Source organism: Tripterygium wilfordii, chromosome 21, assembly GCF_013401445.1.
Source record: "Tripterygium wilfordii isolate XIE 37 chromosome 21, ASM1340144v1, whole genome shotgun sequence".
Taxonomy (NCBI): domain Eukaryota; kingdom Viridiplantae; phylum Streptophyta; class Magnoliopsida; order Celastrales; family Celastraceae; genus Tripterygium; species Tripterygium wilfordii.
In genome coordinates this window covers 12,196,126-12,255,894 of record NC_052252.1, presented here as the reverse complement: position 1 = coordinate 12,255,894, position 59,769 = coordinate 12,196,126, and the positions used below count along the sequence as shown (strand labels likewise).

At 37.9% G+C, this 59,769-nt stretch overlaps 4 protein-coding genes and 1 non-coding gene across 9 annotated transcripts; 4 read left to right on the top strand and 1 right to left on the bottom strand.

Annotated features, from left to right (window-relative positions):
• Positions 1-7,058: 7,058 nt before the first annotated feature.
• On the top strand, positions 7,059-11,640 carry LOC119988193 (fumarylacetoacetase-like). The gene is made up of 14 exons (XM_038833152.1): positions 7,059-7,446; positions 7,979-8,057; positions 8,177-8,235; positions 8,319-8,443; positions 8,598-8,672; positions 9,134-9,209; positions 9,387-9,486; positions 9,565-9,624; positions 9,736-9,806; positions 9,902-9,964; positions 10,169-10,233; positions 10,690-10,786; positions 10,925-11,050; positions 11,275-11,640. Exons 1-14 carry the CDS (start codon positions 7,243-7,245, stop codon positions 11,335-11,337), a joined length of 1,263 nt encoding a protein of 420 aa, XP_038689080.1. The 5' UTR covers positions 7,059-7,242; the 3' UTR covers positions 11,338-11,640.
• A 2,924-nt stretch (positions 11,641-14,564) lies between these two features.
• Positions 14,565-14,702, top strand: LOC119990272. The gene has a single exon (XR_005465998.1). It is a non-coding gene; the product is annotated as a small nucleolar RNA snoR86 (small nucleolar RNA).
• Positions 14,703-23,065: 8,363 nt separating this feature from the next.
• Positions 23,066-26,908, top strand: LOC119987626. Of its 5 annotated transcripts, none has more exons than XM_038832535.1 (9): positions 23,069-23,401; positions 23,489-23,573; positions 23,725-23,780; positions 24,096-24,234; positions 24,493-24,802; positions 25,158-25,567; positions 25,662-25,760; positions 26,134-26,226; positions 26,314-26,908. In XM_038832535.1, exons 5-9 carry the CDS (start codon positions 24,493-24,495, stop codon positions 26,722-26,724), a joined length of 1,323 nt encoding a protein of 440 aa, XP_038688463.1. In that variant the 5' UTR covers positions 23,069-23,401; positions 23,489-23,573; positions 23,725-23,780; positions 24,096-24,234; the 3' UTR covers positions 26,725-26,908. The 5 variants fall into 5 exon arrangements, with proteins under 5 accessions (XP_038688465.1, XP_038688464.1, XP_038688463.1 ...); XM_038832534.1 differs by having other exon boundaries at positions 23,069-23,424; positions 23,517-23,573; XM_038832537.1 differs by lacking the exon at positions 24,096-24,234 and having other exon boundaries at positions 23,066-23,401.
• A 5,228-nt stretch (positions 26,909-32,136) lies between these two features.
• Positions 32,137-35,229, bottom strand: LOC119987912. Its single transcript, XM_038832818.1, has 8 exons — positions 34,669-35,229; positions 34,443-34,589; positions 34,123-34,380; positions 33,711-34,019; positions 32,982-33,542; positions 32,804-32,899; positions 32,349-32,707; positions 32,137-32,278 (listed from the first exon to the last, which is right to left on the bottom strand). Exons 1-8 carry the CDS (start codon positions 35,227-35,229, stop codon positions 32,137-32,139), a joined length of 2,433 nt encoding a protein of 810 aa, XP_038688746.1.
• Positions 35,230-39,585: 4,356 nt separating this feature from the next.
• LOC119988277 (BAG family molecular chaperone regulator 5, mitochondrial) lies at positions 39,586-40,919 on the top strand. The gene is made up of 2 exons (XM_038833252.1): positions 39,586-40,365; positions 40,722-40,919. Exon 1 carries the CDS (start codon positions 39,650-39,652, stop codon positions 40,328-40,330), a length of 681 nt encoding a protein of 226 aa, XP_038689180.1. The 5' UTR covers positions 39,586-39,649; the 3' UTR covers positions 40,331-40,365; positions 40,722-40,919.
• The last annotated feature ends 18,850 nt before the right edge of the window (positions 40,920-59,769 follow it).

The window sequence follows — 59,769 nt, the reverse complement described above, 5'->3', positions numbered from 1 at the left end:
GTGGAAGCCCGATCTTTTCAACAATAGGAATGAAAGCCTTTATTCAAAATAATATGTCAAAGTAGAACCTTCGAGATGAAACGTAAAAAGTATAATCGCATAACCATTTTGAGCAAGATAAGTGATGGCCAATACCACCGTTCATCAACAAAGATGGCTAATCAATTTATGCAATACCAGGAGGTGAGCGCAGCGAATTTTGTGGAGGATTTGGTGGCGGAAGAAGCGATCAAGTAAAAAATGAGTGATCTTGGCGACAGCTCATCGCGAGAGGAGAAGAGAATCCCTGTGATGAAATAAAGGAGCAACAGAGCGTTGATAATCTGGTACGTACTTATCTCAAGGTGCCAATGTTGTCGAAAATACAGAGGTGTTGCCGAAACATCGGAGAAGGATTAACATCAAGGTAAGGGTACCAAAGAAGTACGGGTCTGGAATGGGGTGCTGCCACTGCCTCAAGATCAGCAGCGATAGTGGAGCGAAAGTTAAATTTTACAGCCAAGAATCGACCGCTCCGATACCATAAAGTAAATTGAAGTATTGTGGAAATGAGATTTTGGAAGGCAATGAAGAAGTTGCAAGAATCAGAGAACAATAAGAATAGTAGAAGTGAAGAAGTAATTCTCATTAGCATTTCTATCTGTACAAGAGCATGTGTATAGATATATACACAGCAGAGTTACGGTAATTTTGCACAACGATAACATAACAATTTGATATTTAAAATAAAGTAATTGTGGTGTGATGTTTTGTCAGGTAGTTATATGTCAAGTATACTTGTGATATCTTAACACTCCTACTCAAACTCAAGTTGAAGTACCAACTTGGGTTTGAAATAAAAATATGATCCAAGTCTTGAGCAAGAAGAGACAGAGCAAAAGAATAATATTCGAATTGGGTTGACCGGTTCTTGTAGATACATCAGACCCGTGCAGCTTTGTTCCAATGGAACCGTCTCACTAATGGTACTTAGGCTCGTGGATTTGTTTTTCTAGACTATCTCACTTAACGGTACTTGAGTCCAGATGTATTATAATACTTGGATCTCAATTTTGTGATATCACTGCGGCATCCGACACATCTTTTTCGAGAAATATGCTTTCTCGTATCACCATATTAATTCTATATGAGCTCAATATCTTTGATTCCACAAAATAAACATGCATGGCCCACCACACCAAGCTGCACCAAATCCTGTTACAACATCGTTTACTTGTTTAAACCAACAATGAAGGCCCAAAACAACCTTAAAGGACAAGCCCAAGTCAACTAACATAATGTGAAAGCCCGATCCTTTCAACAATAGGAATGAAAACCTTTACTCAAGATAATAGGTCAAAGTAGAACTTTCGAGATGAAAAGTAAAAAGCTGAATTGCATAACCATTTTGGGCAAGATAAGTGATGGTCAACACCACCATTCATCAACAAAGAGGGCTAATCGATTTATGCAAACCAGGAGATGAGCTCAGTGACTTCTGTGGAGGATTTGGTGGTGGAAGAAGCGATCAAGTCAAAAAGGGGTGATCTTGGCAGTGGTTTGTCTTCCACCACCAAGTCACCAGATCACCAGATTATCAATGCGTTCATCTAATCTGGTAGATACTTATCTCAAGGTGTCGGTGTTGTCGAAAATACAGAGGTGCTGCTGAAACATAGGAGAAGGATTAACATCAAGGTAAGGGTTACAAAGAAGTACGGGTCTGGAATGGGGTGTTGCCGCTGCCTCAAGATCCTGCAGCGGTAGCAGAGCGAAAGTTAAATTTTATGGTCAAGAATCGATTGCTCCGATACAATGAAATAAATTAAAGTATTGTGGAAATGAGATTGTGGAAGGGAATGAAGAAGTTGAGAGGATCAAAGAACAATAAGAATAGTAGAAGTGAAGAAGTAATTCTCATTAGCATTTTTATCAATACAAGAGCATGTGTAGAAATATACACAGTGGAGTAACAATAATTTTGCACAACGGTAACATAACAATTTAATATTTAAAATAAAGTGATTGTGGTGTGATGTTTTGTCAGGTAATGATATGTGAAGTATGTTTGTGATATCTTAACACAGAAAAGTGGAGAAACCATGCAAATTACATGGGAAGAAGAAGAGGGAGTTATTGCTGAAATCAAGACATGGGTTCATTTGGTAAACAATTTTGATACTAGCATATCTACAAGCACATATTGTGGTAGTATAAATGGTGATAGAATATATGGTGTCTGAAATGCTGATAGTGTTTGGTTTCATTTTTGCTGGTAGCATAAAGCTATAGAAAATGTAGTGTCAAATTACTTATAGGGTTTTAATGTATTTAAGTTGTAACATATGTAAATAAATATTAAAATAAATAACAAACAATTTAAAAAATAAAGATAAATAATTTAAAATTACAATTAAAAGAATTATTTAAATAATCATTAAATAATTAAAGTATTATCTAATAATTTTATAATAAATAATTAAATTCATTGTAAATAATTTAATAATGAATAATTAAAAGAGAGATGTGAAGAGAGAAGGAGAGGAAAAAGAAGGGGTAATTTAAGTAGTTCAATAAATTGTGGAGGGTAGTTTAGGGAAGAAAACTCACATTGTCTCCAAATGGTCCTCCGAGAGACAATTTCATAATTGTCTTAAAATGCTACCTTTATTTTACTTGAAATTGTGGATGTAAAGTGGTTGTTTGGCAAGATAGTAGCATATAAGCTACTAAGTACAATATATGCTACTAGAAATTGCTTGCCAAACATACCCAGAGTAATGGTGCCTTCAATTGAGAAACATGAATGGAGGCAATTCCTATTTAGTAGCTGCAATTGACTTACAGTTTATTTTCAATAATCCTGGCTTGATATCTAGGCTTAGTATGGAGTATGATTATTATGTTATGGTTTTCAATTAGTAGGAGTAAGATAAGAAAGCTTATGGCTATATAAGAGCCAAGCTCCACAGTGTATAGGTATCAAATTATCAATAAAAAAACTGAGATTTCATCTCAATCCTTCTTGTTCTTAAATTAGTTGTAGAACAAGAATCTATCATTGGGGTTGGCACCTGGCGACTGAGTTAATGATGTAGGATCGAGAGATTGGGTGGAGCAAGTTTGAGAAGTTAAGTTTTATTTAGTTTATTTTCAGATAAATAATTAAAATTGTAAAAAAATCGGGTGTTCATTTGATATTTAGACCGCGTTTGCTACGTGTACTGATCTTGCATGTCCTACAGCAACTGCCACATCAGGCATGGGACCAAAGACTACACCTGTCAAACCAAAGGAGCACGTGACTGCGAATGCTCTGATCAGAAGCAACGGCTAGCATGTCATAACTCTGCTGTTACAAGTCAAGTCTAGAGATTGAGTCTAGGGGTCTCTATTATTTTGTATGTATTAGGATGTGTCTAATTTATGACCATTAGGAACTTTCCTTTAAGTAAGCCTTTACAGAAGGCCTGGATATCGATTATCGATTGTTCTTTGTAATGAATATCTTTTAATTAATATCAGTCATAGTTTGTTTACAACAAACCTTCCATCTGGTATTGAAGACACTTGTTGTGTATGGTCTATCCTCGAAATCAAATCTCAGCCATGGAAAATGAGCTCAGCAAACTGGCAGAAAAGGTAGACCAGTAGTTCCGTGACATCGCTGAAACTGTTGCTAACCTTCAGCTTAAGTGTGACAAAATTGTCAATGATGCAAACAAAGGGAAGATGGTCATCCAAGCTCCACCCTATCACGATCGTCCGGGCAGAACAACTGGTTCAGGTAGTGGTCATAGAACTGAATACAACACCATCTAAACCCGCACCCGTCTCGATTTTCCCCAGTTTGAATCTAGAGACCCCGTTGGTTGGATATTCAGAGCAGAGCAATTATTTGATGTGCATCTCACTCCCATGGACCAACGCATCAAAATGGCCTTCATTCACCTAGATGGGGAGGCATTAGAGTGCTTCCGATGGACTGCCTCCATAAGTGAGTGGGCGTATTGGGAGGACTTCACAGAGGCCCTTACCATATGGTTTGGGCTAGGTGATTTTGAAGATCATGCAGAGCTATTGGCCAAACTAAGACAGACTGACACAGTCAAGGAATACCAATGGGAGTTTGCTCGCTTAGCGAATCATGTCGTGGGATTATCCGAAAGCTTCCAGATGAGCTGCTTCATGGGTGGCTTGAAAGATGAAATTCGAATGGAGGTCAAAATATATAAACCCACTAGCCTAAAAACAGCCATTGGGTTGGCTCGCTTGTTCGAAGAAAAATTCACAAGAACGAAGTATAGGACGGTGCCAACAAAGAGGTTATCTCCAGTAGAAGCAGTCGAACGACGAATGAAACATTTGTGTTATAACTGTGATGAAAGGTGCGAAGTTGGTCATAAATGGAAGACCAAGACATTGTTCTTGATTGAGGAAGTTGAACCCATGCCAACAACAGAAACGGAACCAGCAATCACAGCAGATTTCTTACACATTTCTCTTGATGCCTTAGCTGGAGCCACATCTCTAGGAACAATGCGAGTGACTATTATCATCAAGGGGCGCCCCTACACTGCTTTGGTAGACTCAGGAAGCACTCATAGCTTCATCCATCCGAAGCTTACGTCTCGCCTTTCTGGTAAGGAATTAGAGCCATGAAAACTCAAGGTTCGCATAGCTGATGGAGGTGTCATGCACAACTCTGGCTTATGCACAACATTACCATTCAAGATACAAGGTTATCAATTTCATACAAATTTCTTTGTTCTTCCCTTGGGCAACTATGATGTGATCCTAGGCACTACATGGCTCCGCGGTATAAGCCCAATTCTTTGGGACTTTGATGAACTCCAAATGGCTTTTGACGTGGCTAAGGAGAGGGTTGTGATCCAAGGCTTGAAACAAGAGTTGGTTCGCACCTTTGAAGCCCACCAAATGGAATGATGTTTGCGCACCTCTGACACAGCTGGGGCTTGGATATCATGGGCCCAGGTAAGTTCTCCTCAACTCTTGCAAATTTCTTTAACTAACCTGTCCAACTTGTCTGTGAACAGCGAAGGATGAACACCAATGTCAGGTTCTTCCACTCAAAATGCTCAATTAAGAGTCTTACTCCAAGCATTTGAGGACCTCTTCAAAGAGCCCAGAGGACTGCCATCTCAACGCAGTCATGACCACAGCATTCCAACACAACCTGGGAGTGCTCCAGTCAGCGTTCGGCCTTATAGATATCCGCATTTTTAGAAAGGAGAAATCGAGAAAATCGTGGAAGAAATGCTACGAACCGAAATAGTTCGTAATAGCAGCAGCCCATATTCTTCCCCTGTTTTACTAGTGAAAAAGAAAGATGGTTCTTGGCGCCGATGTGTCGACTACCGAGCATTGAATTCCATCACAATCAAGGACAAATATCCAATTCCAGTGGTTGATGAACTCCTCGATGAGCTCCGAGGATCAGTCATTTTCTCTAAGCTAGATCTACACTCTGGCTATCATCAAATTCAAGTCAAAGAGACGGACATACCCAAGAAAGCATTTCAGACACATGATGGGCATTACGAATTTTTGGTTATGCCTTTCGGCCTTACCAATGCGCCATCCTCATTCCAGTAACTTATGAACAATGTTTTCCATCCATTTCTTCGTAAATTTGTGCTCTTCTTCCTGGATGACATTCTCATGTATAGCCATTCCATAGAAGACCACTTAAAACACTTGGCTACTGTGTTACACGTGTTAAAAGCCACCAACTCTTTGTAAAACAAAGCAAGTGCAGTTTTGGAAAAAATCAAGTGGACTACTTTGGCCATTCCATATCCAGTGAGGGAGTAGTCGTGGATGCCTCCAAAATTGAAAGCATGGTGAACTGGCCTATTCCTACAACGGTAACAGAGCTTCGGGGCTTCCTTGGATTGATAGGATACTACTGCCAGTTCGTTCACAATTATGGTAAAATCTCTGCCCCCTTAACATCTCTACTAAAAGAGGGCTCTTTTGCTTGGAATATAGATGCTGAAGCAGCCTTCCATGCTCTTAAGAAAGCAATGACTACTACTCTGGTACTGGCACTCCCTAATTTCTCTGAGCCTTTCACTATTGAGACGGATGCTAGAGGCAACGGCTTAGGCGCCGTGCTGACTCAGAATGGCAAACTAATTGCCTTTGCCAGTAAAGGATTAGCAGGTAAACACTTGGGCATGTCCACTTATGAAAAAGAGTTTCTGGCTATTATCTTTGTGGTCCATAAATGGCAGACTTATTTGGTGGGAAGGCGATTTATTATCTTAACGGACCACCAAAGCTTGAAATATCTATTGGAGGCTCGAGCAAGCACCCCCTGCAACAAAGATGGTTGGTGAAGCTGATGGGTTACGACTATGTGATCACTTATCGTAGTGGCAAGGAGAATAAGGCTGCTGATGCCCTCTCCCAATTGAATATTCCCGCCAATGCCACTGCTGTTGAGATAACCCCAGTAGTTTCGGCACTTTCCACTGTGCAATTTCCTTGGATGGAGGAGCTGAAGAAAGATTTAAGCCAAGATCCATGGATTGAAGACACCATTAAAAAGATGTCTCAGTCTACCTTTACAGCCAAACATTATATATACCAAGGCGGTTGGCTCAAGTATAATGGACGCATTGTTCTTAGTCCTCAATCCCCATGGAGGTCTAACAGGATCTAAAAAATTCTAAGTTGGCTTCACACAACACACTATAATCACCCTAATTTTTTTAGGGGAATAATTCTCATCATGAAGTTATTGTGCTTTATGACCTTTGACTAAAATGCACCCATGGGGTGAACAAGTCATATTCATGCAAGATTTTATTTGGGTTGGATTTACCATTACTCAAAAGGATTGTGAATGGTAATAAAACCCAGATAATAGGCTACAACTAATATTGCCCGTCTATTACACACTCGACTTATGGTAATAGTTTAGAGTTGTTTACTATTTTTACATGTTAGGTGCACCGTTTTGGTCCAGCACGTGATGTTGGCTCATCTGCCTCGTGATTTATGGTGATCGAGGTGATCGAGGTTGATCCCAACTACCATACCATCTAATTGTTATCACAGCCGCAGGTCCTTCTCACATGCAAATACATCAGGCATTTTTTGGGTTCCTAGGAATCCACCTCAAGTCCCTCGCTCGCTCACTCTTCCCTTCCTTTCAGAGTTGCACTCTCCTTCCTCTCTCCAGCTCAACCAATCTTTCACCGGAGCTCTATACAGCTTCATTTTGTTGCAGCGATCATGACTTTGAAATCGTTCGTCGAAGTACAACCGGATTCTCACTTCCCCATCCAGAACCTCCCGTATGGAGTGTTCCGGCCGGAATCGGGCTCGACCGCTCGACCTGGCGTGGCTATCGGCGATTACGTTTTGGACCTATCTGTGATCACTCGTGCTGGCCTTTTTGACGGCCTGATCCTCAAAGGCTCTGATTGCTTCCTTCAGGTTCGTAGGTTCTCAGTTTATAGACTGACGGTGGCAGCTAATGCTTTCTTAATTTTTGTGTGGTTTGGTGTGGGAGATTGTTACGATATCGGTGCGGTTTTGATTTTCATATTTACCTTCATAGATTATGATTTATTTGAATGCTGAAAAGAAGCGAAAGCTATTGCTAGACATTTTTTAACATTGAAGTTTTCTATTCCGCTTCAGTCTTACTCCCGTCTTATTAAGAAATTGCAGAATTGTTGAATTGTGGTGCTTATTTATTTGATTCAATTCTTCTATGACACTTGATTATATTTTATTACAGTCTTTTATCAATACAAAAGAAATGGTGATGAAATGCTCATGTTTCTTGGTACGAATGATATGACACATGTAAAGAATCTTGGTGAGTGACATGGCCTAGAATATAAAATGAAATTATGAACCAAATGCCGGATTATGATTATTACCGTCTTTTGTTGAAACTTACTCGGGGTCTTATGCAACAATTTATGTTAATTTTTTGTGATGTACTGTAACGTGTTGGCAGCCTAACTTGAACAAGTTTTTGGCTATGGGACGGCCAGCATGGAAGGAAGCTCGCGCTACACTTCAAAAGCTGTTGGCAGGTATGTTTACTGTTGTATTTGAATGGTTTGATCTTTACTCTTTCCTTCCTCTGTTTTTTTTTTTTTTTCAATTTCTCGGAGCTGAAAATGTAACATTAGTTGATTACTTTCTAATGCAGCCTCTGAACCTACCTTGCGTGATAATGCAACTTTAAGGCAAAAAGCCCTTGTTCCAGTGGTAAGATATTTATAGTCAAAAATATGTTACTTTATTATTTTTATCTCGCTTTTAATAGTGTGAATTGTATACTTGATCGATAGGAAAAAGTAGAAATGCTCCTTCCTGCTGTGATAGGGGACTACACAGACTTTTTTGCCTCCATGCATCATGCAAAGAATTGTGGACTTATATTTCGTGGACCGCAGAACCCAATTAATCCGAATTGGTATGTTAAGCATATAAAAAATATCACATAAATAATCCAAACCTGTAAAAAGTCGGTGTATCATATACGACAGATCCCCCACCCCATGCAATCTGACCTATTCATTTGCTTATATTCCCATTTTTCTGGCTTAGAACTTGCATTATCTTTCCAGGTTCCATCTTCCCATTGCATATCATGGACGGGCATCATCTATTGTCATATCTGGGACAGACATTATTCGACCAAGGTTAGAGGATCAAGTTTCTTCATCTTTCTTTGACCTTGACATTCTTTTCTTTATTCAGAGAATGAACGGAGAATGTTACAATTAACTGGACTATGCAATGTCGATGAATATCTAGTTACCTCTATATAATACCCTCTATATAATACAACACCTATGTGCCAATTCCAGTCTCCCTCATAACTAAATCTATGTAATACAGATTTTTTAAACTGATTCCATATATTCAAAGGAAAAAAAAATTGTTGTGATATGTTCATGAAGGCTGTTGGCATGCATCTTAAGTGCAAACTAGCAGATGTCCCAAGTCATACAATGCACATTCACAGGGATATGGCCCACCCAACTGGAAATTCTGGATAATACTATGGGCATTCCCCAGTGTATGCTCCATGCATTTATCCTGACTCACCTGACTTGCATTCATTCTCTCTCACATGTTGTACAATTTCCTGTTGTGGCAGGGGTCAGGGCCATCCTACCGCCAATTCTGGACCATACTTTGGGCCTTCCCTAAAGCTAGACTTTGAGCTAGAAATGGTCAGTCTGATAAGCTTTTTCATTACATTCATTTTTTGGAAGAACTTTGCGTTATAGATATCGAATTCATGATGAACTATGGTATTCCTTTGATTATATTTGTTACTCTATTTTCCTCTTGTTCTTCATTGTTATGGCTCATTCTGCTTTTTGTATGATACTTCACATTATTTGCAGGCTGCCATAGTTGGCCCGGGAAATGAATTGGGAAGGCCTGTGGATGTCAATGAGGCAGCAGATCATATCTTTGGACTTGTGTTGATGAACGACTGGAGTGGTAGATACACTTTTCATTTCTTCTCTATGCTCTTGTTTGTTTCATTTAAGTTCTAAACGTATGAAGTTGGTTCTGAAGCCAGAGATATTCAGGCATGGGAATATGTGCCCCTTGGGCCTTTTCTTGGAAAGAGCTTTGGTAAGAATTTAAGGGTGTATTGTTCCAGTGTATTTGTACACTGCTTTTACTATTAATTCTTTTCCTCCGTGATCTTATCGCTGCACGTGTTTTTACTTGTGAATATTGTAGGAACTACTATATCTCCTTGGATTGTGACGCTGGATGCTCTTGAACAATTTGCTTGTGACGCTGGCAAACAGGTTACTAGCTATATGAATCATACTACATCCTCCATTTTCTCTTGAAATTTCTTCTTACTTGGCTATATAATGTATAATTTGTATTCTAATTGCAGGACCCCCCTCCATTACCATATTTAGCTGAAAAGACTTCTAAAAACTATGATATTTCCTTGGAGGTAGTATTTGGCAGCGTACCTATATGCACTCTTCTTATGGTGTTTAATTCTTTAAAGACGGATATGATGTTGGATTTTTTCAATATGGTGTGGAGTATATATTGAATTATGTTGTCCTGTAAGATTATATATTTCTTAGGCTCCAAATGCTAGCGTTTATTGCCATCTGATTATGATGATCAAACACTGTCTTCTTGCTACAAGGTTGAAATCAAACCTGCTGGAAATGAGGATTCATGTGTGGTCACACGGAGTAATTTTAAACACTTGTAAGCTGTTCTCCTTTGTTACATTCTGGATTTTAAACACCTCTGAATTTGGTTGACTTCTTACCCTGTTTACATTTGTTGAACTATAACATCATTGGCCTAGTTTGCGTTATTCTTCCTGGTTAATCATTTGAAATTTGGCTGATATTATTAAAATCGTGATCACCAAAACTGAGATTTAGGTTAAATTAAACTGTCTGAGGGTTTGCATGAAATATTCGATTGAATGTCATATTCGTGCTGAATTTGTTTTATGTATTAAAAGATTCACACTGGGAGCATCTTAATCCTCTTAATCCTCCTGTAACTGTCAACTGAGTGCTTAGAGATTTTCGGCAAGAGAAAAATTATGGATGCCGGACTTCTAATTAGAAAATTTGATTTCTGCAATTCGTATTGGATTTTCAATTGCTTCTTATGTGAAGGGTTTCAATTTTTTTTTAACATATATTGCAGATATTGGACGGTAACTCAACAACTTGCACACCATACTATTAATGGTTGCAACCTAAGGCCAGGCGATCTCCTTGGAACTGGCACCATCAGTGGACCTGTATGTTTTAACTTATTTAATTCTTGCGTACTACAGACAATTGAAATGTAGAATTTGTATGCTGCACTTTTCTGTTGTTTATACTTTAACTTCAAGCAGAAGTTAAATGATTCTTGCACTGTAAATATTTTTCAACAGGAGCCTGATTCGTATGGATGCTTGTTAGAGCTGACATGGAATGGACAGAAGCCACTTTCCCTAAATGGGACGGCTCGTAAATTTCTGGAAGATGGAGATGAAGTCATCTTCACTGGTTTCTGCAAGGTTACTCTTCATAAAATGTTTTTCTAGAGCATGTTGCAGTCTCTTTTAATGTCCATAACCAAGGAACTCGTGAATACATCCCCCCATTTTACATCAAACCGTTCAACAACTATCATATATGACTAATAATTGATGTTAAATACTCTGACCATTTACTGTTTCTTGCAAAACTTTATTGTGTTGAAAAGAAGCTATTGTCATCATCTTACTAATACTCATTGCAGGGAGATGGTTTCCTCGTTGGTTTTGGCAAATGCTCGGGAAAAATTGTTCCCTCACCCCGTTGATGAACTTTTCTTGCTCAATTGGAGTTCGATGTGGTTGTGCCGGATTAGCAAGTCTGCCGTGCAAATTTATCTCAATTGTTTTGTAATGTTTGATGTTTGAGACGATCGAGCTAAAAATGTAGAGCTTTTTTTAAATAAGACACTCAAGTTAATAATGTTAGTGCCATGTTTATCTCATGTAGTGCTTAACGGGATGGTCAATAGTGACTTTCTGGGTGCAGAGGAGAGGAGGAAACCATGTATTTAGATGCATAGTATTAATAATGACGTAGCGAAATGCTATACTTAGTGTGAATTACAAAATCCCGTGAACCATTGAGTTTTTGAATGCAAGTTGCGTCCAAAGTCGTCAAGCAGAGATATCTTAGATAGGATGATGTAACCCAAAAATGATGGGCAACTCGGTGCGTGGTCTTTCTTACACTCTTGGATGGCTGGATCATCGTCAAAAGGGAAAAATCAATTGTTTTGATTATAAAATAAAAACCCATTTTTTAAAACAATGTAGTGCAGTACAATCTCTCTTACTCAAAGTAATTAATTGTTATAATATCAAAATTCAAAACTAAGATTTCTTCACCAATAATGATAGTCATACATAAATATTAGTATCCATAAACCCTTCATAAGAAGGGCTCCAACCGATCCCTCAAAATGGAGAAAAAATCATTTCAAGGGATCACTTTTTGAAAATGCATGCTCCAACCGGTCCCCTCTTCCAACCCAAAATAGTATTCAGTTCTCTCTCCCTCGAACCTGGAGAGGCATTCAGCATCCCTCAAAAAAAAATTATTATTTTCTCTCTCTTGCTTTGCCTCTCCATCGCGCGAACTCATCTCTCTCTACATTTGAGTACCATATCTAACAATGGCGAACAAATCTTTGAGTACCAGATGCATAGTTCAACAAAAGATGCTGAAGATGCAACCAAGGTCAAGCCCAGCATCTCTCCCAAAACACAGTGAACATCGACACCACAAAATTAGAAGTACTGAAGATCGGCACCACAAAATCAGAAAGAATGAAGAGAGTGGTTTAATGGTAAATGGGTTTTGGTAGTAATGGTAGGGAATAGAGATAACAAATAGATTGTGGCCGTTGATGGAGAGAGATAGGAGTGGCCGATTGAGGAGATATGGATGTTTCGGTGGTGGGGAGGGGTATCTTGTTTTGTATTTATCTTCTTTCTTTTTTTTTTTGAGTGATTGTATTTATCCTATTTAGAAGTTTTATATAGTAAAACAATGGAAAAGCAAATTATATTAATAGGATATATTATTAATATTATTTTAAAATTAATGTTAAATAACAATATTATTAATATTAAAGTAATATTATTTGCAATTGTTGTTTGTTAATAATAAGTTAAAGTTGATGGTAGTTAAAAGTAGGTATGTTGAAAAATAATAAAATATTTGATATAATGTTAGAATGAGAAAGTGGTTGGAGTGGTGTTAAAACAGAGATCCTCTAAAATAGATTGTTGGTTAAAATGGGGGAGAGGATGTCCCCCAAAATGGAGTTTTGGGTTGGAGATGCTCTAATGACATGGCATGATATGTCAAGTGATGACAAAGCAAAAATTCAGATAAACAAAAGTTTCAAATTTCAAAAAATAAAATATCAAAACAAAATCTTCTCTAGTTCTCTTTCTACTCTCTTATATCTTTTTCTCTCTCCTCTCTCTCACTCTCTCCATCTCCTTTCTCTCTCTCTCTCCAGTGACATTCTCCCTCCCTCTCTCACTATCAACAACGGATCTCCTCCGTCCGGCCACTAATCTGACAGCCACTATCGCCAAAAAAAAGCATCTGACCACTAGGAGCAAAGCCTAGCCATCACTTGCTGTCAACCATCGCTAGTTTTGCCAGAAATCCATTGTGAAGTTGCGGGTAACCGCGAACCAAAAATCAACTGATTTCGATGTCGATTTTGGCAATCCAACACCACTAACGGACTCCCTTAGGTGAGAAGCAGCTGATTCTGGTGTCGATTTGGTTTTGGTTTTATCTCGGGAGTTAGGCTTCATGTTTTGCTCCCTCTGTTTTGTTGGGTCTGTTGGTTTCTTAGTGGGTGATTTGGTTGTTCTTTTGTTGGTTTCTGATGGTGACTAGGGAGCCAATCTTACTTCTCTGTCTGAGGGTGCTTTTTTCGTTATGTAACATTGCAATGTGTTATTACACTATCATGACTAACAATGTAATTATAATTCTGGTGAAATAATGGTAATCATTTATCAACTTTCTTTGATAATTGTAGAGTTTTGGGACAATATAACTAATCATGATGCCTTATTACGCTGTGAAAATGACATAAATATAAGGTCTCTTTAGTAAAAGTAGAGTGTTGGCATAAATACACCGCCAATTACGCTCTGTAATACTCGTCTGAGATAAATACACTGTCAAATGCACAGTGTAATAACCAACTAAGAAAAAATACAATGCCAAAACCAAAATGCAATAACCTACAGGGCTAAATACACTGTCAATTGCACAGTGTAATAACCCATTGGGAGGAAATACACAACCAAAAGATAAAATGTCTGCAAAAGAGATAAGCAAAAAGGTAAAAAAAAAAGTTAAAAAACAAAAAAGTACCATCTAAAAAATCTCATGAGAGAGAGGCGGAAAACCTCTCTCCATCTTTAAGGTTTTAATAAGAGATAAATATGAAAATGGTCCATGTAGTTTGCTCTTTGGTTCAAAAAAGTCATTCAACTTTGTTTTGGATCAAAAAAACCCTCGTACTTACAAGAATGATAAACGTTAACCATTCTGTTAAGATTCCGTTAAAATCAACTGATTTGGCAAGTAAGTGTAATTTTTATTTATTTCTTCATTTCGGACGTGGCATACATTGGGAATTGACCAATGAAATGGTGACACTTGTCATTCAAGTTTAATTAAGAAATCAAAAAAAGGAGAATCATCTCCAGGATCGGCGACAACACTCCATCTCCATCTCCGATGACAACACTCCATCTCTAGCGACAATACTCCATCTCCAACGAAACCCCATGAGGAACCAAACCCCAAAATCAAATAAAATCAAAAACCCAAGAGACCGCACCTAGACCTATTGAGTTGCTTTCCTTTTCCTCAGGTGATTGAACTACCAGAACTAGTTCCTTACTTCTCGTTCCCCATGGCCTTTTCTTTGGCTAGAGTAGCTCTCTTACTCTTTCCCATCTATCCAGTGTCTCAAATCCAGATTTGCTTCTAAACGAGCTCCCATTGTTGGCTTCTCTTGCTCCTCTTCTTCCTGATGCAATTGCATTGAAGGTTGACAAAATCAAATCGCGAATCTCCGTTCCTATCAAATCTATTTCATGTTGATAATGGCCTTGAACAAATCGCTACACTTTATTCATATTCATACAATTTTGCTTATAAAAAAATCCAGATTTGCTGCTGTTAAAGGATCTCTCAAAATCGCTGATCTTGAGGCGATTTTTTTCATGTGGATTTCAAGGGAAGAAGAAGCAAGTGGGTAAATTTCTTTTGATCTGCACCGTTACAGGTCCACCATAGGGAGGATTGGAAGAAGAAGGAGATGAAGATTGATTATTGTTTTTTTATTGACAGCCGTGTAACCTTTTACACTTAATTTTCAATTTTCTTCAAATAAATACCATGTAAGATATTTTGTGCCAAATCAATAATTTTTAACGGATTCTTAACAGAAGGGCTAACGTTTATCTTCTTTGTAAGTACGAGGGTTTTTTTTATCCAAAATAAAGTTGAGGGGTTTTTTCGAACCAAAAGACAAAGTACAGGGTCCATTTTCATAATTATCCCTTTTAATAAAAGAAATCTATGTGGCATGCTTAGTTGGCATGCCACATAGATTATAAAACTTACGGATACCAAATTTTATGGACATATATCATTTTCCTTTCTTTATAACCTTCTCCTCGATACTTCTAGTCTCTTTTCTCCCTAATGAAAAGTTAATTGTATTGTTCCAAATCAAGAGATCGTCGGTTGAAAGGGATAAGTAACATGGATAAGTAACCAATCAGCTCTTGTACTTTAGAAAAGGACTAATTAAGCCCCTGTGTTTTTTTTTTGCCAAATCAGCCCCTTAACTTCAAGCAATAGTCCACGTTAGTCCTCAAACCACTTTGTTGTGAAAAAATACTGATGTGGATTCCATTTATGACATGTAAAATCTAACATGGCATGTAAGAAACAAAAAAAAATCAAAATAACTTAGTTCGTATTTCAAGCTCACTTGTCTCCACTAAGGGTTCAACACAGTTCATCACTGCTACAGTCGCAAACCTATATTCAGCATTGTGCGAGGCCTTAGGTTTCTCACAACAAGATATTCAACATTGAGACAGCGATTCACTGCTGAGAAAGGTACGATTTCGGTTTTTCATTTTTGGGTTTCGATTTGATTTGGGGTGATGCTTCGGTTTGATTTGGGGTTTTCCTTTTGAGTTTTATATGGGTTTCGATCTCGAAATGGGTATCCATTTTCGATTTGGGGTTTTGATCTAGGGTTCTGGCAGTGTTTCGAGTTAGGTTTCCATCTGAGTTTCAATTTACATCAAATCTAAAATTACAGGTTTAACCATGTTCATTCAAAGATGAAGAAGAGGTCATCCCAGAATGAAGAAGATGATGGCACTTAAAGAATGAACTTTCCTTCATTGCGTTTCTAGTGTTTGGACATGTTTTCTTGATAAAATGAATTTGAGTTTTGAATTTGTATTGAAGTGTTATTTGGAGTTTTGTTGTGGACTGGTGTTGAATATGGTGTTACTTGTTGCATTAGTTAAATTTGATAAAATGGATACAAAATATGATCTAGTTGTTTATGGAGTCTTGCTTCATTTAAGGTATATTTGGTAGTGATTCAAACAAGGGGTCATTTAACCCACTTAATAAAAATGCAGGGGCTTAATTGACCCATCACTAAAAGAACAAGGGCTTCAAAGGTCCTATAATCATAAGTTTTCATATATGAAAATGATTAATCTCAATAATTGTGCATAAATTAAATAATGACGCGTGTCATTATTTAATTGACCAGCACCACGTGTCTGCTATCATTTAAAAAATAAAAAATTACACATCACCAGTTAATTATCACGTCATCTATGTTATGACAGAAAAGTGGCCTAAGGGATTTTTTGAACCAATATTGCTTGAAGTTAAGGAGTTGGTTTGGCAAAAAAAAGCACATGGGCTCAATTGGCTCTTTTTTTGTAAGTATAGAAACTCATTCATTACTTATCCCTCGGTTAAGTAGATTTAGATTCAGATTCAGATTCATCAACATCCTACATATCGATTCTTGAACTTGAAGCTTGAAATTCAGGACTTGCTAAAGGATTTCCAATCATACACCACTCTTGAAACGAAAGTCATCTCCCAAATGAAAATCCAAGGGAGAAACCCATCCTATGCCCATATTATTAAAATAAAACTAAGAACAACATTAAAAAACTATTGGGGGAGAGAAGGAGGTGGAAGAAATCACCGACTCCTCTTTAACGTCTGGGATGCTAGACATAGGGATTTTGGATACTCAGATACACCACGTGTGTGAGTATGGACAGACACAAAATTTAATAATTGCATCCAAAATAAAGATAGTCACATCTAGATTAACAAAACTAGGCACTTTATAGATATAGATTGTAGTGCACGAACATCTCTAACTGTGGAGTAGAATCAGGGGCGGAGGTAGCCCCCCCCCCCCCCGCCCGATTTTTTTTTAAAAAATACACTTATTCATATATTAGTTATACTGATGTAATAATACACATATACTTTTACTTACTTGTATTAGTTATATTGAAGTTTCTACATCTATATAATACTGAGAATTGAAGAAGCCCATCTTAGAGACCCATTCCTCTATTCAATAGCCCAAGGCCTAATCTTATTGTGGCCTAATACAAAGAATTGAAGAATCCATAGGCCCACAGCACACAAGAATCTCTTTGTAAGCCCAACTTTTGTCCTTCTATCAAGCACCGTAGCTAACACTGTAGTTTAGATAATACTAGGCTTTGATTTCTTCGCTTTAGATTCACAAAGTTAGGGTTTCTGCTCAAATCCTCCTTGGCCTAAACCCAGAGCATACTAGTGCTTTTACAATGACGATGAGTTTGAGATCAAATGATCAATGAAGGTACGCGAGATCCCTATTTTTTATAAATTGTAATTCTTTTATAGTTCTATATATGAAATCATTCTCTCTACTATTTTGTGTTTCTTCGGTTAGAATGGAGATGGCTATTGATAATTGATTATTTTATTATTGTAGAAAGTTCATGTGTTTATTGAAGTTGTCGGCAGAGATATCAACCTATCACTATCAAGGTTAGATTTTTTGTTAATCCCAGGCATGTGGGTGACATGCCAATGTGCCATTGCATTTAAATTCTATTTAATTGATTTTTTGTTAATCTCAGGCATGTGAGTGACATGCCATTGCAGTTAAATTCCATTTATCATTTTTTTTGTTAATCCCAGGCATGTGGGTGACATGCCATTGCATTTAAATTGATTGTTAAAGTTGTTTTGTTTACTTAGGTTATAAACGTAATGGCTCATCATCAACCATCAACTAAAAGAGTGAAAACTCTTTTTTCTTTCTTTAAAAAGAAAGATGGTATTAATAATGATCAACAAACTGAGGTAGCACAAACTTCAATTCCTAATGTGCAGACTTCTGAAACTGTGGTAGTTGAAAGCTCAATTCCTAATTGAGCGTTTCTTTGATGTTGTGGGTGTTAGTGATACTGCAGCAGTTACTCTAAAAAATGAAATTTCTAATATTCTTATAAGGTATAATCTCCATGTTATTGATTTAATAGCTTCTTGTCACCAATTTTTATTTTATGAATTATAGTGTTACTTTGAGCTTGCTAATATTCTTACAAAGTACCATCTCCATGTTCACATGATGCGTGGTCAAGGGCATGAAGGTGCTAGTAATATGCGGGGTGCCTGGAATGGACTTCAAGCATTATTTCTCAAAGATTGTCCATATGCATATTATGTTCATTGTTTTGCCCATCGACTGCAACTAACATTAGTGGCAGCAGCCAAGGAGATGCCTTGCATTTGGCAATTCTTTTCACATCTTACTTCCGCCATTAATCTTGTGGTTTCTTCTCCTAAACGCATCAATGAGTTACAATCTTCTCAAAGGGATGAGATTTCTCTAATGTTGGCTAATGGAGAAAGACAGTCTAGTAGAAGAGCTAATCAAATGAGTTCACTACAACAAGCTGGAGCTACTCGTTGGAGCTCTCACTATGACTCTGTTAGGAGCTTGATAGAAATGTATGGTGTATCATGCAAAGTTCTTGAAAATCTCAGTAAGAATGGGGCATTTGGCTCTATACGTGGGGAAGCTAGTGGTGTTTATGCAGCAATTACGACATTTGAGTTCATATTTGTCATGCATTTGATTGATAAAATCATCGGAATCACAGATGTACTTTGCCAAGCTCTACAACGTAAATCCTTGGATATCTTGAATGCTTTGAGGTTGATTTCAACAACGAAAACTCTCCTTTCGAAATTAAGAAAAGATGGTTGGGATACATTTTTTGAGAGAGTGAAGTTATTTTGTGGTCAACATGACATTGATATTCCTGATATGGGTGGTCGTTATAGAGTGCGTCGTTCTTGTCAACGACAAGATCCTATTACAGTTGAACACCATTATCACTTTGATGTCTTCAATGAGGTAATTGACTTTCAGTTAACGGAGTTAAATAGTAGATTCAACGAGAAATCTATAGAACTTCTTACACTCAGCTCTGCTTTGGATCCGAGTGATTCCTTCAAAGCATTTAACATTGAAGACATATGTAATCTAGCAAGTAAATTTTATCCTCAAGATTTTAGTTCATAAGAAATCCATGCATTGAGATGTGAGTTGGAACATTATCAGTATGATGTAATACTTGATTGTGAGTTTCAAACAGTTTCTACACTTTCCGAATTATGTCGGAAATTAGTTACATCAAGAAAGTGACAGAACTATTATCTGACTGAGAGATTGATTCGTTTAGTGTTAACTCTTCTTGTTTCGATGGCGTCTACTGAACGAGCATTTTCAGCTATTAGGGATGGCAACGGGGCGGGGCGGGGGCTGATCATGGCTGCCCCGCCCCGCACCTCAATGGGAGCCCCCCGTCCCCGCCCCTTTATAATCCGCAGGTCTCCGCCCCGATCAAGGGCCACACAAATCCGCCTGAACCCAATCCGATCCGACCCATTTAACATATACAAATAATGAAACAGACACCTAAAGTCCTCAATAAACATACAATCAAAATTACTATAATCCAAGCATACAAAGTCCAAAATAAACATCCAAGCAAAACTAGTACAATCATTCAAAGTCCAAACTACTTAATTCAAGCATCCAAACTAAACATTCAAACAAAACTACTACAAATATCCAAAGTTCAAACTACTTAATTCAAGCATCCAAAATAAACTACTACAATCAAAGTTACATAACCCAAGCATCAAAAATAAACAAGTTCAATACAATCAAAGTTACATCACCCAAAGTCCCAAACATCCAAAATAGATAAGTTCAAGTCTTCAAGACAATCAAATAACATCCACAAGCATAAAAAAAAATCAACCAAGCATGGTTACATCACTTGCTTCTCCTTCCTCATCATCACAATCATCAATAATATTTTGAACTATTGATCAATTAAAGAGTACACTGTACACATCATGCTAACCTTGACAATTTAGGCTAGCAGCATCAATCTTTTTAATACAAGAGGAGGCTGAAACAAAAAGGAAATAAAGTCAACACTCGTGTGTTGACACCATATACTGATATACAAAGTTACAAACCCTATCGCAATGACAAATCAGATACGGTTGTGTGTTGACAATTGGAATAAACAAATGTGGAATAAACAACAGTGCTCGAACAGATACGGTTGTGTGTTGACAATTGGAATAAACAAATGTGGCACCAGAATCATGAAGAGAGATAAGATGAAAACTTACCGGGAGTAGGGGACTTGCCGGAGGTGAGTGAATGAGTAAATGAGTGAGTGATGCCCAGATGCCTTGATCGACAGCCGCAGGTCGGCAGGTGACTGGGTGAGTCTTTCACTCTTTCTTGAAGCTGTAGCGGCAGCGACGCGAGAGAGTAGAGACCGAGTGATGGGTTTAGCCGTTTAGGGTTCCTACTTCCTGCTTCTTAGAGTCTCTTAGCCACTTAGGTGAGCTGGCATGGGACTTGGGGTATCAGGTACGGGTTTTTCATTTTTTAAAATGTTTTGAGTTAATTGAATTAATTCATAATTGGATTAATAATGACTTAATAAGATTTGATTTTTAATTTTAATAAATGAATTAATGACTTATGGTTCAGGGATTAGGGATTATTTATATTGGATTAAAATTAGTGTTTAGGGTTTAGGGATTATTATATTGGATTAAAACTAGGGTTTAGACTTTAGGATTTAGTGCTTAGGTTTAGAATTTAGGGTTTATGGATTATTTAGTTCTTGGGCTTTAGGGATTATTTATATTAGATTAAAATTAGTGTTTAGGGTTTAGGGATTATTATATTGGATTGAAACTAGGGTTTAGACTTTAGGATTTGGTGCTTAGGTTTAGAATTTAGGGTTTATGGATTATTTAGTTCTTGGGGTTTAGGGATTATTTATATTGGATTAAAAGATTAAAACTAGGATTTAGGGTTTAGGGGGTTTAGGGATTATTTAGTGCTTAGGTTTAGGGTTTAGGGAATTAGAGTTCATGGATTATTTAGTGTTTATGGTCTAAGGATTATTTATATTGAATTAATTCTAGGATTTAGGGTTTATGAATTATTTAGTGCTTAGATTTAGGGGTTAGGGTTCATGGATTATTTAGTGCTTAGGGTTTAGGGATTATTTATATTGGATTAAAACTAAGCATTCAAGTCTCTATTTTAACATTATTAGTTTATTACTATATTAGAATGTGTTCAAATCAAGTCAATTTAAGTTAGACCATATTTAATTTAAGATTTAGGGTTATGTTTTTATCAATATTATTCAATAATCAATCTAATTAAGATTATAGGAGTATTGTAATATTATGTAACTATGTTTAGGTTTTTAGGGTTTTAATGTTTAAGTACTTAGGTTTAAGATTTACCAAACAAGTTTAGGGGTTACTTTGATTTTAATAATAATATCAAATTAATATGTGTTTAGATAAACCCTAAACCCTATATATATATATAATGTACAAAAACAACATGTAATGCGAGGCGGGGTGCGGGGCGGGTTGCGGGGCGGGTTGCTAGGCGGGTGTGCGGGGAGGGTCGAGTCGGAGCAGGAGGCATACCCGCCCCCTCCCCGCCCCCCCTTGCGCGGGTTGAAATACTTTGCCCCCGTCCCCGCCCCGCACATGCCTCAGATCGGGGAAAATCCGTACGGATCGCGACGGGTCGGTGCTGGTCGGGGCGGTTCGGGCACGAATTGCCATCCCTATCAGCTATGAAACTTGTTAAGACAGCACTTCGCAACAAAATGGATGATGAATTTCTTGTAGATTGTATGGTTCTTTACATTGAACGAGAACTTGCTGAGAAAGTCAACTTAGATTCAGTAATAGATGATTTCTATTCTTTGAAATCTCGTCGGGCACAACTTCAATAGATATTATGTTATATTGTTTATGCTCTTTTGTTTCACGAACTTCAATATGTATAATGAATTTATATTGACGTTTTGGATTCTTTTATGCCATCAAAATATCAAGATAATGTAATTTAAATAGGTGTAATATTGTAAAGAATCCTCAAAAAAATTCCGGGGGCACTGCCCCCGGACCCTCGCCAACTTTTAACAGTCCCCCAACATGAATTTCTGGCTCCACCCCTGAGTAGAAGTGATTTGTCTTGATCACTCGAGAGCATTCTCGGATTGGTGCACTAGTGTATGTGAGGTCACATACATTGATGGACTTACATAGTAAGGAATAAACAAAAATGTACTATCAAAGAGTTGTTCATCCTATACCTATGAGAATACAGTGTATCTTAAGCTTAAGTAGGTCACAACTCTCATATTCATAGTGTGCGCACTTTGATTCATCAATGAGTGAGACACACATTATTGTCAATATTCTTGATGAATTAGATGTATGCCAATAGGGTATGAGAGCACACTTACAATAGTCATTTATGTACTTACGGTCATGGAAATATAATAACCCACTTGAGAGGTTCATATTTGCATAGTGGTCCTAACAAGTTGGACGTTGGATTTAAATTAATCATTATATTTTATTTGCCAGTGGTTAGATATAAGGGAACCGAGAGCTCAGGAAAAATGTAAATCTTAGAGTGGATTGTACACAAACTCTCACTCTAATTTGCTGGGTGTGGCATAGAGGATATATTCGTACATATATATCTTACAGGTCAGGGACATGTTTCTAATGAAAACTTCGATTTGAGAATCATACATATCTAGGAGTGCATTCATATACTACAAGAAATTATCACTTTCCCGACGAAATTATTGCCGGCGAGATATTACTTTGTCGGCAAAACTTACATATGCCGACGAAAATTACTTCCTCGTCGGGAAAATAAGCGCTTAAAAAAATGGAATAGTGGGTAACTTTGACAGACGAAAATGACGACGAAATACATCGTCACTAAAAAATATGCCAACGAAATAGATATGTTCGTCTATAGATAATTTAGTTACTCCACCGACGATTTCGTTTTCGGTTTTTTTATCGCCTAAACCCTTAATTTTAGGCGCGAGTGTTTCGCGGTCTTAGGAATTTTGGGTCTAAAATTGACCGAAAATTGTTTTCTCAAAACCGCTCATCCTCCACCCATTCTCGACTGCCGTCTGCAACCGCCTCCGCCTCTTCTATGCCCTCTCCTCCGTTCAATCAGTTAGTAGTCGGCCTCCGCATCCTCTCTGTCTTCTTATATGGGAAAAGCCCTTTTGTCTTTCCTTAGATATAAGCAAACAGTGGACCTTCGACTCCCTCTCCTCTCGTCCGAAGCACAAATTTTGGCTAGCTGCAACATGGATCTAGTGGGTGCCCTTACCGTTCTTTTGTAAGTGACGATTATTGTTTTTTTGGATTAGTCGGGTCTGAACCCTCAATTTCTGATTATTTAGGGACTGACATATGCCCTTCTGTGTGAAGGAGCACTCCATTGTTGTTGCTACGCTCGAAAAAGAGAAGAATATCTTTGTTAAAATGGTAACTTCTCTTTCTCTCCTCCTTCTTTGATTTTCTCTTGTATTAAAATTGCATGCTTCAATCGGAATTTTTAGTTTACTTCATCTCTGAATTATTTCTCTCAGAAATCTTTAATTGAGGTCCAAACCCGTAATTTTTTTGATTCATTCAGGTAATGGGCCGATCATAATCTGTCTGCTCTGTATTATCATTGCATTAAATCGCAAGGTCAGTTTCTGTTCATCTTATTATTCTGGATCTAATCTGCCTATGTTGGTTTATGTTGAAATAATTGATTCTGTCATGATATACATACGTTGACATATTCCTATGGCTATTCTCATATTCTCATTCACTATGTAGCTATCTAATAGGAAGCATATTCTGATAAGCTTTTTGTTTCTTAAGTTGGAACAATAGCTGTCAACCCTGCTTTCAATTTCATGGATGTCATTTATAGGTTTATAGCTTATCACCTAATTCCTTATAAATACATATTATGCTTTGACAACGTTTTACATGGTTGGCACCCCCATGGTGAAGATGACGACGATGACGATCATGAGTAAAATTAGCATTTGAAGGTGGCAGACTTCCCTTGGCCATTTTTTGCTCTGGTGCTTCTTATGTGAATTTATGTCCTAAGGTGGCTTTATTTTGGGCTCCCTTCTATGATATTAAGGTGGGTTTATTTCGCTGTTAATTGGTTTTAGTGCTCAAAACATTACTTGATTTTCATTGGCATTATAACATGAATGTATGTCCTCTGCTAATGCATTATAGCTGATCTCCATAATGCGAAGCATAACCTAATTGTGTTAACTGATATGCTAATGCATTATAACAGGAATTACTAACCTATACTCTCTTTTGTGTTAACTTTTCATTTCTGAAAGCTTATAATTTCATTAATATTGTCCTTTACTGTATTTGTTAACAGATGTCCACGATTTCTTCGAAGAGTCGTGGGAAGCGTTCTATCAATAAGTCATCAGTGCCTCCTCTTCCAGGTCAGACATCATCAGCACCTCCAGTACCAGTCCAAACATCATCAGTGCGTACTTCAGTGATCCAGACATCATCAGTGGCTCCTTTACCAGTCCACACACCTTCAGTGCCTACTCCAGTGAGTGATCCATCTCATGTTGAGCGTAGGAGCTCAGTCCGACGTCATATTAGAGGGCCACACATTCATACAGATGATGTCGTCATTCCTACTGGTGCGACACGTGCTTCAGATGGTGTTGGTGGTAAGAGTATTGCATCTATATGATGTTAAAAGTAGTTTTTATGTGGATAAATTCTTGTTAGTTATCATGTTATTATTTTGATTCTTATTTATAATATAATTAGCAGACAGATTATTCTTTTAATCTACTATTTGTAAAGCATGTTTGGAAGTTCATGAATGGAAAAACCTTTCAGACATTAAGTCTGATAGACCTTGTAGAACATATATAGGCGAGTGCTGATTTTACTAAGCACAAGATGGAAGGTAATAGTAGTGGTGGTACTGTGCGATTCCACTAGAATTGCCCACAACACATGCACATCTTCCTACAGAGTAGTTTTAACATTTTCTTTGATCTTTGATGTAATTTGCAGGTACTGCCTACTTTCTTGCAAAGGGAAATGATCGTAAGAGAGGACGTGGGGCTTGCAACTCTGCAAAGGTCTCAGGCATAGTGCGGACCAGCAGGAAAAAGATCCGAGTGGAGCTTGATGTCCATCATGGGCGGCCTATAGGACAAAATGTGTCCTCCTTATTTTCACATCAGATTGGGGCCATAATTAGGACTTCACTCCCCACGGATCACTTCGATCCACGTGTTTCGGAATATGTGGGCAAGTTGTTCTCGAAGATCTTTCGTGAGTTCAAGTACGAATTGCACACTTATTTCAAGGATTTTGATACGAAAGAGGAGGCCAAGCAGAACCCTCCGTTAGAGTGGTACAACAGGTCTATTGAGCAATGGGGTACTCTATGTGATCATTTTTCTGACCCCGCTTTTGTGGTAATCTTAAGTCAAATTTTTTCGTAATTTCATATTGAGATAATGAATTGTTTATCCCAAAATTTTGACTTACACAAATGTTAATCTGTTGCAGAATCAATGCAATGCTAACAAAGAAAATCGAAGTAAAAAGAAATATGAACATCACGGTGGATCCAAACCTTTCTCTTTGAGATATGAGAAACCTGTTGAGGTAAGCGTAGAGTACAAATAAAGAAGGCTGGAACTAGATTTTCTTGAATCATCATAGTCCCTGTTTGTAATACTGAGTGCTTATTTTGCTTAAACTTTTGACATATGACATCTGCCATTTGATGTGCTTGAGTTGTTAGATGTGCTTTGCCTTTGTGTTTTTTCTACAAAATTATGGACCAATTTGGAGTTGTCCTTTTTTCACTCACTGGACAAAATCCAATACTGATGACAGACGTTTCATTTATTGTATTTATCCAACACAGCAGCACTATGGGCAAAATCTTTATCATTTTTTGTTTCATAGAACCTATCTACCATCTTCTACTCGTGAAGGCAAGTCAAGATTGTGTTTGTTTCATATTATTTTACAGGAAGGTTCACAATTTCCAGAGATCGATACATTTAGTGAGGCCTATACAAATAAGGCCGGGGAGTGGACAAGTGATGTAGCGAAGACTCATTATGTAAGTGTTGTACTTATACCTCTAGTCTTTATATGTTCAAATATTACTTTTTCTAATATAATGGTTCTCTTAATTTATTTTTTGTAGGGAGAGATGATAGTAAAGAAGAATGCTCTGTTAGAGCAGTTGGCTACACAGTATCCTGATGGCACACCAGCTGAGAGTATCACTGTACCTACGGAGGCCGGACGAGAGATTATGATGGAGACACTGGGTGTTAGGCCTGGTAGGGAGGTTCGTGGCCTGGGATTTGGGAGGTATAGAGACCTTGGTACATCATCTACTCAAAGGTCTACATCATCTTCTCGCTTACGTGAGTTGGAGCAGCAGTTAGCTGCTGAGAAGGAGGCTAGATTGGAGGATCGTCGATCACATAAAGCTGAGATGCAGAGTATCATGAACTTCATGCGTGGTATCGCTGTTAAGATTCCAGGTGTGAGAATTCCACCCGGGTTTAATGCAGCATGTGAGGATGATGGCACAACTTCCTTAGATTAGATGCATTTTCATTCTATGTTTTACTAGATTCCTATATATATATGTCAACAAATTGGTACTTAGAAGATATTCACATTTTGCTATGTATATATTGTTACTGTTTTGATTCGGCAAGCAAAGTCTGAAACTTATTCCATATTCGTACTGTTTTGAATGGGCAAGGAAAGTCTGAAACTTCTTTTGATGTTGTATTCCATATTGGTACTGTTTTGATTGGGCAAGCAAGAATTGAAAATTGCAGGTATTTGGCGGATAGAAACAACAAATGCAATCTGTTAAATTTTAACAAATTTCGTCGGGAAAGAAAACATTCGTCGGCACAGTTTCTTGCAAATTCGTCTGTTAAACTAAATAATTTCGCCGGTAAAACATAATATACCGACGCATCATTTCGTCGCTAAAACCCTCACATATCCCGACGAAATAATTCGTCGGCCCATGTTTTTCAGACGAATTGTTTCGTCGGAAATTTCGTCGGCATCTATAAATCTGTGCCGACGAATTGTATATGTCGTCGGTGAATTCTTTCCCGACACATCATAACCGACGAACTATGCCGACGAAGTTTTCGTCGGAAGATGTTTATGCCGACGAAAATATTTCTTTACCGACAAAATGTTTCGTCGATTATTGATCATTTTTTTGTAGTGATAGTTCAAGTGATGTCATACGAACATTGAATATAAATATTATTCTTAATTATAGGGCTTAACGGTAAAGTTTAATATTTCAGGAGCCGATGAGATATGTATGTTCTGCGGAGTCTCCTTGGTAACCCAATTTTAGTCTCTGGGTTTACCAATGAAAGCTCAAGAATAAAATCAGTTTTTGTAAAGATATACAGATTAGTTGTACTTATTATATTTGTGAATAATTAGGTCGTTGGATTATAATTTAGATTGTAAATTAACTTTTATGAAATTAAAATTGGAAAATGTATTTTGGAGTTAGCCTGGGCACACGCAAGCCCAGCGTTAAGTGCAGCACAACAGTAATGGGCTTCTACCCAGCGCCAACACACTGGGCTTCTGCCAAGCATATATCCGGGAAACTTTAGTCACACCCGATATTTACTAAACATACCCTGATTTTTATTAACTTTGCATTGACCGTGCATTTTTTGAAGGCTCAGCTCTTCACACCCCACCTACTCAACACCTTCGAAGAACAAACCCTAAAACCCACTCTTCAATCTCTCTCTTCCTCCTTTGATCTATAAAATCCAGTTCAGATTGAGCAATTCTTTCACTGTAATGGCAAAAAATTGCCTCCGTTGAATGGCCAAAAGCTGGAAAGGACTAGAACTAGACATTCAGAAGAGACAAAGTGAAGTTCTAGTCTTTCTCCCCACCCTTTGTGCCCAAGTCCTCCTTTCGTGCCTTCAGATCCACTTGTTGGGGAACAAATAAAAGGTTTGTTGGGCATATCGTCCTCTATTCAAGCTATATCTCCATTTCCAGTTGAAAGGCATCTATCTAACGCCAGTGGATCTAATTGCCTGACTTCTCCCTCTATAGCTACACTAGAAAAGGAGTCGACTTTCACTAACTAGCTCAAGGAGTTGCTGAATGGCTTCCCCTCTGCAAATAAATCAGATCAGTTCCTGAGGGGGACGATAGACCACTCACGATCTACACACGATGGAGAGGGGAATTTTGTAAAAATGACCTTCTCAAAAAGTCAAACAAGAGAAATGACCCATTTTTTTATAAACCGCAAAAATGACCTACCTTGTAATTTTTTGGACCCAAATACCCCTAATGTTGAAATATCCTTTCTTCCACTCACAATACCAGAATACACATAACCCTCTTAACAGCTATTTCTCATCATCTTATCTGCACTCGATCAGCTATTTCTCATCATCTTATTTGTTCTATAGAGCTCGAAAAAGCCAGATCAGGTTCGGGTTCTGAGTTATTTGTGATCTTCGTTATCGCAAGTCTGAAGAGAGGTTCGTTGGTGAACATTTCATATCACTTTTGACAAGCGAGTACATCTATATTCTGAGTAATTTTGTTCCATATGTTTCTCAAGTGCATGTGAAGTTCTGAACGAACACATTATCTACTCATAGCTTCTGTGTAGTTAAGCATATTGAGTTTGTAGTCGAACAAATATATATGTAGTCGAGCATTTGTGTTTTTATGGTCGAGCATTTATGTTTTCATGGTCGAGCAAAGTTTTTCATGGTCGAGCAAAGTTGTTTATGGTCGAGAATTTGTGTTTTTATGGTCGAGCATTTAAGTTTTTATGGTCGAGCAACTTATTATACTTTTTTTTTTTTATGGTTTTTTGTTATTTTCAGGAATGACATCTATTGATTTTGTGATCCTCTATGGTGGCCAATGGGAAATTTGTCGAGGGATTTGCAAATACAAAGGTGGGAAAAGCCAAGGTGTAATAGTGTCCGAAACAATTTCTTTTGCAGAATTTGTGGATTTGATATATGAGTTGATTGAAGTGGATCGTAGTGTTGGTGAATTGTTGATGAAATTTGCTTATAATACACATTTTGATATGGAACCGATGGTGCTAGGCAACGACCGTGACTTGCAATTCTTTCTTAGGTAAAATGATGATCCTCGAAGACCTGGAACTCCACTTTGTGTAACAATTCATCAGAGAGAGTTTGTTTCTCAAGATGTAAGTTTCGTTCCTCCTCAGCGGGAACAATTTCATTCACAAGATGTGGGCTTTGTTCCTAATACGCAGCAGTCGCGACAGTGTGGCAGTGAATTACCTTTACATGTTGATTTTGACAACGATCCGATTAGTCCACAAGCCGGATGCGTGGGTTTTAATGAATGTGGTTTTAGTCGATCGATAAAGATAATGCAGATATTGATGATGGGGCTGATGACTATCAAGAAAATATTGAGGTTGATGACTTTCAAGTGGATAATAACGGGATTGAAAGTTCGGTACTTCATCGACACCCGCCTCCATGTGCGGGCGGTAACTTAGCGGATGGGCCTCCTAGCAACAATAACATTGGCTCAAATTCGCTTGGTACGTCGAACTTTGTTGGGAGTAATAGTAGCAATAGCTATTGGGGTGGTAAAGTTGCGATTGGGCATATTTATTCAGACAAAAAAGAGTTACAAAAATATATTGCTATGTATGCTATGAGCAAGAACTTCCAATTTCGCGTTATTAAGTCGACCAAAACTCTTTTTATGATTCAATGTGCTGCTAAAGGGTGCGAGTGGCGTATGCGATCTATAAAAGTCAAGGATTCGGAGTTGTTTAAGGTGACGAGGCTTAATGACAATCACAAATGCTCTTTGGACTTTATTAATCGAAGTCATATGCAAGCATCAGGAAAGGTTATTGGAGAATGCATTAAGTCAAAATATAATGGTGTTGGTCGTATTTACCGACCAAAAGACATAATACAGGATGTGCGGCAGGAATTTGGTGTTAATATTAGCTATGATAAAGCTTGGAGGGCTAGGGAAGCTGCCTTGGAATCAGTGCGAGGAACGCCTGAAGATTCCTTTTCTTACTTGCCACACTATTGTGCCGAGTTCGAGAAGAATAATCTTGGTACGATAACTTATATAGAGTCCGATCACGAGAAAAGGTTTAAATATTTTTTCATGGCTCTCGGTGCTTCGTTACGAGGATTTCGGAGTGCAATGCGATCTGTCATTGCCGTTGATGGTACTCACCTAAAGGGCAAGTACATGGGCACGCTCTTTGTTGCCGCTGCTCAAGATGGCAACAAGAAAATTTATCTAGTGGCTTTTGGGGTTGGAGATTAGGAGAATAATGCATCTTGGGAATGGTTTTTCGAGAAACTGCGAGTTGCACTTGCACTTGAAGATTTCTCGGAACTATCATTGATATCGGATAGGCATAAAAGTATTGAGAGAGGTGTTTCACTTGTATTTCCGGAATCTTATCATGGGCACTGCATGCACCATATCAAACAGAACATGAAGGCCAAAAAAATTGATGATGCCGTGTTTCCCATATATTTCAAGGCAGCAAAGGCTTACCGTATTTCAGATTTTGAACATCTAATGACACAGATCCGTGGTTTTGAAGGTGGCAAGGCATATAAATATCTAGAGGATGCCGGATTCGATAAGTGGTCTCGTGCACATTTTCCCGGATATAGGTACAGTATACTCACTACCAACATTACAGAAAGTATGAATGCTGCACTACGTGATGTGCGGGGTCTTCCAATAACAACGTTGGTTGAGCAATTGAGATCCTTAATTCAAAGGTGGTTTCATGAGCGTCGTACAAAAGCGGCATCCATAACGTCCCAATTGTGCAAGAAGGTTGAGAAAAAAATGACAAAGCGGAATGAAAGGGCTTTACGTATGTTGGTTGAACCAATAAGTCATATCGAGTTCTATGTACGGGATGGCTTCGGAGATGGCGAGGTGAACTTTCATGACAGAACATGCACGTGCAGGAAGTTTCAAATGCAACAATTGCCGTGCATTCATGCATTGGCTGCTTGCCGATTTAGAAATGTCACTGTACATTCTTTGTGTTCACGGTATTACACCAATGAAGCTATTATGGTGGCTTATGCAGAACCAATATACACAGTATCTCTTGAAAATCAACGCATAGCAAGCCGAGATAGAGTTTTATTGCCGCCAGATACAAGAAGATCGGGAGGGAGACCAAGAGAGCGAAGAATACCATCAGCTGGTGAAACAGTGGCAGTTAGACTTTGTGGACGATGTAAGCAACGTGGACATAATCGTCAAACTTGCAAGGAGCCAATATCGTTGCATCCAACATGAAGAATTTAATAATTTCTATGTAACATAATGTATTTTATATTTCTTGCTTTGATAATAAAAACTCCATATTTATGACTTCATTTTATTCACTTCTCAATAAGTATAAGTATGTAATTGTACAGGTTTGTGCGTGTTTTTTATTGAATAAGTTCGTGCATGTTAACTGGGCAGGTGTGAACAAATGCTTGACTAAAGAAAGCAGATGTTTGACTAAGAAAATACATGCTCGACTAAAGAAAACAGATGCTCGACTACAGAACATCAATGCTCGACTAAAGAAAACAAATGCTCGACTATAGAAAACAAATGATCTAATATAGAAAACAGATGCTCGACTACATAAAAATGCTCGACTAAAGAAAACAAATGCTCGACTAAAGATCAGATGCTCGACTATAGAACATATAAGCTCGACTACTTTAAAAAATGCTCAACTAAAGAAAACAAATGATCGACTAAAGAAAACAAATGCTCGACTAAGACAATACATGCTCGACTACAGAACATACATGCTCGACTAAGTAAATATAAGCTCGACTACATTAAAATCAGACTTTTTCATATACTATTCACAAAAACTGGCAAAATATACATGCTCGACTGACAAAAAAAGTTGCTTGACCATGAATATAAAGCATATTTACATTAAAAATTCTCCACCCCATGCCTCCATAGTGAACTTTTTTCTGTAGAATACCATGTCCTCTTGAGTTATCAGACTAACTGGCATGCTTGCAGTTAATACTTCAATGAACTTGATGGTGAACATGCCACAATCTCCTCTGTCATAAAAACCTAACTAACTCATGTAACATGGACTACAATTACACACAGAATTTGAACTTAACTTACCCATTATTTTGCTGAGGGCAGGATGGTACCCTTTTAAGTTTCCAGGGAGAGAGATTTTCATCATTTATCGCAGCTGCTCTTAATATGTATGGCATCATCAACTTCAAGGGCTGCATTAATTCATTAAATTTTGGAATTTTTGTGCAGCTTGTAAGTGAGTCATACACGTTAATCTGTCTTTCCCCCAAGATCATCTCTACAGCCACCCAATGTGCATTGTTGAAGTTGGCAGGGAAGTAAACGTAGTCTACGTTAGACCAAGACACAGATTTCACTGGACTTTCTCCTATTACATAGTCCAAAATCAGATTATCATTGTCCCAAGAACAATCCTTGCTTTCATTGAAAAGTATGAAAGCCTAGGTAACCCGGACCTGTTTAGTTTGTAATAGGTTAAAGTAGCTATTGATATACTTTACAAAAGTTATGGTCTAACTAGTTGGAAATATACTTACAAAGAAAAAACTGTCGAGCACTGCAGACTTCTTCTTAAAAACTTCAGGGTTATTGGCAATCCTTCTACGAATATGGTACATTGCCACATCAAGGTGCTACATAAAGATTATGAATATGTTAAAGAAATTTTCATCATATATCTTTTCAAAATAAAAATTTTCAGTACATAATAATTACCTTGTCCGATAACCAGGTTTCTGGTCTGATGGCATCCACAAACCAATTCTTGTCTACTTGACATGGCTCCCAACTTATCAACTTACTTTCAAGTGTATTGTCTTTCATAAAAGCAAGTAAATCGCGTGCCCATTCCTTTGGATACGCTCGCTTCAACTGTAATATTGGAGCGTCTGTCAATGGATTAACTGTCTCATTTTCCACCATAAGTTTCCTCCTCTTGAAGCTGGGGGAGGTAAACGGTGTTTTTGTTTGTGGTCCAGGCCTCTTCGCACGCTTATTCTTATTTCTGGTATACTTGCGTGTCCCACCTGGTGTAGTCATGGGAAACTGAGACTCTCTAATCTCCTCCACTCCTTCAGAGTCCTTGTTTATCTTCTCTGGTGTAAACCGATGCTTTGAAAGCTCTAATAGTTCATCCACAGCTTCCAGCTCCATACTTGGCAACTCCGCATCATTTCTTCCAACTATAACCTCCTCATTCTCATCCTTTTCCTCCTTCTTCTCATTCTCCTTTATTTGAACTCCAGCTTCTTCCTTCTCCACCTCCTCCTCCTCCACCTCCTCATCCTCCTCCTCCTCCTCCTTATTCTCATCCTTCTCCTCATTCTCTTTTACTTGAACTCCAACTTCTTCCTTCTCCACCTTCTCCTCCTCCACCTCCTCCTGCTCCTGCTCCTGCTCCTGCTCCGGCTCCGGCTCCGGCTCCTTCTCCTTATTCTCTTTTACTTGAACTACATCATCCTCCTTCTCCTCATTCTCCACCTTTTCCTCATTTTCCTCCACCTTATCCTCCTCCTCCTTCGTATCATTCTCCTTATTCTCCAACCCCTTGTTTTGAGGTTCAATCTCATCACTTAGAACCTCATCATCCACCTCCATGTTAGTTCCTATTCTAAATTCCACTACTGTCTTCATATTATCCTCCACAGACTGGAAAAATGCATCAAAATAAGTTGTAACCTCATTCCTCAACAACCTATTTATTTTTTTCTGCTCAATCAACAACTTCTCCATCCCAAGTAACTTCTCAATAACCTGCACATTGAAAAAAAAAGTGAACAAATGAATTAATCTAAGAACAAAACAAAGAATTAATGTCCGACCACAAAAAAACATAAAAAACAAAGAATAAACTTACTCTTCCCATTGGATCATCCTCCCGCTCAATCTTAGGGTTGTGGCGATTATTGTCCTCATCTCCAAACAAATTCTCAAACGCATCCACCGCAACATTGCCCTCATCCGCTACATTGCTCTTCTTCTTTGAGCTCTTCTTCTTTGTCTTGGAGCTCCCCACAACATTGGTCGTCTCCTTTAACTTGGGGCTCCCAATACTACTCAAATATTCCTGCCCTAACTCCAAATCAGTAGGGACAAGCGTATCATGCACTTCTAGCTGTAACAAATAAGCATGGAAAACATTAAAATATATATATATATATATCATGCAATATATACCTTTTTCATATCAAAAATATTGGAGACAATAGCATTAGATTCTGGAGTGGCAGTGCTGCTCCAGTTCAATATTCGGGGAAACCGGTTTTCTTCCCTCACATTTGCGTAAGACATACCGATGCGCAGCACCGCTTCATAAAGCCATATCTGCAAACAACATTATTTTTCAAAGATATATTCACAACAAACAAAGCATAAACTTGTTTCAAAATAATTTAAGTACTACCTGAAGTACTAGGGGGAATCCATATATGCTGTACTTTTCCATCTTTGTCGATCTTTTTTTAAATTTTTCAGCACGACCTACCATGGCAGATGCAAGAGACTTTGCAGTACGTGCATAGCTCACAGATCCCCATGGATACTTATTAAACACATTAACATTATCAACCAATTGCAACCACTGGATATCTATGTTCCTACTACGCTCCCTAGGCAGTAAAACAGACTCCAAAAAATATACCAGAGCTAGCTTCAACACATCTTCTTCCTTTCCAGGTTCAGGAGCACAACTCATGAAAACTTCATCTAACTTATTTCTACCAATGCTCTTATTTCCACCAAAATACAAGTCCCTAATCCTATGCACAGAAGTGTCAATCAAGCTAGACAGGGGAGGGACATCACCACATAACAAACCAGTGATAAGAGCAAATTCAGCAATAGAAAATGTTGCCCTCTTTCCAGCAAATTTGAACCTGAATAATATCACACCAGATTCTTCTTTAGCAGAGTTTACAACTTGTCGTAGTAGAGCTTGATGTACCAACTGGCCAGAGAAATTCATGTGCCCCACATCCAGAAACATGTCAAAGCATGTTCTCCTAAACATCTCCAGTTGATCCTCACTAAGCTTCCTTTTGATTTTGCTTATGGATTCAGATATATTTGAAAAAACACTAACCTTACCTGGGAAATGATTTTTCATTTCAATCATGTAATCCATTTCTTTGAAAAATTGTCTATCTGAAAAGAAATACAATAACCAAATTAATATTCACTTCAATCATCATACTCGACCAAAAAAACACATTTGCTCGACCACAAAAATAAATATGCTCGACCATAGTTTCATAAAAATGCTCGACCACATAAAATTAACAACATTAAATGCTCGACTACAACAACAATGCTCGACTACAACAATTCTGCTATGCTCGACTAATGCTCGACCTACACAACAATTAAGCCCGACTACAACAATTATGCTATGCTCGACTACAAAGTTAAGAATACTGGAACACACATAATGCCCGACCCTAAATAAAACTGCTCGACTAATGCTCGATCTACACAACAATTAAGCTCGACTATAACAGTTATGCTATGCTCGACTACAAAGTTAAGAAAACTGGAACACTCATAATGCCCGACCGAAATAAAACTGCTCGACTAATGCTCGACCTACACAATAATTATGCTCGACTACAGAACATACATGCTCGACTACAAAGTTAAGAATACTGGAACACAGATAATGTCCGACCACCTGCATGCAAGCACCACCAAAAACCCAAGACTTCACCCACAATGTCACCCAATTAAACAGAGTTTCACCAAAAACCCAAGCCGGCCATAGGTATGTACCAAAATGCAAACTTTTTCATGTAATACCAAGTTAAAATCGAGTATATGTTAGGCAGAAAACTGAGCCAGTAAGATACTAACCTCAGAGGGGGAAAAATCTCTTATCTGTTGCCAAAAACTGATGATCGGAAGTTGTACGGTAATCGTCGAGCAGCCCGTCGAGCAAAATGAGTTTGAAAGAAGTGGGTTTTCGTGGGAAGGGGAAAAGCCAAAGGGTGGGTTATGTTTTCTAAGGATAATTTGGTCTTTGCAATATAAAACTAGGTCATTTTTGCGGTTTATAAAAAAGTGGGTCATTTCTCTGGTTTGACTTTTTGAGAGGGTCATTTTTACAAAATTCCCGATGGAGAGAGCAGAGGAGAAACACCGGTGTAGGGATTTCTTTTTATGCTTTGGGGTGCATTTCTAAAATGTTTGAGATTTTGTGTACCTTGGGTGTCTTTGTAAATATTTTGAAATTTTTGGGGTGACGTTAGTAAGGGGTGTCTTTGTAAAAAGATGAGTTGTGACTAAAACTTTCCCATATATCCCACAAGGGAGCTGCAACTCTCCCTAATTCTACTCAGGTGTTGACTCCTAATTAAAACCTAGTTTTTCTCCCTATATAAACCTCTCTATTCTCCTTATTCATCCTAGCTAAATATTGGGAAAAATAAAGGTTTTAGGCAAGAAAAACGAGAGCTTAGTCGAGTGACTAGTCTCACCACCTAGGGAGACTTTTATTTTCTTTTTCACAAAGAGACTAAGCGGGAATACCAAGAAAACAATATATGTCATTCTTGATCAATCATGAGTACGTGTAGAGATCGTGATCAAGGAAAGATGAAAAGTTGATATTATAGAGATTGGTTTTTTTCCTTCTTGATGTTATGAGTATATGCATGTATGACAGATTTAGAATTGTTTTTGATGTATGAAGATAATTCTAGATGCTTGTCAGGATTATTTACATGAAACAACAAATTAAAACTAGATTTTATACGCATGTATATATAGAAGTATGTCAAAATATTATTTGTCAACAAATAAATTTCTAGAAACATATTAAAAGAATTCCAAGCTTAGCCATGAGGTGCAATAGGGTTTTAGAACGTACGTTGTTAGCTAAATTTTTTATTTAGGCATATGCTAAGTCGATCATAAATGTTTAAAATTGATTTTCGCAAGCAATAGCCTCATGTTGCTTATCTGCGTCTACGAATGCTTTGAACTGCGGCCTGCAACTGAATAAGAATCATGATTTTTGTCTTTTGTCACAATCTTATCTACAATCCCTTTTTCGTGAGATTTTTCCTGCTTTCACTTTTCTTTTCTTTTTTAAGGCTATGTGATGACTATACGATTGCTTATTGGCTATTGCAGCAAAAATGCCAACGTTGCAATCATCATGTCTGATGTTAGTCATCTTTATCTTCAGAGGCGCGTCTGTGATTTGACTTGGAAATTTCAAAACTTTTTGAATTTTCCAGTTTTACTTCTCCCGGTTGTCCCAGGGTGATAGGGTGTGCAGGAAAATCCCAACTAATCTTTGCGGAAACAAAGTTGATTCGGGCGACATGCAAATTCGGCCAAGACTCTTGTTCCTCAAGGATAGATCACTGCGATGCTGTGAGATATCAGCAAAGAGCAAGTACCAGAAAACTGTTGTAGATATAGACTATAATGTTGGGGCCTAATAGAATTATATAATGAATTTACTAAACCGACTATTATATTGTATCGAATACAATGTAGCAATAGAAATGAAAAAGATGTCAAACAAGAAGTATATAAGAACCAAAACCTGTTTGTAGGAAATTTAATCGAGAAAACGTATTTAATTAAGTCCAATGTTGAATACTATCTCCTTAAGATTGATTTGTCCCCCAGGACGCCCCCCCAATTACTTTTGATAATCAAATAACCATCTCCCAGGATAAAATGATCTCTCCTACACAAGAAAGGAAGTTGCAATTCTTGGTGGGAACAACAATGACACTATTCTCTCTTATGCAAATATGGTGCATATGTATGTAATTTTTGTTCTCTCTTCTATATGTCTAGTGTCTTTCAAATATGCATGAAAACATGCATTGACGAATTCACATGTCTATTATTCACAATGTTTGGACAAAAGACATGTTTGTTGGGAAAAATTCTGTCAAAAGGTGTCTATTGGTAAAGTCACTCAAGCGATTTGTTTTCCGGGCAACAAAATAATTTCAATCATCTGTTGTCGCTCAAGCTACTATCATCTTTAAAATGTTTCTATTTTCTCTCGAGCAACTCCAAAAGGTGTGTTTATTGTTAAAGTCGCTCAAGCAATTTGCTTTCTGGGCAATAAAACAATTTCAACTACTTGTTGTCGCTCAAGCGACTATTGGAGTCATTCAAGTGAAATTTTTATTTTCGCCCAAGCAAGTCCAAATTAAAAGTCGCTCAAGCTACTTTCACTCTGACAACACTATTTTTATCATGTTCAAACAACACACTTTGAAGCTACTTTTCATATATTCACACCTATCATGCATTTGATTTAGTGAATGCTTGACTTTATTGTCAAAGTGAGAGTTTTTATATTTAAGTTCATAAAGATGATTTCCATGTATTAGAACACACAAATAATCATGCTCAAATACATGAATATATTCCAACAAAAACTTGTACGGTAATAACTAACCTCTTTTCGCAAGTATTCTTTTTCTCACAAGAAGCTCTTCACCTCCTAAGATCTTTTAATTTGGTCTTTTTTGTATATCTCATTCATTTTGTGTTTGTAGGGAATCCTAAATTGCATTATCTGTAGTCTCCTTCCTTGGCTCTTCCAGAGTCCCGCGCGCGTTGACCTTGGGCAAGAACAACACAGTAAGCATCTTGTTAATGTTATCCCCTTCTTCGCCGTCTGTGCAATATATTGTTCCTGATTTTTGTCTGTGCACATTGAGAGATTTGACAGCTTTTGTAAGCGCACAAACACATGACCATGCAACTTAAGCAGGAGTTAGCATTGTTGATGAGTAACTAGATCTGAGCTTAATTAAGTAGCTAGTGCTGATCATTGCCTTATGTCCCCCTTCCAGTAGACTTCTTTATGAACTACAGTTGAGATAAAAATTGAAAAGGATTCTTTTAAGAACTGAAATATAGTTTGTAATGGTTGGAAAATTTTATGCTGTGGATTTTGGAGTTGATTGCTGCACCCCTTCTGCTGCGATATATTTTTCTACTTTGTTTTTGTTTCGTATGCGATTCTACAGTTTCTTTTTTGAGACCGGTGTTGCTTGCATTTCTAGACTGAAGAACACTATTATTAGCTTTTGTCTTGGTACCTGTTGGCTCTGTGAAGCTGGAGACACTATCAATGGTTGACCAGTATATTTTTATCTTTTTGCGTTTCATTATAGAAAGCTTGTATATTTGTCAACAATTAAACATGGGCTGCGCTCCCTTTTGCGTACCAAGCGACAAGATCATTCAAGAACCAGCACCACTTTTCTTCTTTCAATTTTTTATTTTTTTTTAAGAGAACAGTAGCACTTAAGTTCACACTTTACTACCTATAAAACCAGATAAACTTGTTATATGAAAACTTGAAAGGGAAGAGAAAAAACAAAAGCCCAATTTCAAGTCACTCCCAAACCATGAAATCCTCTCGTAGATGCGGCTTCTTATCCACTACCTCGTCTTCCGTCACCTACACTTTTCATAATCACCATTCTATCCTTCTACCCGAAGAACAAACCCACACAATCCCAATCGAGTCCTCCACCGAACACCCCATCCCAATCACCGTCCATCTCCCTCAACAATCACAAAACGAGGCCGCTGCAACCAAGATCCAATCTAGCTACCGGGCACACCTAATTCGGACCCTCTACAAGATTATCTCAACCGTCAATTTGGAGGCTAACCATCTGCAGCACCTACTCCAGATGCAGGAGACAGTGGACGCCGTTCGGAGCAGTGAGAGGGAGAGGCTGAGAATGAACGAGTCGTTGATGGCGCTGTTACTAAGGCTGGATTCGGTCCGCGGGATTGATCCGACGGTTAGGGAGGCGAGGAGGAAAGTGAGCCGTCGGATCGTAGGGATGCAGGAAATTCTGGACGCGGTGGTTGAAGCGAAGGTCGGCAGCGGCGATGACGTCGTGGATTATGGGGCGTGGGGCCCACCTGGAAATGGGGGATTGTGGAGGGACTGGGATGTGGTGGTGGCAGAGATGGAGGAGGAGTTATGTAGGGAGAGAGGAGGGGAGGAAATGGAGAGGTTCTGTGCTCAGTATTTGGGGTTTCGGTGCTTGCAAAGGTTTCTGCGTGATCCCTGAAGTAATAATGCTGGTCATGTCACGATGCTCGTCAGGTACTCTCTCATAAAGTGATGAACCGAAAGTTAAAACCAATGTAAATTACGCTTTTATGTGCTTAACAGAAAATTAAAGTTTATAAGATATTTATTATACCAAGTTATTTATTTTTTCAACTCCAAGTGAGTAGTTTGGTGGATGGGAAGTTGACGAGATTAATTATTGTGAAAGAAAAAGTTTTCATAGGTTCAACTTTCCTATCGAGTAAATTTTTTTGGAGGATTCCATGGGCTGAATGTCCTGTAATTGTTTGGTATGTGTGAGATGGAAGATTTATGTGCTTGAGATTTTTCATGTAATTGCCTGCACTCGTGTGTGACGGGGATTTACATGCTCGGAGTTTTTCATGTAGGACGGGGTTTACACGCTCGGAATTTTTCATGTGGGACGGGATCTAATAGAAGCATATTTCAGATGAGTTTCCTTGTAAAACAAGAAGTAATTTAATTTTCAATTATGCTTGGTGGAAAGAAATATAAGTAGAGCAGTTAGAATAGTTGAATATTATCATGACAGGAAGTTGAATATGTTGACCTTTTATCTTTCCAAACTCATAGAAAGCATAAATTTTCAGAGATAAAATTCTTTTAAAAACATATGAAACAATAAAATTTGCAACAATTCTATGACTATGACATATATATATTTCAAAATATATTTATTAAATTTTAAAATTTATATTTTGTCGAAAACATCTCCAAAAAATAAATGTAGCAGGAATGCGAATGTTTAGTTGGACATGCGGTCACAAGAAAAAATATAGGATAAGAAATGAGATTATTAGATTAAGGTAGTAATGACACAAATTGAAAATAAGTTGCGAGAAAATAGTGAGATGGTATGAACATGTACAACGGAGAGATAACAGTATTACAGTAAAAAGAATCGAGAGAATTTGGACAAGAGATAGTATGAAATGAAGAGAAAGACCTAAAAAGACATAGTTTGAAATAGTAAGACATCAAATGAATTGAGTTTATATAATCTTAAATAGACGGAAAAAAACATATGTAGTGGACTCTCATAAATTTTCTTATTAACTCATGTAGACTTAAACTTTTGAGATAAAAGGTTCATATGATCTTCTGCGGACTGCCTTGACTCATCACTAGTATAATTGTACAAATAACTTATGCTCCAAAGTCGCACCTATGCTAATTGTATATAGTATAAGATTTATGCCAATTTTTTGGGAAGGATTGAGAAATGAAATAATGAGTAAATTACGACATTCTATGCTTAAAGGAGGCCGTATGCATGTCATGTTGTCTAAAACTATCACATCTATATATAATATTTAATGAAATTGGATTTTATGTTTTGAGGTGAAGATAAAAGTAAAGGCCATTAGCACCTCTGGAAGTATAAATAAAGGAATTAGGCTTCGTCCACTATGGGAACAAGAGTTGCCCGTGTGAACATGAATGCCTTATTTAAAGCCCACTGAAGATAGGGTTAAGACTTACGACATTGTTGGAGCCCACATGACTGGTTGTTGGATATTACGAAATGAACCCCTCGGCCATCCATCAAAATAAACCCCTCGGGTGTGCCCCAGTTGTTGTTGTTGTTGTTGTTCCTGCTCTCCGAGGAGCTGCTGTCGTAGAAGTTTCCCATGTCGACAAACGGTTTACAGAGCCCTAAACCCAACTGCACAGGCATTAGGCGATTTCGAGTTTTCGATGGACGACGATGTCACTATATCAGCTCTTTTCCTTCTTTCTTTGATTTCGAGTTTTCGGGGACCATTCTCCCTTTCCTTGATTCCTTTTAGTTTTTTTTTCCTTGATTCCTTTCCTTTTAGTCTTCTACATGTATGAATATTGGATATCACTATATCAGTCCACTATTGACTATTCCCTCAATTTTTTTTGTTTCTTTACTTACAGAATCCAAAAAAAAAAAAATGATCACTATCAATAGCATCATTACTGATCAAAAACTAATGACACTACTGGTAGTAGAGTCAATAGTTAGACTATATAATAACACACGGTTGTTCACAAATCTCATTAACCTAAAAAACATGCACATCGTGACTGGGGAGCCCATCAGCCCAAGCCCTTAAGTCCTCTTGATGATAGGTAACAACAATACATACGACTATATATATTTATTTGATATATGTGATGCAATTTATGCTTACTCGAAATATAACATGACTTTCTTAGATAGAGGGGGAATCATACCTACAAAAACAATTATAGGCAAGTCGCTAAAGCTGAGCTAGATCAACAAGGCCCTCATCAGCTACTCAATTTGCACTCTTATATAAATATTTTAAATTGGATGGTTTAGCCAAATTAATTGACATAAGTTATGGTTGTGTATGATAGATTGTGTGGATGACATATTGTTAAATCCCCAGAGAGGATTCTAGCAAATAATCAACCAAAGACCCACAATAATTGACAAGAATAACTGAGTAATAAGCAATACTGATAATCGGCAATTCGAAGGTGCCGTCAACTCCAAAACACAAGTCTTTCACAAGATATTCGATGCCACCACATATCCCACAAACCCCTTACATAAACCCTATCAAACAACTACAATACAGACCATTGGATTTAATGACAATGCACAGCTCATATCTCGTTTCCCTAATTAGGAATGGGCCTTCTCTTTGCATATTGTAGCTTGACGAGCCTGAGCTTATCAATACTCCCCCCTAATGCTTTAACCTTGTCTGCAAGGTTAAACTATGGAAATTGCTCCTCAACCTCAGTAGCCAATTCCCACGAGTTTTCACTCTCTGGCAAATCACGCCATTGAACTAACACTTCCTGCTGCCCATTTAACAAAGAGCGCACCTTAAGCACCTTCTCAGGAATCACCAGCAATTCATGATCAGCATTTAACCCATCCGGTAAAGGTTGACTTTTAGTAGCATCTGACAAACATAGTTTCAGCCGTGGTACATGAAAAATATTATGAATTTCAGCTCTAGGAGGAAGCTCCACCCGATAAGCAACTGCCCCAATTTTGTCTATTATTCGGTAAGGGCCATAAAATCGCGCACTCAATTTTTGATAGGGGCGTCGAGCTAAAGATTTAAATTTGTATGACTACATGTGTATGACCACTCGATCACCCACTGTGAAGGAAACCTCACGCCTTCTTCTGTTAGCTTGCTGTTTCATACGAAGTTGAGCCACTACTAAAACTTCCTTGAGCTGATCCAACGCAACATTTCTCTCCCTCATGAGTATATTCAGATCTTCCACTACCACTCCATCATCCACATAACGAAGCAAAGTTGGTGGTGGCCTCCCATACAAAGCCGGGAAATGGGTCATTCCAATAGAGCAATGAAATGGGGTGTTGTACCAAAACTCTGCCCAAACCACCCATTTAGTCCATTGGTGAAGTCTTGAACTCACAAAGCAACTTAGGTATTCTTCCATACGACGGTTAACTATTTCGGTTTGCCCGTCGGATTTCGGATGGTAAGAAGAAGTTAAGTGAAGTTGCATACCAGATAATGAAAATAACTCTCTCCAAAAATTACTAATAAACACGCGATCCCGATCGGATACAATAGTTTTTGGAAAACCATGTAGACGAACAATCTCCGCCACAAAAACTTCAGCCACATCCTTTGTTGAAAAAGGGTGCCCAAGTACGACAAAATGGGCATATTTAGTTAATCGATCAACCACCACCATTGTCGTATTCTTCTCCTTCACCCTTGGCAAGCCTCCAACAAAATCCATAGAAATATCCTCCCACACTGTATTTGGGATGGGTAAAGGTTGCAATAAGCCTTAGGGCCGCAAGGTAGAATATTTGTGCCTTTGGCATGTGTCACATTTTGAAACAAAGTGTTTTATTCGTGCCCGCATACCCTACCAAAACACCACATAAGAAAGCCTTTTTAGAGTTAGGAAAAAACCTGAGTGACCACTTTAGGGTGTGGAATGAAACTCTTGCATGAGGATAGGTATCCTCGGGGACGCGCGAGGAAGAACCAAACTCCCTTTATGCATAAACAACCAGCCTTGAGCTCAAAAGGGGGTTGGCTAGTGGGGTTAATCAACAAAGATTGGACAATTTCCTGGAGTTGAGAGTCCTTCGACACCTTATCATTCAGCCCTTCAAATTCCATACATGTTTTGGTTGTGATTGCAGCTAAATGTGCCGAAACCTGCTGTTGGTCAAATGAAACATCAATAGATCGAGTGGGATCCCTATCCTGTGGCAGCAAAAAATCATCACTTACTCCCCCTCCTTGCGGGATAAAGCATCTGCGGCCTTGTTTTCCAACCCCGGCTTATAAAGGATTTCAAAATCAAAGCCCATTAATTTGGTAATCCACTTGTGTTGGGCTTCAAGTAACAAACGCTGCTCCATAAGAAAACAAAGGCTCTGTTGATCAGTGCGCACTATGGACTTCCGGCCCAACAAATAATGGCGCCATTTGTTGGTAGCAAAGGCTATCGCCATGAGTTCCCTTTCATACACTAACTTTGCTTGGGCACATGGGGATAATGGATGGCTAAGGAAAGCAATAGGATAGCCATCTTGCATGAGCACCGTCCCTAATCCAACACCGCTCGCATCAGTCTCCACTATAAATTGCTTGGAAAAATCCGGTAATACCAACACTGGTACGAATGTCATTGCCTTTTTTAAGTCATCAAAATCTCTGGGCTTATTCATTCCACCTGAAAGAATCCTTCTTCAAAAGAGATGTAAGGGGAGCTGCCATCCCCCCATAATTGCGAACAAATCGATGATAATATCCGGTTAAGCCCAAGAAACCCCTCAAAGACTTCACAGATGTGGGAATCAGCCAATCAAGCATGTGATGAATTTTTTGAAAGGTCTACTGCCACACCATCAGCAGATATTACATGTCCCAAGTACTCAATTTGAGACTGAAGAAAAGCACGCTTTTGGTGGTTCACATAGAGCTTTTGGTGAGCTAAAATATGCGAAGTCTCCCTCAAATGCTGTAGATGAGAGGTCATGTCCCTATTGAAAATCAGAATATCATCAAAAAAAAACAAGGATTAATTTCTGAAGAAATGGGCGAAAAATGTCATTCATAAGAGCTTGAAAAGTGGAAGGAGCATTCATGAGTCCAAAAGGCATCACTAGAAATTCATAATGCCCCTCATGAGTACAAAAAGCGGTATTCTCCGTATCCTCCTCCTTTATCCGGATTTGATGGTAACCCGATTTGAGATCCAGTTTTGAAAAAATAGTAGCACCATGTAGTTCGTCTAACAACCCATCAATAACCAGAATTGGGAGCTTATCCGAAATTGTAATTTTGTTAAGAGCACGGTAATCCACACACATGCGCCATCCTCCAGTTTTTTTAACCAAAAGGACCGGGCTTTAGCAAGAACTAGTAATAGGTTGGATGACTCCCACTGCCAATAGCTCCTTCACAATCTTCTCAATCTCATTCTTTTGATAGTACTGATAACGATAGGGCCGAATATTTGGAGGAGGAGCACCTGCGTGTAAACAAATAGCATGATCTTGCTGCCTCTTAATGGGCAACCCCACAGGTGGCTTGAAAACTAATTTAAAACAAAACAACAACTCTCTTAATTCATGGTTAAGAGGAGCTGAATCCTCTTGTACCTTATCCCTCTCCACACCAGGCGTAGCTTGGATGGCCAGACTATTGAATGAACCACAACCAAACTCCACCAAGAAGCCCACATCATCACCTTACAGAAGCTTGAGCATGTTTTTAGGAGATACCAATGTCTTCGAAAGAGAAGGGTCACCCACCCAAGTTGTTTGCTGCCCCTTGTAATTATAGGCCATAGTGAGGTGAGAGTAATTAGTAGAGACATCGGCCAATTTTTGCAATCACGTAACACCCAAAATAATATCAGAACTACCCAGACCAAGCACATGGAAAGACTCACAAACCTCCAATTCCTGTACAATAAAAAGGAGGTCATGGCAAATGCCTTTTCCTGCTACAACAACCCCATTTCCCACTTGGACAGTGAAAAGGCCAAAAGTGTCAATTGGAAGCTGAAGAAAAGTCACCACCTTTGATGAAATAAAATTATGTGAAGCCTCATTATCGATCATGACAATCACCGACACCCCATTGAGACTACCCTTGAGTTTAAAAACGCTGGGATTCATGTGAATACCAACTATGGAATTCATAGAAAGTGCCAGCGGGTTGGATGTCTCCACTATAGGTTCCTCAACAATGGCAGTATCAGGTACGTCTACAAAATCGTCCTCCTTGTCAGATACAATCAGCAAGCTCAAGCTACTCTGGGTCGGATTTTTACATTGATGGCCTGGATGATACTTCTCATCACAATGAAAACATAAACCCTGGTCGCATCGAGCTGTGCTTCCTATCCTAATAAACAACAAAAAATGTTCCGTCGGAGTGTGTAGTCACTAGGCCGAGTGGTATTGGGGTAGTCGGTTTTGTCAGATTTGTAAACTGGACTACCACGCTACTCAGGAGGACGAGATAGGGAAGAAATCAGAGGAAGAGAAGGCTTGTAAGATGGCACCGGAACAGGAGAGTCAAGCACCCACATCTTTTTCTCAATTCATTGAGCGAGAGTCATCAAATGAAACAGGGAAATGGGTTGACGCTCCACGAGTTCAGCACCGATCGGATCCTTCACTCCATTCAAAAACAAGCCATAGAGCATCTTATCACTGACATCTGGAACAGTAGCTGCCTTTCGCTCAAACCTATCCCTGAAATCAGCAATGGTGGTATCCTGACAGAGAGTAACAAGGTTAGCGTGTTTGCTAGTAATATCAGTAGTGGCATAGCGAATGACAATTTCGGATTTGAAAGAAGGCCAAGTAGTCAGGGGCCGGTGAGCCTCCATCCACGCGACCCTCCAAACACACAATTGCAACAACCAATTTTTCATTATCGGAAACTGTATTAACAGAGAAATATCGTTCCAAACGAAAAAGCCATCCAGAAACATCATCGCCAGAAAAAATTGAAAGTTCTAAACAACGTCGAGTGAAATCCCAATCTGTAAAGAATGCCCCGAAAGGCCAGTTGTCCGGTACTAGAAGGTGGGTCGGGGGAAACACGAGAGCCCCCGGAAGTCGAAGTCTGAACCTCGGTTGCTTTCCCATGGTCCCGTCGGAGAAACGCCTAAATATCAACTAAAAGACTTTCAACGTTGCCCAGCTTACCTTCCAGATTGTCCATCTTACCCTGAAAAGAACCCATACTACTAGAAATATGCCCAACGTCAGCTTGAAGGAAAGAAACAACACCCTCCAATGCATCAGCGCGATTTTCCAACGCATCTGTTTTAGAAACCATGGCGGAAAAGAGTGGCTTCGATACCTTGTTAAATCCCCAGAGAGGAGTCTAGCAAATAATCAACCAAAAACCCACAATAATTGACAAGAATAACTGAGTAATAAGTAATACTGATAATCGGCAATTCGAGGGTGCCGTCAACTCCAAAACACAAGTCTTTCACAAGATATTTGATGCCCCCACAGATCCCACAAACCCCTTACATAAATCCTACCAAACAACTACAACACAGACCATTGGATTTAATGACAATGAACAGCTCAGATCTTGTTTCCCCAATCAAGAATGTGCCTTCTCCTTGCATACCATAGCTTGATGGGCCTAGGCTTATCACATACACACAAACACGATTTACTACAACACCGTTAGTTTATCTAAAAGGTAATCCTGTCTAGTGAGTAATCATACCTCTGATATACTTTGAGATAGTCAAGTTTTATTGTCCTGATCGAGTTATGAGACAATTTGGACTATCACAACATATCCCTAACCCAGTGGATATAAATGATAGTCTACATGATATGAGTATGAGAGGTCACGAGAATGTGAATTGAGTGAACTGAATGCGGCCTGGAACATGCAAGAGAGATTTCCTTTGATTAGCCTCGAGTACTATATGTAGGTAGTGATATTCATCGATAATACATCGATTTATTAATCTTGCCACTATAGTGCCTACTCAACTAGTGCTAGAATAAGATCCTCATGGAAATAGATTACAAGGAGTTGTAAAATATCTAAACATATTTCATATTTATCTATATATGTAACATTTTCATTAATTTAAATTTTAAATATATTATGTAGGTTGTTTTGGTATTGATGGGGGATACGGAAAATTGAAGCAATTAATGAAACTGCTGATGCTGTTGTTCGTAATTAGTTGGTCACATGTCGGGACATTCTTGATGAGGTTGGTGATAAACATCGTATTACTGAACCTATAAACAGCAGTGTGGGAGCTGAGCCACCACGCTGTCATAGATATATGAGAGCACGAGCATGCTAATGTGGTCGTGCTTTCGGTGCTACTGACTTCACTCTTCACTGAACATCCATCATAATTAACACAGGAAGAGACTGGTCCATCTTTCATTCCGACTACATCTATTCTATGGACTAGGAAGAGGACATATCATTAGACATTCTTGATTATAGTAGTTCACATTTCTATGCATAAATGGATATTGTGTATTTTTTAAGTACACACTCAATAACACGTGTTGGAATTGAGATATTGTATGTTACTTGGTTTGAGTTTTTTTTTTTTTTTTTTTTTGTGATGGTAGTATAATGAAGTGGTTTGGTTGTTGTACTTAGGAGTGATGTGGTTGTTTATTTTGGAGTGTTTTGATATTGTATGCTGTAGTACCCGGTTTTCGTCCGGCCAAAAATACAAAAATACAAAAAAATAGAAAAAATACATAAAAAAAAATGTAAAAACTCATTTCTTTGACCTACAAGCCCATAGATATTCATAATCCTTTTCTTGGATCTTTAAATACTCAAATCTTGACCCAATAAGATCAAATCTTAGAAAATATCTAAAAATAAGAGAATTGTTTTAAAAAAATGTCACATCTTTTTATTGTTTTTGCTAGAAGAATGGAAAAGTAAAAAATAAGAAAGAAAAAGCCAAGAATAAAAAGAAGGAGACAAAGAGATAAATGTGGCACAAATTGGGGAAAGAAAAAGAATAGAAAGAAAGAGACAAAGAGAGAAATGTGGCACAAATTGGGGAAAGAAAAAGAATGAAAAGAAGGAGACAAAGAAGGAGACAAAGAGAGAAATGTGGCACAAATTGGGGAAGAAAAAGAATAAGAAGAGGGGAGAAGAGACTTTGGTTTTGGGGGGGAGAGGAAACAAAACAAAAAAAAAAGAAGAGAAGAAGAGAGGAGGCGTGAGAGAGAGGAAGAAAAAAAGGAGAGGCTTTGGCTTTTGGTGAAGAAAAACAAAAAAAGAAGAGAGGAAGAGAGGAAGAGAGGGGAGAGGAAGAAGAGAAGAAGAGAAGGAGAGAAGGAGAGAAGGGGAAAACCGATTCTTTAGATTTTTTGGTAGAAGCTTCATACCCCTCATATCTTTCACTCAAGTATTGCTCTATTTACACTTGATTTCAATGTTTGATTCATTTTTAGCATCCTCGGATGTTGACTAAGAATAGACATGGTGTTTCTTGCATTCACCTTGGACATATGTGATGCTTGGGAGTGTTTTCGATACTAATATGTTGAGCCCTTTCTCTTTGCATTTTTTTTCTTCTATTTCTTGTTGGAAAAAGCGGGAGAGACCATATTTGGATTTGATTTTCTTGGTTTGGATACGTGTGAATCTCATAATGTGGTCTTGATTCGATTTAAATCTTGATTTACATTTGAGTATTCTATTTTTCCCTCTCTTTATGTTTGTTTTGTTGGACGAGGCTCGGGCTTGGATATTATTTGGACGAGTTGATGGAGGCTTGAGCAATTTCAAGATTTTGTTTGGTTTATTGCAATTTGTGTATATTTGGCCCCCCTTATTGTGTAATTTATCTTATTCATGTCGATTTGTATAATTTCGACATTTATTATTTGGATTATTTGTACAAGTGTGGATTATGAATATATAGGCTTAAAATTGAATATAGGTCATTTCAATTAAAGAAATCATAAGTTGATTTCCTTTATTTGAATTATGAACCTTATTTGATTTCATTTATGAATTTGCCATAAGTTGGCAATAATAGGTTAAATTGATAGATGACACTTTTCCAAATAATCATTTATACCATAAGTTGGTATTTAAAATTAAACCTACCAAAAGTTGGTATGTCATTTTATCATTTATGCCATAAGTTGGTATTTAAAATTAAACCTACCAAAAGTTGGTAGGTCATTTTATCATTTATGCCATAAGTTGGTATTTAAAATTAAACCTACTAAAAGTTGGTAGGGCATTTTATTAAATAAACCATAAGTTGGTATCTAAAATTAAACCTACCAAAAGTTGGTAGGACATTTTATCATTAACACCATAAGTTGGTGTTCAAAATTAAACCTACCAAAAGTTGGTAGGACATTTTATCATTAACACCATAAGTTGGTGTTCAAAATTAAACCTACCAAGAGTTGGTAGGACATTTTATCGTTAACACCATAAGTTGGTGTTTTAAAATTAAATCTATCAAAAGTTGGTAGTGTGTCTCCAAATAAAAAAACTATCATAAGTTGATAGTAATATTGCAATTTTTTTTTAATGCTATCATAAGTTGATAGTATTCTTACAAATCTTTTCCCAAAACTATCATAAGTGGATAGTGTTATTTTAAACCTATTTTCAAATAAAAACTATCATAAATTGATAGTAATATTCCAAGCTTTCTTTTTCAAACACTATCATAAGTTGATAAGTGTGTTGAAAGTAATAATTCAAACTTTAACAACTACACCTTGCAAAGAGCAAGTTTCCATAAGATAGCCATTAGATTAATCCGGGTAACCGTTTTCAAAAGGGAGTTGTGGGGTGCCTAACACCTTCCCCACACTCAATCGATCCCCGTACCCTTTTCTCTGGTTCGCAGGTCTTTTCGGTGTCCAATTGCACCTTAAATCAATTGGTGGCGACTCTAAACATTTTTCATCCTCAAACGCCGGTCTGCGTCGTGACCCCGGTTGCGACAACTGGCGACTCTGCTGGGGAGATCAGGTTTTTTAAACCTCAGAGGGTCAAGCCCATATGATTAAATTAATTGGCTACGGTTGCTTCTTTTTGTATGATTAATTGTTTGTTTCCTTTATATGTCAGAGATGTTGATTTATTTTGTTGTGGTAAAGTATTTGTCATCTCATACATTTACACTCACTGTAGCCTACCAGCTGGGCTCTACCTTTAGTATTAGAGAGGGTTGACCACTATTCTCGTGAGATTCCGTCTCCGCATGGGTAGTGGAAGATATCCTCACCGGATCGACTTCCCTTAAAAGTTAAGGGAGGAGCTTTTGTCCCAATAGTTGGGATTTTAAAAGCAACATGATCTGGGACCTCGCGGAAAAGTTAGATAAACTTACCCAAGCACTTTATAAAGCCCTAGATCCATGTCCGAAACCTCCAGAAGTTTAGGTTACCCCGTGTAATGGCATATTCTATTTTTGTGTGATTTATTCATTTGTCGTTGATGTTTTGTTTTACACATTTTTAATTGTAATTTCCATTATCGGTTTCTTCTCTCATGCATTCACGTAGGCACAGTCATTGCATTTTGTCAAACTAAATAAGTTCATAGTCATGCATGAAAAAAAAAAACAAAACAAAAAAAAAAAAAAAAAAAAAAGAAAAAACACCAATTCACTCATGTCTTTGCCATCCTTATAGTACAAGATTACAGTTGTGAATTGCTAAAACAATGAAAATGAACAACAAAAAATATAATGGGGCAGTTTGTGAGGAAATTGACCCTTAATTTTCTTGTTGATCAAGTGGGAATAGATCATTCTATGTCTGATTCTGAGGAGGTTTACGTTTTGGCTGTCGATGACAACCTTGTTAATAGACCAGTCATTGAAAGGTTGCTCAAGATTACTTCCTGTAAAGTAACTGCAGTGGACAGTGGAATAAGAATACTTCAGTTTCTGGGATTAGAAGAGGAGAATAATTGTCCTGTTGGGTTTGATAGTTTGAAAGTGGATCTAATTATCACCAATTACTGTATGCCTGGAATGACAGGAGATGAGTTGCTAAAGAAAATCAAGGAATCGTCTGCCTTGAGAGAGATTCCGGTGGTAATCAGGTCATCTGAGAACATAGTGACTCGAATCGACAGATGCTTGGAAGAAGGAGTAGAGGATTTTATTGTAAAAACAGTGAAGTTGTCCGATGTGAAGCGCTTGAAAGGTTACATGACCAGAGACGGAAACCAAGAGAGATGCATCAACAACAAGAGAGCTTCCGGAGACTTGTGATCTATGTTTATTACCACCATCACCATCAGAGCCATGTTCTCCACCACCGTTGGAATCTCTTATCAGACAGCTTAAAAGGTCCTGCTTGGATTAAATCCTGATCGTCTGTTATGCACCCTGCCTCACTGTGCAAATATTCGTAATTTCTCGTGGAGTGTGAAAGTTTTTTTATTATTATTCTATTTTATTTTTATCTAGTTGAAAAAAAAGAAAAAAAAAAGAGAAAAGAGTCATCCCTAAGCGGGGAAATGAACAGTTGAGTGTGACAGTTTTGTTTTTTTATTATTATCTGGTTGAAAAGAGAAGCAGGAAGAAAAAAAATTCGTCCTCAAGCAGGAAAATAACAGTGGAAGGTGACAGTAAAGTAAATACTGATGTGACAGGCACCGCGAATGTCTTCGCATATGCAGAGCCATCTTCGTCTTCATCTCCATCTCAATCATTTCTGGCAAAAACGTGTTTTCTCTCTGAGCCATCTTCATCTCCGTCTCCATCTTCACAATCATACACAATCATCAAAAACACAATGTTGACCTAGACGCTAAGTCTTGGTCCAACACTTTGTTCATCTTCCTCAAGAAATCTTCAAGGATGGATACTCCTAACTCTCCACTTGCAAAAAGGTCTAGAACTGATGAAGGTTCTACTTCTAAAGAAGAGGAAGGTGAAAATGATCCCAGATTCAACCTCTCCCCTATAAGGGAAGACGTATACGAGGACGATCCCCAGAAAACCATCGAATCTCTACAAAAAGCTTTGAGGGAAACCAAAATGAGACTTAAAAAAGCAACCGACAAAGTTCAAGACTACAAAAGGCAACTTATGGTTTCAAAGCATGCCATACAAGGTGTTCGATATATGTCATGGGGCAGACAAGCAAGTACTCATGACCCAGATAAATTGCACGAAACAATCACTGAGATCACAGTACAACTTGGATCTGTTGCAGATGGAATAGACAATGTTCTTTATACCCTAGAATAAAATTCCTGTCCAACAGTATGATTATTACTATGTATAAAGGGCAGTGGTTTGATATTGGGAAGATCTATCTGGCCACGATCTTCAAAGCCAAGGATTTTGTCGAGAAGAAGCCAACAAAGGCGGGGAAGTTATTTTTCCCACGGTTTATCACAAGGTTGCTTTTGTTCAAAAGCATTCGACCTCCTCGGCCTCAAGCATCTTTGGGATATCAGGTCACGATGATGGAAAGAAGGACATGGCGTCAGAGCATCAGCCATTTGAAAACAACTTCTGCTGGAAAGAAGCAGACCTAAGAAGGTCACTCAGCATCACCACCTGGTGATTCCTCATCAGCAATTGCAGCATCTCCACAATCAGATCGCATGCATGCAGCGATAGCCCGGCTAGAGATGGGGCTACAAACACTAGAAGAGGGACAGCAAAGGCTGGAGCACATGTTGGCCGCAGTCATGGATATGGTACGGAAGTCCAAACACTAGAAATTTTGGGGAGTTATGTTTTAAACTCAGTAACTGGACCAATTTGGAATTGCCAGATTCTGTCAGCAGCCTTCAAGAGTAAAATCCATCTGCACTACCATCTGTGGTCCGGCTCACGGCCATTGATTGGGTTTTAATAATGAGCATGTCTTTACTTTACTTTGATAAATTTCTCTAGTATAGCTTTTGCATGTTCAATGCTTCCAGTTCTCATGTTTTTGATGCTCTGTTACACTCATCATTCCTACATTTATTTGCCCAATTCCCGTGTTTTTGATGCCTTTGTTACATTCATCATCCCACATTTATTTGCCTTTATTTGTCCATCACTTGCAAATTCCAAATCTTGCAAATTCCATTTTGACAGGATTGAAATTGATGATAATGGAAAGATGAACCGAATGAACCAGATTTTGGGGCACCCATTAACAATGTCGAGTTTGACTTGAACATTGAGGATGAATCTGAAATATAGTCAGAAATGTTGAAACAAGTTTAATCAAAAAGAAAAGATAATTCAAATGGATGAGGTTGTTAATTTGGGGTTGGAAATTTGAATTGGTGCAAACTTGGAAGATTAGAGATGAAATAAAGAAGCAATTTGATGTCGGATGTCTTGCTGTAGTAAAATACCCCGAATGATATAGAAATATTGCACCGGTACTGAAAAAGGATGATTGTAATCAGATCACGATGGCACTAGAAGATAAAGAGGAAATTACTGTCATTACTTTATGCGGTACCTTTTGCTATGAAGTCATGCCATTTGGTCTAAAAATGCGGGAGATACTTGTCAGCAAACCAAGGTCATTCTGTTTCATGATATGATGCATAAAGAGATTGAAGTGCATGGGGATAACATAATTGCCAAGCCAAGTGAGGATGAAGATCACATGATTAACTTGGAAAAGTTTGTTCAAAAGGTTGAGAAGACACTAGTTGAAGTTGAACCCCTCAAAATGCGCATTCGGGACAATTTCAAGGAAGTTGTTAAGTTTTATTGGTAGCAAAAAAAAAAAAAAAAAAAAAAACCCACTAGAGTGAAAACCCGCAAGGGCACTCTAGGCAAAAATAGGGACAAAAAAAAAATAAATAAAATTCTGCTAAAGTGAAAAAAACCTCACAGGCGTTTCAATTTGGGCTGCAAGTTCAAATTTCAGATTGTTTGAAGAAGAATGGTTGGATTACGAGTTTGTTGAATTGATGAGTGGTGCCTGAGTTGGCTGTTAACTTGTCTCACATTGACATAGGTGGGAGTGCAAAATTAATTTCGTAATTGAAGGGTTGGAGATCAGTTAATTGGACATGTACCCAAAACTGGGGTAGATTTTGGGATGCTTTTGATACCATCAGATATTTTACCTTGCTAAGGTGTTAGTCTGTTACATAGAAGAAGAAGTTTGTTGGCAGAAATGGAAGGTTCAGAGATAGCCTCATACAAGTCAGATTTGATTATTGTTAATTGGGTGCACACCAAAATTGGGGCAATTTTGGTACAATCTTTGAATTATCACATATTTCATCTTGAAGAAGCTCGGTTTGTCCTTTCTGCCTTTGATTTCTCTACTTTCTTGTACATATTTCATTCTAAAATATTTTATTACCACCTATCCTTTTCAATAAAAATTGTGAGGAAATTCATTTCTTCAATTTTGTTGCTTGTAGTCTCCTTTTACATATCTCAATTCAATTCTCATTTCATACGCCAAAAAACAAATTGTGAGGAAATTCATTTCTTCGGTTTTGTCACTTGTGGCATTTTTTTTCCATATCCCAATTCAATTCTCATCTCATACTCCAAAAACAAATTATTATCATTTGCTTTCAATAATTGACAAGCATGGCTGTACTTTTGAATTTATCACTGACAAAGTTTTGACAGGAAATATAATGAGTGCATCAGGACAATACTTTTGATATGAAGTTGATGGATTTTGGCATCCTAAGCTGGAAAGGATCTGAGTGAAAAGCCTGAAGCTGAAGCAGGTGTTAGCAGGAAAGAGAAGCTCACATTCCTAAGCCGTGCAAAAAAAAAAAAAAAGATTTGAATAAGGAAATTCAGATAAATGGGTAGCTTTGAATTCAGATGCGTACGAACATGCAAATTTCAGGGAAAATGAATTGATTATGGGAATGCACATTGGAAAAGGAAAAGAGATAGCTCAAGAGCTGGGATCCAGAACGGAAAAAGGCCTTCACTAATCAGATTAGAGAAGATACATTGAAAGCTCAGTGAGTCAGAAAGTCAACCCTGACAGAGAAACAAATTTGGTTTAGCAATTCGTAATTGTGCGCTTGTTGGAGGATGGCAAAACCATGAGAAAACATGCATCCATTCATTCATGAGACATTCATAATTGAGCAAAATAGGTCAGTGCATGCATCATCACTGCATAAATAAAAAATTTTCAGCCAAGCCGGGAATGGCTACAGTGATCCCGAGCACCTTTTTCTCAATAAAAAAAAAAATTTCAAAAAATCAAAAAAAAATCTTTTCCAGCCAAGTCGGGAATGGCTACAATGATCCCGAGCACCTATTTCTCAAAAAATCAAAAACAAAATCAAAAAAAAAAATCAAATCAAAAAATTTTTTCCAGCCAAGTCAGGAATGGCTACGATGATCCCGAGCACCTTTTTCACAATAAAAAAAAATCAAAAATCAAAAATTTTCAGCCAAGCCGGGGATGGCTACAGTGATCCCGAGCACCTTTTCACCAAAAAAAAAAAAAGTCAAGGATTAAAAAAAAAAAAAAACAGTTGGCCAAGCCGGGAATGGCCTTGTGATCCCGTGCCCCCTTTATTTTCTTGCACAAACATTGGCCAAGCCGGGAATGGCCTTGTGATCCCGTGCCCCTTTATTTTCTTGCACAAACAGTTGGCCAAGCCGGGAATGGCCTTGTGATCCCGTGCCCTTTATTTTCTTGCACAAACAGTTGGCCAAGCCGGGAATGGCCTTGTGATCCCGTGCCCCTTTATTTTATTGCACAAACCTTGGCCAAGCCGGGAATGGCCTTGTGATCCCGTGCCCCTTTATTTTCTTGCACAAACAGTTGGCCAAGCCGGGAATGGCCTTGTGATCCCGTGCCCTTTATTTTCTTGCACAAATAGTTGGCCAAGCCGGGAATGGCCTTGTGATCCCGTGCCCCTTTATTTTATTGCACAAACCTTGGCCAAGCCGGGAATGGCCTTGTGATCCCGTGCCCCTTTATTTTCTTGCACAAACAGTTGGCCAAGCCGGGAATGGCCTTGTGATCCCGTGCCCTTTATTTTCTTGCACAAACAGTTGGCCAAGCCGGGAATGGCCTTGTGATCCCGTGCCCCTTTATTTTCTTGAACAAACATTTGGCCAAGCCGGGAATGGCTATAGTGATTCCGTGCATTTCAATTCTCGTACGAAACTCGGTTGACTAAGCCTTTGTTTGCCTTTTATTTCATAAAAGACATACAAAGGGGGGCAGCTGTAGTACCCGGTTTTCGTCCGGCCAAAAATACAAAAATACAAAAAAATAGAAAAAATACATTAAAAAAATGCAAAAACTCATTTCTTTGACCTACAAGCCCATAGATATTCATAATCCTTTTCTTCGATCTTTAAATATTCAAATCTTGACCCAATAAGATCAAATCTTAGAAAATATCTAAAAATAAGAGAATTGTTTTAAAAAAATGTCACATCTTTTTATTGTTTTTGCTAGAAGAATGGAAAAGTAAAAAATAAGAAAGAAAAAGCCAAGAATAAAAAGAAGGAGACAAAGAGATAAATGTGGCACAAATTGGGGAAAGAAAAAGAATAGAAAGAAAGAGACAAAGAGAGAAATGTGGCACAAATTGGGGAAAGAAAAAGAATGAAAAGAAGGAGACAAAGAAGGAGACAAAGAGAGAAATGTGGCACAAATTGGGGAAGAAAAAGAATAAGAAGAGGGGAGAAGAGACTTTGGTTTTGGGGGGGAGAGGAAACAAAACAAAAAAAAAAGAAGAGAGGAAGAGAGGAGGCGTGAGAGAGAGGAAGAAAAAAAGGAGAGGCTTTGGCTTTTGGTGAAGAAAAACAAAAAAAGAAGAGAGGAAGAGAGGAAGAGAGGGGAGAGGAAGAAGAGAAGAAGAGAAGGAGAGAAGGAGAGAAGGGGAAAACCGATTCTTTGGATTTTTTGGTAGAAGCTTCATACCCCTCATATCTTTCACTCAAGTATTGCTCTATTTACACTTGATTTCAATGTTTGATTCATTTTTAGCATCCTCGGATGTTGACTAAGAATAGACATGGTGTTTCTTGCATTCACCTTGGACATATGTGATGCTTGGGAGTGTTTTCGATACTAATATGTTGAGCCCTTTCTCTTTGCATTTTTTTTCTTCTATTTCTTGTTGGAAAAAGCGGGAGAGACCATATTTGGATTTGATTTTCTTGGTTTGGATACGTGTGAATCTTATAATGTGGTCTTGATTCGATTTAAATCTTGATTTACATTTGAGTATTCTATTTTTCCCTCTCTTTATGTTTGTTTTGTTGGACGAGGCTCGGGCTTGGATATTATTTGGACGAGTTGATGGAGGCTTGAGCAATTTCAAGATTTTGTTTGGTTTATTGCAATTTGTGTATATTTGGCCCCCCTTATTGTGTAATTTATCTTATTCATGTCGATTTGTATAATTTCGACATTTATTATTTGGATTATTTGTACAAGTGTGGATTATGAATATATAGGCTTAAAATTGAATATAGGTCATTTCAATTAAAGAAATCATAAGTTGATTTCCTTTATTTGAATTATGAACTTTATTTGATTTCATTTATGAATTTGCCATAAGTTGGCAATAATAGGTTAAATTGATAGATGACACTTTTTCAAATAATCATTTATACCATAAGTTGGTATTTAAAATTAAACCTACCAAAAGTTGGTATGTCATTTTATCATTTATGCCATAAGTTGGTATTTAAAATTAAACCTACCAAAAGTTGGTAGGTCATTTTATCATTTATGCCATAAGTTGGTATTTAAAATTAAACCTACTAAAAGTTGGTAGGGCATTTTATTAAATAAACCATAAGTTGGTATCTAAAATTAAACCTACCAAAAGTTGGTAGGACATTTTATCATTAACACCATAAGTTGGTGTTTAAAATTAAACCTACCAAAAGTTGGTAGGACATTTTATCATTAACACCATAAGTTGGTGTTCAAAATTAAACCTACCAAAAGTTGGTAGGACATTTTATCGTTAACACCATAAGTTGGTGTTCAAAATTAAACCTACCAAAAGTTGGTAGGACATTTTATCGTTAACACCATAAGTTGGTGTTTTAAAATTAAATCTATCAAAAGTTGGTAGTGTGTCTCCAAATAAAAAAACTATCATAAGTTGATAGTAATATTGCAATTTTTTTTTAATGCTATCATAAGTTGATAGTATTCTTACAAATCTTTTCCCAAAACTATCATAAGTGGATAGTGTTATTTTAAACCTATTTTCAAATAAAAACTATCATAAATTGATAGTAATATTCCAAGCTTTCTTTTTCAAACACTATCATAAGTTGATAAGTGTGTTGAAAGTAATAATTCAAACTTTAACAACTACACCTTGCAAAGAGCAAGTTTCCATAAGATAGCCATTAGATTAATCCGGGTAACCGTTTTCAAAAGGGAGTTGTGGGGTGCCTAACACCTTCCCCACACTCAATCGATCCCCGTACCATTTTCTCTAG

Coding starts and splice junctions, on each gene's coding strand:
- LOC119988193 (XM_038833152.1), top strand. CDS start 7,243: ATGACTTTGAAATCGTTCGTCGAAGTACAACCGGATTCTCACTTCCCC. Junction 7,447..7,978: donor GCTCTGATTGCTTCCTTCAG/GTTCGTAGGTTC, acceptor ACGTGTTGGCAG/CCTAACTTGAACAAGTTTTT. Junction 10,234..10,689: donor CGGAGTAATTTTAAACACTT/GTAAGCTGTTCT, acceptor CATATATTGCAG/ATATTGGACGGTAACTCAAC.
- LOC119987626 (XM_038832537.1), top strand. CDS start 24,493: ATGTCCACGATTTCTTCGAAGAGTCGTGGGAAGCGTTCTATCAATAAG. Junction 24,803..25,157: donor TGCTTCAGATGGTGTTGGTG/GTAAGAGTATTG, acceptor TGTAATTTGCAG/GTACTGCCTACTTTCTTGCA. Junction 25,568..25,661: donor TTTCTGACCCCGCTTTTGTG/GTAATCTTAAGT, acceptor AATCTGTTGCAG/AATCAATGCAATGCTAACAA.
- LOC119987912 (XM_038832818.1), bottom strand. CDS start 35,229: ATGAATTTCTCTGGCCAGTTGGTACATCAAGCTCTACTACGACAAGTT. Junction 34,020..34,122: donor AGGATGATCCAATGGGAAGA/GTAAGTTTATTC, acceptor TTCAATGTGCAG/GTTATTGAGAAGTTACTTGG. Junction 32,708..32,803: donor TGCTCGACAGTTTTTTCTTT/GTAAGTATATTT, acceptor CGGGTTACCTAG/GCTTTCATACTTTTCAATGA.
- LOC119988277 (XM_038833252.1), top strand. CDS start 39,650: ATGAAATCCTCTCGTAGATGCGGCTTCTTATCCACTACCTCGTCTTCC.